Source organism: Epinephelus fuscoguttatus, linkage group LG22, assembly GCF_011397635.1.
Source record: "Epinephelus fuscoguttatus linkage group LG22, E.fuscoguttatus.final_Chr_v1".
Lineage (NCBI taxonomy): Eukaryota > Metazoa > Chordata > Actinopteri > Perciformes > Serranidae > Epinephelus > Epinephelus fuscoguttatus.
The window spans coordinates 12,609,050-12,681,138 of record NC_064773.1 but is presented as its reverse complement, the minus strand read 5'-3'; the positions used below and the strand labels follow the sequence as shown (position 1 = coordinate 12,681,138).

The 72,089-nt window shown below is 41.9% G+C and overlaps 1 protein-coding gene across 1 annotated transcript; it reads left to right on the top strand.

Annotated features, from left to right (window-relative positions):
- The first annotated feature begins 41,077 nt into the window (after window positions 1-41,077).
- LOC125883195 (decorin) lies at window positions 41,078-46,540 on the top strand. The gene is made up of 4 exons (XM_049567414.1): window positions 41,078-41,120; window positions 42,227-42,459; window positions 42,907-43,037; window positions 45,448-46,540. The coding sequence occupies exons 1-4, from the start codon at window positions 41,078-41,080 to the stop codon at window positions 46,538-46,540; spliced, it is 1,500 nt and encodes a 499-aa protein (XP_049423371.1).
- Window positions 46,541-72,089: the final 25,549 nt, after the last annotated feature.

Sequence of the window (72,089 nt, the reverse complement as noted above, 5' to 3'; positions counted from 1 at the left end):
ATGCCGTGATATCTGTGTTGGTACACCAGGCAGTGCACATGATGCAGCGGTATTCAACACATCCAGTCTATTCAGGTAAGTTGTGAAATAGCCTACACTCACCTGACACTGGAGTAATTACCTCCCCCTTTTGTGCTTGTCTGTCCTATCGATTAAAGGCTAAAATGCCCCCAAAAATATCTTAAATCTCTGTCCACCCATGCCAACCTCAACAAGATGGCTGCATGGTGGCTCCTCCCAAACACAAGCAGCGCCGCTCTACAGCCACTTCTGAACTGTGCAAAACAGAGATCCACAGCTGGAATGGGACAGCACCTCGCATTCCCACTGTCACACCAGTCCTGATTCATCATATAGCACAAGCCTGTTCTCACCAGAGTCCTCTGCTCAGACACACAGAAAAAGAGCCTCCTGGTTGAATGCCGTTGTCCAGGATTCAGCAGAGTGTCAATGAATAAAAGATATTACAGTTCTTGACATCCCGTTGGAAACTATTACGGCACTGAGGTCATCCAGTTTATTTTCAATGCCAGGATGCTAGCACAACTGATGCTGATTTTTCTCCATCTTTGCCTCAGTATTTACATTGGAAATCCTTGACCTGGATAACTAGTAGCCAGTTAGCTAGCTACAAGTTGGAAGAAGGAGAGTTTACAGGCTGGTTGATTTCCATGTCCTGATTTGTGACTTGCAGCTACATGCTGTCACCTACAAAGCCAACCACAAAAAGCACCACCAGGACTTGCAAAATAGACGCAAGTGATTACAACCTGAGCTGACAGAGAGACGTCTGGAAGCATCCGCGTCTACGTCATGGTGATTATGTACTAAAGAAAACACTCATTATATTCCATTTCTGCCAATATATTCCCCCACAGTCCTACACACTGGACCTTTATTATTACATCAGTCTTCCTTTCTTTCTCCCCTTTGGTCCCTTTAAGCTGTAGCTCAGTTCTCCAGTTTTATAACCTCTTTCAGGGTATTGAAATGTGTTTATGCATCACTGTCTCATCACAACATTTCCATACTCCCTCAGTATGAAATATTTACTGACAGAATCCAAGAGATTTGTCAGGAGAGATCTGAGAACTCCCGCAATGACGGGCCAGGAATGTGTTTTGACACAAACTTGGAATGAAAGCCACTCAATCTGTCATCAGCTGCTGTGGGGATGTAATCAGATTGGCTACCTGAGAGCACGCTGTGTTGTAATGACCCCAAATCACTCAGTATGTTTTCATGAAAGCAATCATGGGGATTCAGATCCCCCTTTTTATCTTAGCAGATAAAATGTGCACGCGTCTGTACGAGTCTTTGACTGCGCGTCTTTTAAGCGTAGGTTCGTGTATATGCGTTTCTGTAAACAGGCCCACCCCCTCCCCCTTTTCGCACCAAACGTGCCAGAATCTTTTTGTGGATTCCAGATGTCATGGCAACAGCATGACAGTAGCCTCAAGCCCACGCAGTAATCGTCACTGATGAGGTAAATATACTATACAGTGCTAAAAGGTGTCGGCACACGTTACCACCGGGAGAATCATGTCGTTTCATAGTGTTAAAAAGACAGCGTGACGAGTCGGTGACATGCAGCTGCTTTCAAAAAGGATGCACTGTCTGATTTCGAGACAGAGAGTTGACAGGAAGTGGAGCAAAAGCTGCATTCTGTCTTTTTGGTGTGGCGTAAACCTGTGCAGAGACAGGTGACACGGGTTGCCCACAGAGAGAGCAGAGACAGAAATAGTAGAGAGAGGGTGTGACATAAAAGCCTCACAGATGCATCCATGGATTATTTAAAACGTTAAACCCTCCCCACTTGTGAAACAACAGCAGTCAGTTTGCAAACCTGCTCAGATCCTCTCTGAAAGTGCTCGCTTTCCCGAAATGAACCAGCACACAGCGACAATCTAAAAATCACTGGGATGGATATATGGGAATACTTCATTGATAATGTATTAAAAAGCAGAGACAGATAACATCGAAGCCTCGGGCGCAGACAGATGAGATAAGACAGACAGCTGGTGAGATTTGTGAGGTGTTCTCAAGCGTGGTTCTCCGCCTGGGAGGCCACGTCTCTGGATGAATTCACAGGAAACTGCCGGCTCCCCGCAGACAGTCACATCCACGTTCACATGTTGATGAAGCTGCAATCGCAGAAAGGTCAAAAATTTGAAAATCAAATGTCACATGCAAAAAAACCCCAAAAAAACACTTTGCCTGGATGCAATCCAGTTTTGAAACTGTTGTTTGAATTGGCACACGCACTCTCACAGGCACGCTGACACACGCACAGTAGGACACAGACAGCTGGTGGTAAACGGTGCCTGTGGAACATGGTAACCTACTGCAGGGCTGGTTGTATAATCTGTGATTGGGCACAGACCCAGGAGGACAGAGAGCCTATTTGTGCCCGTGGGGTTATGCATATGTATGTCAGAGAAGTTCACAGGGTCAACTGCGAAGTAATATTTCAATAAATATTAGGGCTTTTGGCTGTAATCAGTTTGACTGAAAAAGATGTTTTTTTAAAAACAGGTGTATGTGTTTAAACTGGTTTTCATCCAGATCTATGTCCCCCTCGTCTCATGTAGGCAGACCCATCTCCACAGCTCTGTGTCAGCGCTAAAAGGTCTGAAATCACTGATTATCTTTCTGCTCTTTTGTTTTTGTTTCTTTAAACCAATCAGTCATCTTGGGCGGCACTACGCCCAAGTTGCAGTGACAGTGCTCTTGCAAAATAGAGTCAGGGCTGAACTTGTTTTGATGGAAAATTTGCAAGAGAGGAAGCGAGCACTGTCATTGAAATGGCTAATTCTCTGCAAAAGAAAACATTAACTCTCATATGTCTCTGTGTGGTTTAACTTTTAGTGACAAAAAAGACATATATATAATGCTATAATTGGTGCTGCAGAGGTGAAGCATGACTATACCTCAGCTCTGGAGGAGCTCACTGGACTTGTAAAACCACAGACAATTTGCTGGCTGTATGTGGCTCCTGCAGAACATGATTACGATGTTATCACAGGAGTTTAAGTGAAGTGCTGCAGCTTTTCTAAATAAATTGCGATGCATGTTGCAATGTTTATGGGCATGTTTTGCAATGACATTGACAGGGCAAGTGAAACGTAGAAATATTTAGGATGCTGTCTTGGAATATTATGATGAGCATTCAGTGTTTCCCACAGAATTCAAACCTATTTCTGGTGGTGGGGAGGTGGCTGACAGCTGATTGCTGATGATCAGCTGTTGCTGCCGTTCAATGCAGCACTGAAAAATCATGTCTGTAAGCTGCCCTCCTCATGCTCTCTCTGCCCAGTTAGCGTGGTCTAACATAGCAGCAGCAGCTAACATCCAACACCGAGCCATTAAACGATCCCAACAGTCTCACACAGGCACCGAAATGGCTCAGCTCCGTTGTCAAACCGGTTAATAACTGTTGGGTAACATTAACCCTACTGTGTATGTGTGACACTCTTACTGGCACAGAGCTCACAGCCTCGATACAAGAGGGGCAAGGAGGGGCTGAGTGACTCTATACGCTGCACGCAGTTCTAAAACTTAACAAGATTTTATCTGTTTTAAATAATCAAATCTGCAGTAAAGTTGCAGTGGACAAAATTGCAAGGTCATGCTGGATGCAAGAGATTGCCTGAATTGGCATCAACTGAAACATCACTGCATGAAAAGGGACTGAGAAATAGCTTGCATGGACACTTATCCCAGTTTGTGTTGACTTCTGTTCTTGTCTAGTTCAGTAATTTTGTTAGGGTAAAATAACAGTCTTTAAAGGTAGGTTTGGTACACAGAAGGACTATCAATGGAGGAAACCAAATCTAATAGGAATGAGGCTGAGTCAATCAACAGACTGAAGCCAACAAGACAAGGAAAGGAAAGGAAAGGAAAGGAAAGGAAAGGACACAAGGAAACAAAAGGCTGGACCGCTAGACACACAAGGAGCTAGGACGAACTGGCACTGAGAGAAAATAAGACACACACTAAATACACTGGTGATGGGAAAGATAACGACACACAGGTGAGGCTGATCAGGGCGGGACAGCCAATCAGACACAGGTGAAGTCATCAAAAGGGAGGGAGAACACACAGGGTCAGGAAGTGATCTGAAAGGAGAGGAGATGTGAATTTCAAAGTGAAAAAACAGAACCGAAACTTAGACAAGAAGACAGTGGTCTGGGGTTAAAAGGGTTCTTTTGTGATTACAAAAAAAGCTCAGATAAAAAATATTCCAGTTATTAAAAAGTGAAAGAAACACTGATGTTTCAAACTAATTGTCTCACCTTCAATCTTCAAAATAAACACCAATAATAACTCAGATTTTTAATGTCACAATCAACTGTCAAACACTTAAATCCAAAGCTTAAAAGAAAGAAATAAGGCTCAGTACATTAAATAAAGAAAATGTATAAAACAACGATAATTTATGAGTTCTCACCCACTGCAGCTCCACTGAGAGTTGCCAACAGAATCATGATATAACATTCACATTTCTCATTTTGAAAATAATTCTCCGCGAAATTTCTTCTTAAGGTCATTTAATTTTTTGTTGTCCCCCCCCACTCACTATATTTCAGGAATACATTAAATGCTTTCTAGGAAGCATTGATCTAAGCACAGTTAATGTAATTCTGGCCTGTAGCTCCATCAATATTCAGTTGTGTGGGAAGCAGGCAGCGATGTCCGAGATGAGCGTGGTTATGAAATGGTGGCTGAGTGGGTGATGCAAACACATACGCAAACACACACACACGTACGCACGTGAATGGGACGGAGTGTATCGAGAGCTTGATGAACAGAACTGACGCACGTCTGTCTCCGCAGTGATCACTCAGGTTCAAGGATTCTGAATAAAATTGGAACAATGATACGACTTTCATTATGTTACCCTCTCTATCATCCTTTGATGATAGAGATGGAAAATTATTGTGGCTGTTTTTTTTCCATCTTTCTTAAAGACTTTTTTCCACATTGAATAATGGCAGGTTGTTTTCCTGGTGAACTCAGAGGAGAGATGGACAAGCTGGCCTAGCTGCATTAACTCTATACATACCTAGACCAGCCAATCACAAAGGACCCTCAGATGCCTCTTTACCTCTGATTACAATATGAAAATGTGCTTAAAGAGAGGACAGCAACATCCTACATCTGTGCATGCTCAAATTGTAAAGTGGTAATCACAACAGGTACCTGAAGGCAGCATAATTCCTCAGGTCAGCACAAGCAGTCTGTCATCATCAACTGAGACTATGAAAGTGAAGCAATGGAAACACATTGACATGTTACAAAACACACATTTTGTAGCCAAAAAAGCTGATGAAAAGGTACCCACTGGTTGCTATGAAACACCCAAGTTTAGAGCCTAAAAAGCAAATGGAAACACAGCGACGTGTCGTTACAAAACACCCATTTTTGGAGCCTAAAAAGCTGAAGTAAACACACCAATGGGTTGCAACAGAACACTGATGTTTGGAGCCTAAAACAAACAAACATACTGACATGTTGCTACAAAATACCAAAAATTTGGAGCCTAAAAAGCAGATACAAACATACAGAGGGGTCGCTAAAAAACACCAAAGTTTGGAGCCTCAAAAGCTGATGGAAACACAGTGACATGCTGCTACAAAACACCCATGTCTGGAGCCTAAAAAGCTGATGGAAAGGCACCAATTGGTCACTACAAAACATCCAAGTTTGGAGTCTGAAAAGCCGATGGAAACATAGTGACATGTTGCCACAAAACACCCATGTCTGGGGCCTAAAATGCCAATAGTAACACAGTGACATGTTGCTACAAAACATCCATGGCTGGAGCCTAAAAAGCTGATGGAAAGGCACCAGTTGGTCGCTACAAAACGTCCAAGTTTGGAGCCTGAAAAGCCAATGGAAACATAGTGAAATGTTGCCACAAAACACCCATGTCTGGGGCCTAAAAAGCCGATAGTAATACAGTGACATGTTGCTACAAAACACCCATGTTTGGAGCCTCAAAAGCCAATGGCAACACAGTGACACGTTGCTACAAAACACCCATGTTTGGAGCCTAAAAAGCCGATGGAAAGGCACCAATTGGTCGCTACAAAACACCCAAGTTTAGAGCCTAAAGAGCTGATGGAAACACAGCCACATGTCACCACACAACACCCATATTTGGAGCCTAAAAAGCCATTGGAAGCACGCTGATGCGTCGCTACAAAACACTCACTTTGGAGCTTTAAAAGCCAATGGAAACAGATTGTGGGGTCGCTAAAGAACACCCATATTAGAGCTTAAACAGCCAGTGGGAACACAAAAATGACTGGCTTTAACACAAGCAGTTTCAGTGTTTGTTGGTTTCGAACTGTGATTTGCAGCTTGGCAGCCATCTTGCCGAGATGACGTGCCATACATCATCATCCGCTTCACCTCCTGACAACAAAGTCAGCACATATACTATGTCACTTTAGAAGTATTGATATGATACATATGAAACATGCAAACGTACACATTCATGGTTTGCAGAAACATATAGTGCCGACATTTTCTTCTGGCGCCTGGGCTGTTGTAACATCACCACACACACACGCTGATAAAGCTGGCTTGTCTTCGTATCAGTGTAGTTGGAATCACTGATGACCTTCATGTGGAAGTTTTCAAACATGCAGCAAGTTTCCCACGATGAGTCGGCCAATCAATCTCTCTCCTTATATAACACTGAGGAAGAGGCCACCCTGTGTATATGTTTTTCATGTGTATATATCAAACAACTCTCCCTGCAACCTTCAACCATTTGATAAATTATTCTGCTCTACCAAGGTCTGCTATCCCTGTTAAAAAAAAGGGATGTCTCCTCCAGAGCTGGTGGAACAAACAACGTGTGATTAAAGAGAGCCTTTAATAATGAAAGCCACAGCTCCATACAATATTATCTATTATCTAGAGTGCAGTTACATATGCTGTTTATACAGCAGGCGAACACTAATGTTCCAGCATTTAGTCAGTGAAGCCTGTCAGTGTTCATCTATCACTTCGGCTCTTTGTTTTCTGTTTATCACAAGTTACGTGATTGCAGAGACGTGAGTGCACACACACTCTGCAAACTGCCTGTGAGTCCTATTCTGTGTCTGTCTGCCTGGTTCTCTCCCTTGTTGTTACTCTGACACACATCACACACATACAGACACACAGGATCCAGATACAAGGACAGGATGTTCTGGCTCTGCCTTGATTTGATACATGTTTTAATGTAGTGTCTCTGCGGCCACACGTATTGTGAAAGCCACATCAGGACAAACTTATTTTTCATTTTGATTTTCTCCCTGTTTTGAGGTATTGAAAGTGTGAATGTGTGTGTGAACTAGGCTGGATGCACCTGTTGCAACCAGCTGGACTCAGAAACACAATGAAACTGCTTGTAATTTATGAGCTCGACAAATCTGCTGTTACTAGGGGACATTGTGTTAGACGTGACAAAGCCTACCAAACGTCATATTTTTAGATAGACATGTTGTTTTGATGGAAAGTTAACATCGATTTTCATGAAATAAAGTAATTGATTTGTGTTTGATCATTTATATGTATGCATATCTATACCATTTGTTTTTTCAGCAATAGCCAATCCATGTAACAAACTGTAATTATCTCTTTTTATAGTAGTTTTTATCGTTGGTGGCGGGGTCCACCATTCCTGCACTGTATTAAACTTGCTTTCACACGCAGAGAGGATTCACAGAAAATGAAACACCAGCATCACTTTTGTAATTTTCTCTTTTACTGTGAAGCAGTTGCATCAAAAACACATTTTGGGGATTTTGTCAACATGTTTATTGTTTGTGAGGGAGTCATAGAACGTTTTATAAAATCAGGCTGCAGTTGTGATTGACTGACTTCATATTGAAAACAAGTTTGTGTGGTTGCACTGTACATAGGCCCCTTTTGTATTTGTGGAACAGTAGCTGCTCAGGGAGTGTTTGATGTTGTATTAAAATTGCACCTGCTGTTCCCACGGTAATCCTGATTGGTGGCAAATCAACCGGGACTAGCCACTCTAACAGGGCTTAAGGCAAATTTAGAGTTGTTTATTGGCTCTATGCAGAGCCCATGCTGTAGCCTACAGACGTGGCCTACCCTTTTGTGAGCATTTATATTTGTGCAGTGGTGTGTCTGTTACACCTCCACAATGCTAGTCAGCAGTGGGGTTACTGTGAAGTGTTGTTAACTTTGACTGATTCAAAACAAACCTTCAAACAATTTCAAACATAAGTTCCCAGATTGCCTCCAATTTAATTCATGACTCACAGAGAAACACTTGTCTTTTGCTGGACAAATTGTCCCCCCAAATACAACATGGTAATGTTTTTAGCACACGCCTATGGCATTTTACATTGTATAAATAAGCCTAGCAGCTAGCAGACTTTTCCTCTACTCATATGAAGTCAGGGACAACAGCAACATTTAACAAAGGTAATGTTACAAAATTCAGCTCCGTTACAACTCACAAGATTCACAGACCAAGCAATTGTCTTAAATCAGACTTTTTATCCCCGCAATTACAAAATGCAAAAGGTTATTAGCATAAGCCTATGGCATTTTACATTGCATACATTAGCCTAGTGGCTAGCGGAGTTTTCCTCTACTCATATGAAGCCAGGACAAACCACACATGGGACTTAAATGTCATCTTGTGGAGGCTTTATTGTCTTCACAATTTATTGTTTCTTATCTGTAAAATCAAAGTAAACACAAGCTCCATTTCCACTGAGGGAAATAGTTTCAACTTACAAAAATAGACAGGAGGTCTGCGTCACCATAATGTGGGGTTACATTTTTGGAGAGTTGCAGTTCAGGTAGGTTGGGCATTGATTTGACATTATCAGTGTTAACCCGGGGGGCATTACTCCTCCGTGTTGTGGAGAGCAGTTAGCAATTAGCTAGCCAGTTGGACATGAAGGGAGTCACATGTACGCACGGCAGGCCAGCTACCACAACAAAAAAACAGAGAAGCTCTGATTATAACACATAAGGGGGAGCATGACTTCATTCACTGCTCAGGACACCATAACTCCACCATATCTTTACATAGAATAGTTGTTTGCTGCTTTATTAATGTTCAAAATCTCACATATAAAACCTTTAAATGACAAATATTCCAGGTCTATTTTTATCATTTTAATGCAATGTTCCTTTTAGCAACGTTATAGTAATTTCTATTTCTTCAGTTACTCTGGATGACTTTTCAGATGACTTCCTACAAAGTTTTGGCTGATTTATTCTTCAAACAAGACAATCTTTAATTAAAAAGTTATTTGAGTTCCACCAAATGGGTGTGCTCTACACTCCCACTCATGCATACACACAAACACACACACACTTGAGTCATTCACGGTGAAATTTCGTGCAGATGAAAGTTGTGGAGCGCACACACAGACACACACAGACACAGACAGACAAAAACACACTCACACACTGACATGCTATCTCTTCACACACAGCAGTTGGAATAGCAAGAGGCCTTGCTGATGCACTCTGCTCCTCCATATTCTGTGATCCATGTCAGCCGTGACACACGCACACACACACCTCTCCAAACGCCCAGAGATTGTTTATTCCCGTATCTCTGCACTTTGCATATGCAAATAGACCCTAAAGGAGCTTTTCGCTTGGTGAATTAGTCACTAAGTAACCAGAGATAACAGCGAAATTTCCATATACAATTTGAAAATCTCTCCCTCTATATGTTCAGACAATTCCCTTTTAAGAGGATTTGTGCAATTTGTCAACATGTTTGCATCACATTACCATATGGCAGGTTAATACATCAAATAATCCCTTTGTTAAGAATGAAAAGATTATTTTGTATTTCAGTGCATTTCTGGTGGAATGACTGATATGAAATATATAAAGAATATAATCTGAAGTTATTTAGCTTTCATCAGATTCTCAGTACAGCACTGTGGTTCTGCTAAAGGAGAGAATACAGATTATTTATTCTGGCTCTGGTTACTGCTTTATAATGTGTTTTATGGCATGTTTATGTGTGTTCTGTGCCATCCATTATGGAGCATGCGACAGTACAAACTCCTTTAGGAAATTATGTTTAACGTGTGGGAGGCCATTTGGGAAAGGCAGAGTGAAATACACAAGACAACACACAAAGACACATTGAAATATGTTTGCTACCGTCACGCTCACAATTTGTTCAGCTGCCTGTTTAGCTGAAATTTAGCTCCACAGTGTTTTTATTATTTCATATTTTACATATAGTGTGCATGTAGTAGGACAAACTGAAGAGATATGTGAGGAGTCTTTGTCAATAAGACCACCGTGTGATATTGTTGTGAGGGGGTGGTCGTGCCATGAGACATACGTGAATGAGATGAAGTTGAGACACTATCGGTGGTGAAAGAGTGAAGATGGGTGGATGTGATGTGGAGCAGTTCTTCTAATGAGTTCACTAGGAGGACCCGCTAGACCAGTGGTTTCCAAATGGTGCGTCGCGGTCCTGAAGTGGGTTGCGGGCCTCTCTGTTCCAGCTGCAGCACGGCATCATACCACACTGAGCATGTCTCACAAGAGCAGCGTTTTGCCTGCCTGATTTTGTCCACTGGCATGTTTTCCTTGATATTTGTGCTCCTACCATAAGTGAGTGAGAAGTCCATGATGTTAAATTGTTAATTGTTAAATTTCTTGGTGTTTATTGTTGTTATTTCCTACTTTGTTGTGCTGTAGCCAACAAAGATAATACCATTAAAATTCCAGTTATGACATGGATCAAAGATTTGTGGATGTGTTTTACACTGCTTTTAAAATACATGTCAAACCTTCACTGCACATAGTAAAGCAGCTCGAGGAGCAGCTTTTGAGTGTGTACATAAATGAAGGCAAATGACTCTGCACATGTTCCCAACAGTGTTTGTTAACTCCGCTTCAAAAGTCCAATACAACACTTTAAATCTCCGGCCGCTTTGAAGAAGCGTTCGCGTATGAGCCTTGATCACAGCCAATTTCACAAATCACACAGGCTTCCCTGCACACCAGAGTTTTAACTCTGACAGTAATTGGCTCAGATTTGCTCTAAAACTATCGGTGGTAAACAAGGCCTCCTTCTCCAAGGATCAGAGGGTTGGCACTCACCAAATAAGCAGAGAACTGTACGTGCACGTGCACAAATATGCAACTGCTCTCACGAAAACCATGCATTTTACATTTATTTTCATTAGGATCAGCATTAGCTCCCATCAAAGTGACCACTCATCCTGCTACAGCTCATACGCACAAGAGAGGAAGACGCGGTTCCTCCTGCATAACATACTAATTTACATACATACACACACAAATCATTATTTTCAATGCACCATTTCACCGTCTAATTATAGAAAAATACATTGCCCTTTATGTCTGTAGCCTGCAGAAGTTTGCAGGAGCCTGCCGACTGAAAGAGGAAAATCCAGCTCCTGAGCAGCCAGGGAATGTGTCTGGACCACTGAGTCTCTAACCAGGGATGTAAATCACTGTTTAAGTCGGGATCATTTGCACTAAACCACTCATCATCCACCTCTACAGAGGGCTGCGCTCAAAGATAATGGCGAGAAGGAATACAAATGGCTGGAAAACGCTTGGAGAAACACTATTAAGAAAATTGGAGAAGGAAAGGATGGTTTTATGTTCTGGAATGTTTGCTGCACTTTTGTGTGGTTGAATGAGTGCCCAATTTAAACATTTAAGGCTGTTCAAGCAGATGCTTTTAGACCCCCTTATATACTGGAGCCTGTGTGTCGGTGCTGCAGAATCGCAAAGTCTTTAATATGTTTTACCTGTTGCTGAGGTTATGGGATCTTATCAGGGTGTGTTGCTGTTTCGGACCTATACACACAGCCATGTCCGGTAGCCAGCTACTTAAAAAGTTGCTGGTCAGGTAGCCTTCACTCCCTCAGGCAATCTGATAATGTGTATTCTCCCTGCTGCCCATCCTCACCAAGGATTATGAAACCAAAGCAGAGGGTCTGGGGGGTCATCCAGCAGTTTCAGAGATTTTGTTTCCTGCATTCTGGTGACTATAAAAATGAAATAAGTGAATCAGCATTTTTATTTTAATATCAAATTTGGTTTAGTTTTTGGTTCATGACCCTGGTGCTCCAGCAGAGTGCCAGGAGGAGGGCGGGAGGCCAAGCTATAGGCTCAGTCTGTGCCAGGAACCCACAGCCGGCTGACCTCCCGGGGCCCACACACCTCTGGATCCTGAATGTGTCAGCAAGACAGAACAGGAGGCTCACAGTCTCTGGGAGACAGCTGGGTACCCCACAGCGGCAGAGGAGTGCATGCCTGGTCCCACCCAGTCCCCAAGGCACCCCTCAAACCCTCGATAAATTGTCCTGTCAGACTTACGATCATGTAACGCAGCAAGCACGGAGACGAGGTGTCAACTGGCAGCTGCAATTGACTCACGCAGGGCCAGACAAGGAGGCAGAGAGGGGGGAGGCGCTTACGTGTAGGATAGGATCCATCACCCCGGTCTCTCAGGTAGCTGCTAGCTTCTTGATACCTGGTGGAAGACCAGTCAAACTTTCTGTGCAGGCGATCATGTTTAGTATTTTGCTATTTTCATATGGCATAGTGTCAGAAAAACTTTTAAAATGTTCTCAGAAATGTTGATCCTTTTGTATTCTTCTTAGAAACAACTTCTTGGAATGAACCTGAGATGTCCTTGTAGCTAGACCTTTAACCACAGTCATGAATCTGGACATGAATCCGTAATTCTGGTGTTACAGTCCTGCACTTTGTATGACGGCATCCAGCCAGACCACTAGGGTTGGATATCAGTACTCAATACCTTTAAGGTATCAGTCGAAATAACCAAGCACCATGTAGTATTGAAACGTCTACAGTCAAACGATCCTTTTGCGCCAACAGTCTGATCCTGGACTGTCCCCACTCCATGCTGGATCAGCATACGTCCTGTTGCTGCTGTCGCTGGAGCCAACCCGCTCTCACTCCAAAGTCGTCGAAATCTGGCACTTGCGGTAGGACAAGGACGAAAGTTAAGGCGACGATAGTCAGAGTGGGGTGGGCAGGAAGGGTGCTGGAAGGGACCAACAAACAACGACGTTCACCTGGGAGAGCGTAAGATTACAAAGCCAAACCCTTTTCTTCTTTCCTAAACCCAAACACATGCTTCTGTTGCCTAAACAAAAAATGTCAATTCGCGTTGTCCTACCGACATTGTGCCTTTATTTTGAAAGAGTCGATATGTGACAAGGTCGGAGTGAAAATGTTTTGCTGGAGCAGCTCTCCTTGGCGAACGGTTCACTCCTCCTCAGTTCAGCCTGGTTAGCACACGCTAACACAACAGCAGACATTCAACACCAGGCCATTAAACACTCCCAACAAACTTACACCGACACTAAATTGTCTTGACTCTGTTGTTAAACACATTAATAACACACCCACTGATGCTAACAGTGGGTGTGTGTGCAGGCAGACTCTCCCATAGCTACAACCCATACAGACTGTGGTGTGGTGAAGTCGGGGCCACTAATACCTTTGCCACCTTCTTCGCATTATGGGGTACTGGTATCAGATTTTTTAAACACTACCCAGCCCTATGAACCACCTCCCTGTGAATCCAGCACAGTAGATAAAATGTAGTGTTTCATTAACTCAAAGAAAAGTCTCTGAACATAATCCAGGCAGCAATTACATTGTCATCACCCCAACATAAATGAATGCAATTCAGTAATAGGCAAATGTAATTTCTGTGAGACAGGGTTTTCGTAGCTGGGGGTGGTCTCTCTTCCCACAAGGCTGCTGTTTTACCCTTTGTGTGTGACTGTGAGCACATGCGTAGGCTTTTGATGAGCGATGTTTGATAAGTGACTCCATGCATGCGCGTATGCTGCACACGTCAGAGCACTTTTCCTATCAAGTGTCACATTTTGAACAGCAGCAATTTCTCACCTGCATGTTCATTCACTTGTAGCACACAGCCATTCACTGTTTTTATTTCAAAGCCTATGCATGAGCTCTAAAAGCTTTTCTGTCTGCTGTGGAAGAGGGAATAAAGCTAGTGGAAAATGAGGGATGCATGTGAACAGAGACCACATCAGTGGTTCAGCAGTTGGTTTTTTTTTTGCTGGGTTGAGAGAAGAAAAAACAAGACCAACGGAGAGATCACATGGCTAATGAAAGTTCTGCTGGAGCCGCTGGTGCTTCGGAAACAAGTCGCTGAACCATCTGCTAATAATGTGGCTTTCATCTAGATCGACCCCTTCAGAAGCATTAACACACATGCCGAAACCACCGCGCACGAACATTCACGGAAAAACATTCGCACTTGTCTTCGTGCGCACATGTATAAAACACATTCAGAAAGATCGTGTTCCTTTTTTCTCCCTCATTCACCTCCTCGCTCTTAATTATTCAAAAGCACACAAGCACCTTCCTCTGAATTGAAACCATCTGCTGGAGCTCACGAGCCTGCATAACACATCCACCAAGAAATAGGTATCACGGTCACTATGGCAACATGTTCCCATGCACCAAACAAAACAAATCTGCATTTGAGAGTTGCCATGTTGCTCGCACTCCTGCCAGATAAGAAGGAATCAGACTAAACGCTTTGTTTGTGTTGAGCGGAGATGATTCTCGACAATCTACTCCACGCCAACTAATCTGGGGGAAATGACAGGTGTGATCACTGCGTGCAGGAAAACAGAGAGATGTGAGGCATGCGCAGGTTTTATGCTGAGAGTCTGTCTCTGTCTGTGTGTGTGTGTGACTTCATATAATCCTGTCTAATTTCCATAAAGCGGAGATGGGTGGAGCAGACATGGTAATCCCGGACTGGACTCCATGGATTATGCTGGGATTGTCTGGGCAGCACAGTGGGAGCAGATTGAAGCTGTTTTCTCACACATGTAGCCTCGGAGAGAGCGGGGGTCATTATTGATTTGAGCTGCGATTGGTCAGTTTGGGTACACTCCCCTCAGGTTTCTGTGCACACACCGAGGAGAGTTTTGGGTTGATGAGAGTCCAGATCACACACATGCAGTCTGAAAAACAAACTTTCTAAAACGGTGCCAACTGCTAATTTATTCTGGTACAAAGCAAACTGTTCTTTCACACCCACATAGGTAGAGTACAGTCCCCTGAGGTTTTTAAAACAAGTGCTGCCATTATTAACAAACAAAATCACAAAGGCTCACTGATCAGATTCTTATATTTTGTGTACACACACCCACCATATGGCAGGGTTAAACTGTTGTTATGAATCTCTTATCTATGATTCATTATTTTGGTCCTTCAACTTTAACTTTAGTAAAGTTCTGTCAGTGACTAATGGATAGTTTTAGGTTTAAAGGTCCAGTGTGTAGGATTTAGTGGCATGTTTTACACAGAACCAAACATCAGCTGCATGTAAGGGGCTATAATGATACTGCGTCTTTAACCGCCTTCAAAATGCAAGGTCAGGTGCTGGGTGATACTCTTGTGCCCACTTTGTGCCAACTTTCAAGGACGCAGAGGCAGGTTGCATCCGAGGTTGCTACGCAACCATAACTAGCACCATATCATAGCCTACTGACTAGAAATTTTGAGTACAGAGCTGATCTTCTCCCAGGTGTTGTTCTGTAAGTGTGTATCATCGAGTAGTCCTGCGCTAAAATTATTAAACTTCTCCTCCATATTAATCACAAACTGATATTTACCAAAGAAAGGAAAGATATCTGCCAGCTGTGATTGGTTGTTCCTTGTCACATGACATGCCGCAACGGCTTCGCTCTGGCGTTTGAGCACACCTGCCGTGTATCTACATTAAAAATAATGAGTCTGAGGCAGCACTTTCTAAACAGTAACAATGCCATTAAATCATATACTGTCTCTGTTATATGGTGGCTGATCTCGTCCTCTGCTGAGAGGGAGCGGAGCTCCTGGACTTCACTGTCGATCCAATTTATGGACATTTTCGGTTGCTGTGTTTCTCCCTTGAGTTAGCTGCTAACTGCCATTGGCAGCTTCTTAAATCTCCCGCGGTGGGTTGCACACATAACACGTTATCAAAACATCACTCCCATCCTGTCCATCCGGCTGTCCCTTTTACCGTGGCGCTGATTCTGCGCTGTTACTACCTCCAAGCTGGATTAAAGGCAAGACAACTCTGTACCCTTGTTCCACATTTGAACCTTTTACACAGAACGGTGAGGCGCAACATTGCCGCCACAGTTTACAGTGATGACACTGCTACCTTTTCTACAACAACCTCGTAATCAGTGCATACATGAGTGGGCTACAGTATTGTTTTCATTATGCTGTATAGCCCCTGGAATAATATCAGTATTTTAAAAGTGACCATTCTTCCTTTTTAAGTAAAGCAAAAACCTTTACCGATAGCACTTAGCAAAGGGCTTTGAGTGACTGACAGCACATAGCCAACACCTCACTGATAGTGCTAATGCTGAAGAATGTGGGCTAGCTAACTGTTATAGCATTTAGCTAGCTGAACTACATGTAAAGTAAATGTAAAGATGCAATTCCCAAGAATTCCTGCCAGGCGGCACGATAGACACGACACAAATGACACAAAATACGCCAATTAAGTGGTGCAAATGACGTGAGTAGCACAATTTCGCATCATACGGTTTTTCGCGAGAGCTGAACAATCTGAATTTCAGCGACCAATTCACGTTGCGATAACCAATCAGTATTGAGATCCTCCAGGGACGTATGACCCCAAGGACATGCTGGCGGAAGTTCATTCATTGATTCAGTGATCTTGCGCATTTGATGCGAGTCAGCACAAAATATTCCCCCTTTACTCGTGCGAGTAACGCAATGCGAAAATGTAATAGCAAGCTGTGCAGATTACTCTTTGACATTTGGGTGAACAGACCCTTTAAATATCAAATTATTTAGGTAATTTATCCATCTATATTTTGGAGTTTATGCCGTATTGCCAAAATTTGCTTTTCTTTGACAACATTACATTTTGGGGGTTTATAGGTTGTGTCATAACAGAGTCAAATATCTACACACACTGAGCCATTGTGCTCACTGATGATGTTCTTGGCCCCTCAGACGCAGTGCAGGATCATCATCAAAAACATTAGCACTGGCAGAAAAGAAGCAGGAAGTAGCAGCAGCACTGGCCACGCAGCAGACACAAGCCCCCGATGAACACCATCATTTCTAGCTCTTACTGCAGCCTGCCAGCACTTGTTGTCTCCCCCTTCAACAGCTGTGGTGACGTTACAGTTAGGGCCAGTTGGAGCCTCGGGCGACTGGAGCTGCCATTTCAAAGAAAGACAGCTCATCAAGATGGATGACAACGGTTGGAGTGTGTCCTTGGGGGAGGGCAGCTCCACAAAACACTTGACTAACTTGCAAAAGAAGCTGGTGTAAATAACTAACTGTAAATGTCATAATTTGTTAAGAGTGAAACAATAGTTAATCCTTAAAGTCTAAATTAAATTATAATTGCTCCTGTGCAGAAGAGCCCACAGTAGGCTACGTCCAATCTATTTCATTTCTTATAAGCAGGAAAGGAACTGAAGGATTTTCAGCTGTGGCCCCGCAGGCCTTAGGTTTCATTAGTCTGCAATCACACGCTGACAAGTGGGTTAAATTTTACTTTGCTTCAATGTGAAAATGACTTGCCACAGGCAAGCTGCCTAGTAAAACTACCATCCATGTGTGTGAAGGGGAATGCTTTAGTTTATTAATCTTTATGCATGTCAGGGCATGTTGGCCGTGCACATAACCACAACATACTGTGATCATATCATCAGTGCAGCATGCCATTACTGTACAATAATATAGTTTTTACATTATTTTTTTGATAATATCACAGGATCCATGGATCTAATGTTTAGATCCATGTCCTGTTCATGTGTGCCCTTTAACCTCATTAGTCTCACATGACCAGCCTTTGATTTTTTTGTGCAATGAGATCTGGTCATATGAGAGAGGCAGATGTTTGGCTGCATTTCTGATTTAAAAACTATAGACTGAGAAGAGTTTAGCAAATCAAAAGCCATATGTAAGATGTGCAAAACTGAGGTGAAATATTATGGAAATACCAAAAGTCTCCAAAAGCATTTAACTAGACATCACCCAGACTCACAAACTGCAAAAACCTGTTATCAAAACCAACCCCACTGGAGAGGGTGATACAGATATGAGCCTGCTAACTAAAGGTGATAGCACTACTGTCTCTGCACACCCTCACATTGTGGTCACTCAGTTCTCATTGCCTTTAGAGCTGCACTGTATTGAATTGCCTGCTGTGGTGTGTCCATGTAACATAAAAAGTACCTTCATGTAGCTGCTTTAGGGTCAGTTCTCAGTGGCGCCCCCAAGGGAGGCCCATGGCTTCCCCACAGACCTACCTGGCTAAATAAGTGGAAGCCTTTACTGTCTTTACGAGGCTGTGGCACACTTATTTCTAAAATAGTGGTATTTTGTGAAACTGGACAACCAAAGGCAGGGGTCAGTAACGTTTACTACTAAAAGAGCCATTTTTGAGCCTCATAATGAAGGTATCTAAATTAGCCTCAACATTACTAGACTCAAGACTCCAAACAAGTATTCATTAATATATTTTATCACACTGTGGCTCCTCTACAGTGGGATATTCATGATTATTTATTACTTTAACTTGCAGCATTGGTGTCTTGGATTGGAGTCCATAGTAAGCCTAGCCAGGGAGACTCAAGACGAGCCACCGTCATTGAGGTTTGGCTACATTTAGAGGAAAAGGCGCCAAAGGCCGTAGATGTTTGATGCACAATTTAGTTGAAGAAATGTTGAAACTCTTTTTTAATCAGTGTATGGGCTACACGGTTTTACAATCGGAGAATGTAAAATCACTTTAGGCCAAGAATACTGTTGTATGAAAATAAAAATGTTAAAGCAGCTGTGCGGAACTTTACGTTTTCTTTGATTATAATGCCCCCTTTGGTCGAAGCGGTATGACACCCACAGCCTGGTGTCGTAAAATCTCGACTGCAACCGGCAATTACCGCATGCATTTGTTTTGGAGAATGAGAGGATTAACGTTACTAATGTTACACTTCGGTTACACACTTCAACCAGCTGCATCTGCCTGCTGTATATTTGTGTTCATGGTCAGAGTCACAGATAATTTTGTGGCGTTTGTTGTAACGTTACTAGACAAAAGCAGTTCACATCAGCTAACGTTACATTTAGCTTCCATATAACTTCCATGTCGTCATATACTGAAGTGAAATAATGTCTAACAAGTTGCGGTATATTCTCTAAATAAAAACAAAAATTACATACCTGTTGATTAGGAAAAGGGCCAACTCGGGATCAGTTTTAAAACCTTTCAAATCTCTCAGCTCTTTCCACTTGGTGAATGCCCGACCGAGGTTTACACGCATTTGGGCTCGAGCCCTATCACTATCCCGTTTAGCCTTCTTCTGTTCTTTTTCTTTTAGATGGTGCTCCTTCTTTATCCGCCATGACATTGAAAGTACAACCAAGTCCTTATAGATACATCTGGTAAAACTGTTATGTGTTCAGCAATGCCCGTTGAGTACCGCTTACTTGAAGAACACTCTCTATAAACACGGCTCCTCCTTCTTCTGTGGTTTAATGGCTGCGGGCTGCTGCAGGCGTGCAGACTTACTTCCGCCTCGGGTGCCATATTCTGGTTTGCTGACTTCCATCCGACCCGACCGAGGCTACGCTAAATAGCCATATAGAGAAAGGCTTTTTTGTCGCTGTTGGGTTCAAATAAATATGCAGATCTTCAAGGGGGGTGATACGAACTAGGGACAGTTTTATGAATGGTAAAAAGTCCCGCACAGCTGCTTTAAAAAAAGTAACAGTTATTTATTTCCTTTTTCTTTTTTGGACAAACCATAGGGAGCCACTGTAGAGGGGAAAAAGAGCCACAGGTTGCCTAACCCTGACCTGAGGCATTTATTGGCACCAACCATGTCACACTTATCAGGAAGTGCATTATATAACGCTCTAAAAATAGGCCACATTTTGGCAAGGGAAAAACTGATATGGCCATTTTCAAAGGGGTCCCTTGATCTGTCATGTCAAGATATCTGAATGAAAATGGGTTCTTTAAAAAGGTACCCACGAGTCTCCTGTAAACTTGAATTTTGTTCCTTACAATCAAGCTACTTCTTCAAATTAAAGCTGTATATTTGCCTTTTTTATCAGCCTATATGAAGAACAATAACTCGTGCATATACACACACACACACACACACACACACACACACACACACACACACACACACACAGATACGTCTTAGGATAGTTGTGGAACTCAAGATGTTAACTGAGATAATTTGTGACATTAACTGTAAAAATAAGAAACCAAATTATCAGTGTGTGATCTTCATCTCTTCATACTGACATTTTAAACCAGCCTATAAACTTCTTTTGGTGTCAGTGTGCCACTCCAAGATTTTCAGTGGCCCCATCTGGCCACCCTTTTAAAAAATGTCTTGGGCCACCACTGCCAATCCTCAATGTAAACTTTAATGTTTTAAAGAATGCACCAGGTCAGATGGTTCAATGTAAAATTTTCAGCATTAGCTCTGAGAATCTGCTTCACATCAAGTATCCCTAATCAAATTGACATCTAACTGGAATCAAACTGATTTGAGAAATCAGTGGCGATGTGCAGCCGTGCTCAGTTGGTGCTCATTTGTGCAGCAAATTCAGATCACTTACAAAATCTGCGTGACAGATAATTACGTAGTGTGTGTACTGTGAGCTGAGTGAACTGTGTCAGTTGTATTATCACACTGTGGGCCTGCTGCTGCTGCTGCTGCTGCTGGTTATCATATACACTGACTCAGAGTCGCCCAGCACTTTGCCGTGTCAGCATTATCGTCATATATTTAACATGGTGACAAATGATAGTGCAGGCTGATCCAGCTGATGTTTATGTGCATGTGTGTGGGTCGGGTTTGCGTGTTTGTTTCTATCTGCAATTACAAGAGTGTTTGTTTTAAGTAGGGTGCAGTTTACAGCCTTCTTTGTTGCCGCATCACACAGGCCGCCTATCTTTGCCTCCTCGTGGGTCTTGTTGTTTTTGGGAGAGACTGCAGCAGAGATTTAGTAGGAAGTGTGACCTCCAGGGGAGAGAGGAGCCGTGTGTCGTGTTCTCACAAAGATCTGCACGCCGCTTTGATTGGTAATTACAGGACATCTCTGAGCATGGAGCCCACCCACTTGTCTGCAAAACACACACACTATAAACACATGCGTGCGATATACACACCCACAGAGGATGCATGAAGGTGAAGCAGGCTGCTGAAACTTGTTTATCACCCACAGCAGCCCACCGACCATTTTTACTCCCGTCTGCCGACCTCACATCTAGCAACCGCATGCGTCACAGCTACTGTAAAACAAACACCTATTATCCCCGAGAGATGTGAGTCAAATCCTCCAGTAAGCCCACTCAAAGCCCTGGAAACGCAGGTTGTGCAGTGGCACGTCTCAGCCTGCCAAACACAAAGCCGACGACATCAGTCGAGGAAAGTCACCACCTTGCTGTCTCCTCAAGTCGATGTGGCTCGAGGGATCCAAAGAATCTGTCCGTGTGGGTCTGATTTGTGCTAAAACGCCTACGCTACAGGGGTTATGACGGTTTTTTGGAGCGTCTTTTCATGTGTTGTGTCTCTGATTGTGTTTATTGTCACATCTGATTTTGGAAAACTTCCATACAAATAAAACTGGTGTAGCTGTAGCTGTGGTTTTAATATAAAGGACCCGATTGTCACGAAATTACCACGACGACTTGTTCTCTTTCAGAATTGTTCCATTGTATTTAAAAAGGTCAAAGCTAATAGGGCAGAATGCTGGAATTTTCCAAAGACAGGATTTGAGAAACATTTAAAGCTTTACATGCAAATCTGTCTGGAAAGTGCTTTTTTTTTTTTTTTTTTTTAAAGTGCTCCCCTTTAAGTGCCATTAGTCTCTACGCTCTCGCCCTGTTTTCTCAATCTTATCACTCCCTGCTGGAAACATGAGCTGAAATCTCTCCCCTGAACTCCTCGCATGTTTTTCACAGCAAACTTTCTCACACTCCTTTCTGCTCGCTCTGTCTCTGTTGTGTTTTTCTCCCCCTCCATTCACTTCCTCATCGCGTGGCCCGTGCGATTGGTCAGAGGGAGGTGGAAAGTTGGCCAATGGGAGGGCAGTTGCCAGGCAGCCTGTGCCTTGTTTGGAGGCGGCTGGAGGCTCGCACAGCTGTTCCATTGAAAAGCAACGGGACATAATAACAAGGGCCCCTCGCCATGCGCACACACACACACACACGTACACACACAAAGACACACAATGTAGGCTGATTTGGATTTTATGGTTGAAAAAAGTCATCTGCATGAGTTTTGTTTTTTTTTTTTGTTTTTTTGGCATCTGTTTTTCCAAACATGAGAATTCACATTTACCACTTTGTGTTTTTATGTTTCCATATAATTTGTATTCATGGTGTTTTCTTTGTCTTCCCAGACTTCATGAGTTTCATGGCAGAGAACTGGTGAGAGGACAAAGAGCATCATGGGGACTTTCTCAACTTTGTTTTTCACTTTTCTCACTTCTTGATTCTTTATGCAGGGATAGAAGGGAAAAGCCAAAGAGATAAGTTTAAGTAGATGGCTTGTTGCATGTAAAAATTAAGTCACCTTTCTTTTAAAGACTGTCCAAGTCTTGAGGTAAATTCATGAAGAGTATAAAGTGTCAAACAGATGTGTGTTTTCAGGTTTTGAAAAAGAAATGAGATTAGAATCTTCTCCTTTTCTATTCATACATTGTTTGCCTCACATTTTTTGTATTTGTTTTGCCAACATTCACTTAAAAACTAAGCTGTAAACAAAGATAAATTCCCACCTCTTATGTTGATATGGTAAAATTGTTAGCTTGCAGTTTTCTTTTCACGCATTCAGCAGATAGAAGGCAATGTTTTATCTGTTTTTTCATATGAACTCTGGACATTGTTTCCCTTTCACACATGTTGCACACAACAGGAGACTGTCTGAAGCATTCTCACCTACTAGGATGATTGATTTTTTAACGTGTCATGCACGCTTACATGTGCCCAACACTCATGGGTTTACAAGGCACCATTACAATAACGTTGCAGTATCAATCAAAAGTACATGTTATTTAACTGAAAGAAAAAGGCTCCCTTTCTGAAACAAAACTTAAATTTTTCATGATCATCCAGCCAAAAGAAATCTACATAGATGGGTCATCTTACTGAAAAGTACATTCCTCATGTCTTCATATACAGGACAGTAAAACAAGAAGTGAAACTCGTTCTAAAGTTCACCTAAATTACACAACAAACTGTCCTCATCTGGGTTGCTGTTAAACCGTCCAGTCTCTAAGGCTAATGGTTACGTTACTTAGTGCAACTGAGCTGACAGGGATCTTTGTCTTTTGTTTAGGTTATACTTCACATAAGGTTCCTCACTGTAGCTATTCTCTGATACAATAAGTTGGTGGTTTGGTTAAGGTGAGGTGTGGCGCATGGGTAGAGCGCGCCAGAGGCAAGACATGCCGCGGATTACACTGGCCATATAGCCGGTTCGTAATGTCTCTTGCTCTTCCTTGAATTTGTCTGTGGATTCTTAGCGAAAGAAGTTCCGTCCTCTCTCCAGTTAGATGTTTTTGTTGATACCTTCGTGTAAATGTCCCTTAATAATGTTTCAGTCAGGAACACTTTGGTCAAAGGAAACTTTATTTCCATTTGCAGTATTATATTTGTTGGTATGGCTCTTTTCTGGGGCCCCTCTGCCATTCCTTGGGCCTACGCAGAAAGCCTCTTCCATGCGCCTATGTGGAAAGCATAAGGCAAAGAAATCACACCTCCCTGCCCTTCCATGTGTCTACATGGTAAGCCTTAAGGCAGAGAGAGCAAACCTCCCTGCCCTTCCATGCGCTTACATGAAAAGCCTGGAGCAGCAAAAACCCCCAGGAACAGAACAGGGCAGCATCACTGACAAACAGATATGACATTAATAAGTCAGACACAACAAAAGGAGGAGCTAGGGTGGAGATCAGCTGATGTAGCTGGGATGTGAGCTGAGCTTGACATCATGCCTGAACTAATGCTATGCTCAATGTGTGTTCCTCCAATTTCGTGCCAGTTACATGATAGAAAAATGTCATCAACACGCCTACTCGCTTGCGATGAATTCTCCAGACAATGACCTGCTCTGTTCATGCAGGGGCTCAATCGGACATTATACAGACTTTGTACTAGAGAACAAGCAGGGTAAAGTCCGATCTTACTGATTCAGGCATTCGTGTTCTCACATATAGCTCCTCCGGGTACTGTCGAGATAAGTCCAGGTTTGCAGTGCATGTGTGAGAGCGGCTTATGATCCATTTGGAGTCATGTTTCATCTCCACCAACCCCTGAGGGAAATATCCAGCTCTTAATCTTCTAAATGCTCCACTATGCTAGTTGCTAACTTTGCCAGTCTGGCTTTTGTTGCTGGGCAGGTAGCATATGTGATTTTTTTTTTATCGATTTTATTGGCAGGAAACAGCCAAAAACATTACACAAAAGGTCAGAAAACCAAAACAATGTGCTGAAAGGTGCTAAAATGCTTCAAAGAGCTGAGTGGGACTGCAGATTTTTCTGGAAATTAATCATGAGTGACATACTTCATTGCAAACAGTCATTTGAGCCCCTGTTTTTTTATAAAAGTGTTGACTACAGCACTTCTCTCATGACAACATGTCAGTAAGGGAGTGGCTGTAGTGTGTTAAAACACATCAGCCCTGAACTGTTTGTCACACTGTACTGAAAAAGGAAACCACAAGTGAGAGAAAGAAAAAAAATCTGTACCCCTGACCTTGTCTCCCAGGCCACATCCTCGTTTTCGCAGTGTGACAGATTGCTTAATAGCAAAGGAGAATTGTTAACTGGGCCCAGTGACCCACATCACCCAGCAAAACATTGTTCGTCCATCTGTCCCGGTGTCCCGCTGAAACAATACCCCGTGTACATCCTGTACATTTCCCCACCCATATTTTTCACACTTGTTGCCCCCACAGATTGCAAATGTCGTGCGTGGAAGTGCATCCACGCTGGTGTGCAGATTAAAGTCAGGAGCGAGGTTAACAGTGCAGACCAGTTGATCGACTGGGTGCACTGGGCTGACACATGCGTCATCGCAGCATATGGCGAGCCTTTTGAGGCCGATAGCATCAATAGTCTGCTGAGCACATGCACACATATTGAGCAATATCATCATTGTGCTCTAGATGGGCATTTCAGCAACACATGAGTCACTCAGGAGGAACAATGGAGCAATTTAAAGGACAAAAGGAGCTGCTCTGCTGCAGCACTTCACTCCTGCTCCTGCTTCATCCCAATATGTCAAAGCTTCCTATAATTGTTGCTTTTGCAGGGGAAAAAAAACCCCCAATGGTTTAGTTGTCTTCTCCATGGAAAGTAACGTCAATTCTGAGGATGTTTGCACAGGCTTGTACATGTGAGTGATCAATATGCCTCCTGAGGTGTGTTCTTCAAAGAGAGCGTCCATTTTAAATGAGCTCTCTTGGATCAGCAGACAGGAAGACAAACAACTCAGTTTTATTTGGTTTCTGCTTAAAGAAATATCCATGGGCAGGTTAGGGGAGAATGGGCCCCTGGGCACAAATACGCAGAAGGCCCCACCACCTCTTCTACACAGAATAAAAAACACTCAAACACTGTGGTAATTTTGCCTCTTTTTTGTCATTTTGCATGTCTGTGTAGTCAGTATGCATCCTTTGGGGAATGTGTGTCCCCTTGTGTGAGTTTTGCATCTCTTTGTGGTTGTTTTGCCCCTTGTTGTAGTTATTTTGTGTATGTCTGTGGTTGTTTTGCCTGTTTTGTAGTTATTTTGTGTATGTCTGTGGTTGTTTTGCCTGTTTTTGTAGTTATTTTGTGTTTCCTTGTGGTTTTGCCCTTTTCTGAGTGATTTTGTGTATGTCTGTGGTTGTTTTGCCCTTTTCTGAGTTATTTTGTGTATGTCTGTGGTTGTTTTGGCCCTTTTTGTAGTTATTTTGTGTATGTCTGTGGTTGTTTTGCCTGGTTTTGTAGTTATTTTGTGTCTCCTTGTGGTTGTTTTGCCCTTTTCTGAGTTATTTTGTGTCTCCTTGTGGTTGTTTTGCCCTTTTCTGAGTTATTTTGTGTATGTCTGTGGTTGTTTTGCCTGTTTTTGTAGTTATTTTGTGTCTCTTTGTGGTTGTTTTGCCCTTGTCGTAGTTATTTTGTGTATGTCTGTGGTTGTTTTGCCTGTTCTTGTAGTTATTTTGTGTCTCCTTGTGGTTGTTTTGCCCTTTTCTGAGTTATTTTGTGTATGTCTGTGGTTGTTTTGCCTGTTTTTGTAGTTATTTTGTGTTTCCTTGTGGTTGTTTTGCCTGGTTTTGTAGTTATTTTGTGTTTCTTTGTGGTTGTTTTGTCCTTTTTGTGTCATTTTGTGTCTGTTTGTGGTTTTTTGGCCCTTTGTCGTAGTTATTCTGTGTCCCCTTGTGTTAGTGTTGCATCTCTTTGTAGTCATTTACATCTTTGTCAAGCAATTTTGTGAACTTTTTTTTATCATTGTTTGTCTCTTTGTGGTCATTTTGCCCCCTTTTGTAGTTCTTCTATGTCTCCTTCTGGTAGTGTTGTGTGCCTTTTGGTCATTTTGTGATTACTTTGCCCGTTTCTGGAGTTATTTTATATCTTTTTGCAGATCCCTTGCTTCTCTTTGTGGTCTTTTGTGTCTCCTTGTGGCCATTTTGAGTCTCTTCACAGTTAGTACAAGTCAGTTTGAATGACATCTTGCAGGTGGAGGTCAGGGGGGCCCTCTGACACTCTGGGCCCCTGGGCCTGTGACTGGTGGGCCTATTCAGTAATCCATCTATGCCTTTATTTCCTGACTACTCTTATTTATATGCAGTGTGCCTGTGTGCAGCCAGTCTTTCCTGACCTGACCTTGTTTTTATCAGCATGTCCTGACAGTGGCTCTGCTGTTTATGGGGAGCTGACTGACCTGCAGGTTAAATAAGCTTCATCAACACCAAAAGAAATATCTTTAATGCCAGTGTGAGCCTTTGATTTCAAGGGTCTGCTCACTGCGACTTCAAAGCTGAGTGTAAAAACAGCCTGAACGCTGATCTAAACTGTTTTTCTGCTTGAAACTCTCCTTCTTTCTCCTCTCCTCCCTTTTTCCTCGTCCCTCTTTTTTCTAAAGTTTCTTGCCATGTTAAATTCACTGACACACAAGACCTCCGTAGTAAAACAAAAACACAGGTTTAATTTGGTGGAGCTATTCCAGGCAGGGTTAAGACAACAGTGTTGTGGGGCCTCTGCTCATGATGACTCCCCGCCCTCTCTGGAGAAAATATTTGGATGGTCTTAGAAAGAAAAGTATGCAAGTATCTCTCTCTTATTCTCATACAAACTAATTACTTGACTTAAGCTCCTCTTTTTTCTCACTTTAGCTCATCTTAACATCAGGACACTGCAGTAAAGTCAAGAGAGAACAGTCTAAGAACATTTTGGATGTTCATTAACGTTAAATCAATCGCCCCAAGATATTAACCATCCTGGATAGTACCAAGTCTCCATTCTGCTGCCAAATACCTCTGAACTGGAGCAGTCGGTGTTTGATAATGTTTATTTTATCTTCACATGCCTGATAGAAAAACTATTTATTTGGGAAGTATCCAGCCCAGTCGCCAAAAGAAAATGTTGGCATTGTAGGTTTCTGCAAAACACGGATACCTTACATTTCATACGAAACATCAGTGTTTCCACTGTGATGTAGTATGACCTGATTGTCACTGGGACATGGATGTGCATGGCGTCAGGGAGGCGAGAGGCCTGCCAAGCTGCACACTACTGCAACTTCACTGCAAAAACCAGTTATTTTTTAGCAAGTAATCACTTCGTCTTCCATCGGCTTTTGAGCCACCAAACACGGGTCTTCTTGGAGACTCATGGCTTAATTTCCTGCTGGGATAGAACAACGAAAAGTAGTTGGTTTTTTTACCAAGAAATTGCTGCATTTCCAACCTGGTCTCACTCCAAAGTCATCGAAATTCTCCGCTTGGGCAGTGACTTGCGGCATCGGACACCGCCAAATAAAGAAGTCCTTTAACATCGGCATGATACGCAACCGTCGCCGTCATAGTTTAAAGGTGACCAGCGGTGTCAGGGGGAAACGTGGCAGGACAAGAACGAAAATAAGGTGGCAAAACTCCTAGTGGGGCGGGTGGGAGTAATGGTAGATGGGTCCAACAATCACCGACCTTCAACCCTGTTCTTTTTTCCTAGACCCAACCACATCCATTTGTTGTTGAAGGAAAAAAATGTCAATTTGCGGTGTTGCATCAACGTAGTACTTTTATTTTGAAAGAGAATGTATGTAAACAGTAAATTTCCTGTGAAAACAGAAGTGTATTTTGAAGGAAGACAATGCATGTAACAGGCAGAACTTGACACAAGTGTCCCAGAACGCCAACAACCAATGCACCCAGGGTACCTTGCACGTTGTATCTGGACGTGGAAGGTCCATAACCACTCGATATGTGACGAGGTCAGAGTGAGAATGGTTACAGCAGTTGTCTATTACAAAAGCATCACTGTGTTTGTTGACAGTGCAGTGAAAAGCAGACATTGCTGGGGTTTCAGGCGGGGTTGTGCCACCAAAGCTTGGTATTTTAAATCAAAACAATCTTTTCCCAAACATAACCAAGAGATTTTGGTGCCTAAACCTAACCACATCTTCACCACAGCCCCGTTGAAAAGTAAAGAGTTGGGAAGTTTGGACGTAGCCGCGATATAATAACAGCCAAATGTCAAGTATTCATGGTTTGTAGAAACGTACAATGCCAACATTTATTTTGGCGTTTTGGGGTCAAAAGTAAAGACATTTCCTTTCAGGGTAGTTTCAGCTGAGAGCACACATCAGGAATAAGCTCCTGAGGGACAGCAGAAGGATGAAAGTCCACTTCCATTGTGGGCTGTTTGTCCAGTGAGTCACGCACTGCACACAAATGCTGGTCTGACGTTCTTAGCCAACAAATTGATCACGGTCTGTGACCTTTGACCTTGTTAACCCCCCCGCCGCCGCTGTTACACTGCCAGCAGTCAGGCTCCGAGCAGATGGGATAGTTTGGGGGAGGGTTTATTTTTTGTACAGCCGTGTTGTCACTCAAGCCTCCTCCTTCCACTGCCTGTTTTTAGTCCATTTCTCTCCTTCTCTCATGGTTTCATGCCCTCTGGCTGCATAATATTGATGTTTGGAGTGTTTACTGTAAATTACATCTTGTGTTCTCCAAAAAAGAAGAACCCAGGGCAAGTTGTGTTAATGTTGTCATCAATTATCTGTCCAATTAACATAACCTACATCGATACACACCAGTGGCTACACACACCCATACTCACTTAGTCTCACTCTCCAGAAGACTCACACAGATACCCATTCAGACCAAAACCTCATGTAAATTCCACACTTACCTGCCCTGACCTCAGTTTTTCATGACAAAGTTGTGACACATACCTCACTTTAAGTTTTGTCCTCACAACTGAGGTCACTGTTTGTCCAGAGAGGCTGCAAATAGGTTGTTTTCTAACATCCAAGCCACAAAAAAAAAGAACTTAAAGGGACAGTTCACCCCCAAATTAAACATACGTATTTCTCCTCCTACCTGCAGAGTTGTTTATTAGTCTAGATTGTTTTGGTGTGAGCTGCAGAGCGTTGGATATATTGGCGTAGAAATGTCTGCTGCCTCTTAAATATAATGGAACTAGATGGCGCTCAGCTTGTGGTGCACAAAGCGCCAGAGAATACATTTGAAAACCTCAACAGCAATGTGTCTTTCCAGATATAATGACCTGGTTACTCAAGATAATCCAGAGATCTTTTCGTGAGCAGTTTCATGAAGAAACTAAATTCATTCTACTGAACTACACCAACCAACTGTATCACTGAGAAGGAAACGTGCATCTACTGCTAGCTCACCTAACACCACATGATTAATGTTTCCATCTTGCACCATCACAAACAAGCCTCTCAAAGGGACACAAGGTACATGAGAGACACAAAATGACCTAAAACTGACATAAAAAACAACCACAAAGAGACACACATTTACTATAAATTTACCAAAACAGGCACGAAATTTCCCCAAAAAAGACACAAAATGACCTCAAAGGGATATACAATTGCCTCAGAGAGAGACACAAAATGATCAAAAATGACACAAAATTAACTCAAGGTGACACAAAGTCATCTTAGACAAAAAAAAATGGCCACAAAGAAACACAAAAGCACCACAAAAGACAAAAACATGTCTCAAAGAGACACAGATTGGCCTCAATAGACAAAAACAATCATAAGGTGGCACAAAATTAATACAAAGAGACAAAAAGGCCAAAAAAAGACAGAAAATTCCCTCACAGAGACACAAAATTACCCCAAAAAGACCACAAAATTAACTCAAGGTGACACAAAGTCACCTTAGAGACAAAAAAATTAATATAACCACAAGGAGACAGAAAAATTGCCACAAAGAGACAAAAAGTACTCCAAAAGACCAAAAAAAATGCCTCAAAGAGACACAAATTGATCTCAAGAGACACAAAACAATCATACAGTGGCACAAAATGAATACAAACAAATACAGTAAATTGCCTCAGAGAGACACAAAATGACTATAATACGACCCAAAATGGCCTTAAAGCAACAGAATTTCCTCATTAAGGCTCAAAATGACCTTAAAGAGATATACAATTGCCAAAACAAAAACATACAAAATTCTATAAAAAAAAAAAAAAGACAAAAAATTAACTGAAGGTGACACAAAGTCCCTTTACGGACAAAAACATGGACTCAGATTATCATAAAATAACCACAAGGAGACAGAAAGCTTGCTACAAAGAGACACAAAAGTACTACAAAAGACAAAGGTGGCACAAAATCAATACAAAGAGACACAAAATGGCCAAAACAGACACAAAATTCTCTCACAGAGAAACAGAAATAACTCCAAAGACACATAAAATTGCCTTAGAGAGACACAAAACCACAAGAAGATGCATAATATCTACAAAAAGATGCAAAAACACCAATGTCTGAGTAGCTGTCAAAACAAGTGCCATTTAGTTCCATTATATTTGACAAAAGAATCGTTATAGTCGATATCTCTGACACTCTGCAACTCACACCAAAACAATCTTGATTAATAAATAGCACTACAGGTAAGAGGAAGAATAGTATAGTAATAGAATGGTTTTGATTTTGGGGTGAACTGTCCCTTTAAAATGAATTTCTCAGGCATAAACCCAAATCCCAGCTTTTAACCACATCTGCAAATACCAGTAGAAATCCTACACTGATTCAAATCGGTGACCTAGTTGGAAAAATGATTATTCTTTGATCATTTAAAGTGATTTTGGGGCTTTGCCAAAGAATTAAAAACAGCTACGGGGGTACAGGCAACTGGTGAGGCTGGTGCGGCTGGTGGGCAGCTGGCAGAGCATTTGGATGCACCAGGGAACAATCACTCAACTGTAGAGGTGATTTAGCTACAGGCCCAAAGTCCAGACAGACAGATTTTATATCATGAGCTTTGTCTGTGAAATGGATTTTTGAAGCTCTAGACGAGGTATCAAAGCCTGAGAGACAGATGAAGTGGCTGTTTCATGAAAGCAGTTGATGGAGGGTGAAAAAAAAGCAATGTTCTCTCACATTTTCGCTCCAAAATATGAGATGTGTGTCATTATTTTTGGTAAAAGGAGAGAAAATGGTTACAGGCCTTCATACACTGAGGAACACGGTGGTATTTTTACCCTAAAACAGGTGCAGGTCTAATAAGAAACCACCCCCACCTCTCTGTTTCTCCCATCATTGCTCCTTTCTCACCCCCCCTCTCTTTTACATTACGTCACCTTCGGCAGGAAATGAGTTGCCACAGCTCAAGGTGTTAAGAGATGTCTTGTGGGCTTTTATTTCAATCAGTATGCTTTAGCCATTCTGTAGTGTGTTCATATGTATGATGTGATTTCTCTTTTCATGGTCCAGAGGAGCAGAATCCATTTGGCCACACTGACAAAACATTAAAACACATTTGCTGTATTTTCCCATGCAATGTTATGCAATGCCAGACTCTCTCTGAGCAACTCATGCAGTTATGTGTGGAGGTATGCTGCCTCTCTGTGGTCTATAAAGGCATTGCAGTTCAGTTTTTTCCACAGTTCAGGTTTTGTACAGTAGCGGTCAGCATTTAGCGTATGTGTGTGTGAAGGACAGCCCTGTGTTTTACTGAGTTATTTTAGCTTCAGTTTATGCCCCAGATTGGTTTGTTTCTGGTTTTTGCACTGCAAAGTTATCCAGATAACTCAGTTAACCTACTTCTTGGATCAAAGTCCTGTTCTTACACATGCTTTAACACATATCCAGCTCAGAACAACCTCATTTCGCAGCACAATAAATGAACAGATTACCACAGTAAAGAGATGGATTACTGAGCAAGCATACTGGGCACAGGCCCTGTAGCCAAAAGTGTCAGGGCTCCCCTGTCCTTCACCTGCAAAATGTCACTCAAATTAACTCGTAGTGACCAGGAAGAGACACAAAACAACCACAAGGTGACATAAAACTATCACAAAAACACACAAAATGACCAAAAACAATACAAAATTACCTTTAAGGTGACACAAAGGTACCAAGAAGACACAAAATGACCTTAAACTGACACTAAATAATGACAAGGAGACACAAAATCACCAATAAAGACACAAAATTGCCTCTAAGAGAAACTAAACAACCACATGGAGGCACAAAATGAAAACAAAAAGACACAAAATGCCCTCAGAGAGATATACAGTTGCCTCAGAGAGACACAAAATGACTTCAATAAGAAACAAAAGAACCACAAGATGGCAAAAATGATTACAAATTGACACAGAATGACCACAAACAGATACAAAATCCCCCCAAAATTACCAAAAGAGACACAAAATTGCTTAAAAGAGTCACAAAACAATCAACAAAATGACAAAAAGAAATATACAATTGCCTCAGGGAGACACAAATTGATTAAGAATGGCACAATATTAACTCAAGGTGACAAAAAGTCACCTTAAGACACAAAATGACCTCATGCTGACATAAAGGTTACCACAAAGTGACACAGAATGACCCCAGAGACACAAAACAACCACAATATGAGTACAAAAAGACACAAAATTACCTTGAATTGACACAGAACAACCACAAAATTAACTCAAGGTGACGGAGTCATCTCAAAGACTCAAAATAACCTTAAAATGACATAATACGACCACAAAGAGACACAAAAGTACCACAAAGACAAAAAAACGGCCTTAAAGAGACATAAAATTACCTCAAGAGACACAAAACAATCACAAGGTGGCACAAAATGAATACAAAAAGACACAAAATGACCTTAAATTGACACAGAACAACCACAAAGAGACATAAAATTCCAAAAAGAATTACAGAAAGAGACAGAAAACAACCATAAGGAGGCACAAAATGATAAAAAAGGATATACAAATGACTAAGAGAGACACAAAATATCCTCAAGAGACACAAAACAATCACAAGGTGGCACAAAATGAATACAAAAAGGCACAAAACAGCCAAAAAACAAAAAATGACCATAAATTGACACAGAACAACCACAAAGAGACATAAAATTCCAAAAACAATTACAGAAAGAGACACAAAGCCATAAGGAGGCACAAAATGACAAAAAGGGATGTACAATTGACTCAGAGACACAAAATGACCTCAAAGATACACAAAATCAATAATGACACAAAATGATCTCAAGGTGACACCTTAAAGACACAAAATGACCTCAACTTGACATAAAATGACCACAAGGAGACAGAAAAATTACCACAAAGACACACCCAAGTACCACAAGACAAAAAAATTGCCTCAAAGAGACACAAAATAATCACAAGGTGGCACAAAATGAATACAAATAGACATAAAACAGCCCCAAAAAAGACAAATAACCTTAAATTGGTACAGAACAACCACAAAAAGACACAAATTGCCTCAAATAGTTACAAAACAACTATGTGAAGGCACAAAATGACAAAAAGAGATATACAGTACCTCAGAGAGAAAGAAAATTATCTCAAGGTGACACAAGGTCACCTCAAAGACACAAAATTACCTCAAATTGACATAAAATGACCACAAGGAGACACAACATGATAACAAAGAGACACAAAACAATTGCAAGAAAGCACAAAATGACTAAAAAAAGACACAAACTTTCCTCAACGAGACAGAAAACTGCCTACAAGAGACACAAAACCACAAAAATCCATAATACCTACAAAGAGATAAACTACCACAAAGTCTGTGTGTCTGGCTCCTGTGTAGGAGAGGTAGTGGGGCCTCTGTATATCTGTGCTCAGGGGCCCATCGCCTCATAATACTCCCATTCTGGTCCAACGCTCTGGGGATAAAAATGTGTATATGCAAGTTAACTCTGCTTTGATTGTGTGTATCTATATTTATGATCCAGATACACATTCTCACGCACAATGACAGTATAAGAACATGGGATAAACCAAAAGGAATGTTCGGCCCTGTGTGTGTGAGCCGACATGATGAACGATGTGACGAAGGCATAAAAGAACATAAAAAGAATCTGATGTTCTGAGACACGGCGGGTTGTAAAAAAAAGAGCGTCTGATTGCTGGAAGGAGACATACAATTTCTCTTCCCACATAAATATAGATAGTGCCGCTGAGAGGGAAAGAAAACATCTGTTTGAAAATTGACATCTGCAGCGTCACATTAAGAGATTCATTTTGGAGGAATGAATGCATCTGGACGACCACACAGATAGCAAATGTAAATCGTCTCATAAGATATGAAAACTGATTTTGAATGATGATGAATCTCGGCACTAAAACTAGAGCTGAAACCATCTTGATTATGGTTTACTTGTTATATTGTGTTTTAATGCTCTTTAAACGTGAAGATTTGCTCCTTTTTGTCTGATTTATCACAGTAAATTAAAATATTTTTGGGAAGTGTTGGTCGGACAAGACTTTTAAGATGTCACATGTAGCGTGATTTCTTTTCATTATTTCTTCATATTTTTTAACGTGCATCAGAAAAGTTATGAAATCAGAAAAAACATTGAATCATCACTAGTATCACATGAAACACCAAGACCAGTCTGGCAATGCATCATCACTGAAGCCACGCCCCCTTTTGGGAGAAAGAAAAGTGCTGTCGCAACAGGAGGAAAACACGAAAAAGCTGTTGTGTAGCAGGTTGACAAAGGTGACGTAATCTCTGTCTGTAGATCAAACAGTTGACTTTAAGAAGAAGAACACTGTGCCAAACGATACCTGGTGATTCAATCAAATATAGGCTGTGTATGTGATTAAAAACCAGGTCTCATGATAAGCAATATCCACACACTGTGTTGGGTCATTGATCCACTTGGACGGGGGAGGACTGTTTTGACTAGACAGTGATCAACTTTAATTTATTAAGAGCTATTGCTCAGGTTCAGGTTCAGGCAGGGTCCATTTATACATCCATCCATTTTCCGTAACTGATTATCCTGGTACAGAGTCTCAAGGCGGGCTGGAACCTCTCTGATGATGACATGCCACACTGATGTGTCTCACATTAGAGTCTCAGCACCAACAATCTTACAGTATCTTAACCTTCAGACACCCTGGAGCCTCCTCACACGGCTGCATGCAGACAGTAAAGGACTCATGAGGCTGAGAGTACCTAAAGCATGATGCTGAATAATTCATACACGATACAGTTACTATTATAATACATGACGACATTCAAATACTTTTCATATTGAATCATTTTGCCATGACACTACCCCAGCTGACATTGGGTGAGAGGTGGGGTACACCCTGGACAGGCTGCAAGACCATCACAGGGCTGACACATAGAGACAGACCATTCACACTCCAGTAAGAGTCACCAATTAACCTGCATGTCTTTGGATTGTGGGAGGAAGCCGGAGTACCCAGAAGAAAACCAACGCTGACACTAAAGGCCCTGACACACCAAGCCGGCGGTCGGCCGTCGAAGCTGAGTGAAGTGGAGCCTAATGAGGAAACACCAGGACTGTCTGGATGTAATAGTCCGTGGAGGTGCTGCGGTGCTCGGCTGCACAGATAGGAAACCCCTCGGCTGTCAGGATGTACCACTCTCTCACTCCGCTCTCTCACAGACGCAGAACATACGTGCTACTTGGCCGTCAGATGTAGTCCGTGTAGTGTGTTCAAATGCAACTGCAACGTGAGGCGATGTAGACAACACAACAGTTGGCTTCGTCGCTGCTAGTTCTTTGATGTCAGTTTGGTGTGTCCACACCTTAAGAGAACATGCAAACTCCACACAGAAGGGCACTGGGCTGCAGACAGACTCATGTCTAAAGACATCTCTTCCTGTGCCGCCCTCAGACAAGGTCACAAAACAATTATTAGACATGTCCATAACCAGAAACAAATGCATCTTCAGTTTTCTATCCTCCAAAAAGGGATCTATTGGCACATGCAGCTTGTTGGCAGCAGAGGCAGGCAAAGGAAGCACTAGCAGAAAAAATACAGAGGAAGTGTGCCAATACTGTATGACTGTAGTGCCATAAAGGCCTATCCATTTTATACTTCTTAAATAAAGTCAGGGGCGTAAATGTAGACAGTGCAGGCCGTGCAGTTGCACTGGGGCCCTTGCAGTGGGGGTTCCCATAGAGACAGTGGGCCCTGCAACAATGTTTTAGGCTCTGAATGGGTGCTTATGAGTGATTGCCACCTTGGAAATAGGCCTGTGTTCAAAGAAGAACTTGAGAATGGTACCATTTTACATTTTTGTCATATACAGATATGTAATGATGTTGTCCAGTGTCAAGTCTCTGATCATGTGACGAGATGATATGTAGCGTGTACTAGGGCCTGTCATCACAGTGTGCACTGGGGCCTATTGTAACTACCTTACACCACTGAATAAAGTCATGGAAATGGGGTAAAATATTATGGAAAATTTTGGATAATTCATTGGTAAAAATTTGTGGGATCCCTTGAAGACTATGAATAAAGGACAGAATTATCCGCAGATCAGTTTTCTTGCCAAACTGCAAAAATCAGGTCTCTCAGTTCATTTTTCAAGGTAAAAATCAGCATAACTTAAATCCTAGCTTTTAAATATTCATGTAAAAAGTTACTAAAGACCTTATACAAAGTCAATTCTGTGACCTAGTCAGCCAAGCTATTATTCTTTGATCTTTGGATGTGATTTTCTTTACATTAGGGCTTTAAAAATCAAACTAGACCAGACATATACTTAATGTCCATTCAAGCACAAAAAAAAACAAAATCAAAATCCCACTGCATGTTTAGGAAAATGACAAAACACAACCAAACCCTAAAACCTACAAGAAGCACATTTCTGTAAAGTCACTCATTAGCATCAGCAGTCCCCAGACTTCCTGAGAGATTATTAGCATATGGGTCAAAGGTCAAGCAGTTTCCAGGCACTACCTGTCACCCCCCTTAATAACCACTGGGATGTTAATGTCAAACAGTGGCCACTGTAAAAAGCAGCCGTCACCTCTGACCCCACTTCCTCTACAGTTGCCCCTCTTTCCCGCTATTGATCCTCCAGATTCCTCTGACATTGAGGGTAAGTGTGACAATCCTCTTCCAGATAAAGGCATTTGTGGAGTCATTACCCACTGTGTGTGTGTGTGTGTGTGAGTGTGTGTGAGAATGTGAGTGTGTGAAACATCTCCATACTGAGAGAGGCACTAAAATATATCATCAGTCATCTGTGTGCGGTTCAAAGGTTGCAGCCATTTCTTCTGGACTCTCAGGCCGCACAGAGGCAGGTGTAGGTCAGCTGGATAAATGCAGGGACACAACTTTGACATATAAGGAGGCTGCACACACACGTCAGGTAAGCAACACTCATAAATCAAGCTGGACAATGGTTATCTGAAACTTCTTAGTTTGGCTGTATGTCTTTTAACCATTTTTGGTTTTTGTCTGACATGGGATTTACTTCCCCCACTGCTGTATATTTAATTTTAATTGCATCTTTTTTTAATCTCTTTACATGTGTAGTGGTGACGCTTCCCTTCGTCACAAACTGAGCGTGTGCATTTGATAGGTGGCAAAATACCTACAGAAATGGACTATAAAGCATCGTCATTACATAAAGTATGGATATATTTCATGTTATTCAGGCAGTGTCTGAAGAAATATACTCATTTTGTTGCCAGAAAGTCCTTCACAGTCAAAGAAATGTCTGTATATTCAGTGTTAGGAGGGGATACATATGAAACAGGGGGTTTGGGGGTCCTCAGTCTGGACATTTTGAGCATCAAACACTTTATTTCCTGCATTCTGGTTATTTTTTATGCACTGATTTGTTCCTTTTCTGCATCAATTTATAGTGTAAATGTCTACTGCCACTTTTGTTTTTATTGGGGTGGACAAATGCACAAAGTCCAATAACTGGACTCTTTGGATAAACTGCGTGTAATCATGTTTTACAGTGGGGCTTGCTGAGATCCCAAACAGATGTAATGTGTCATTTTCTGTCGTGGACTTCTGAAACATGTCAGCAACTCAAAATTATGTTTATACGCAATTGTTATTTTAGGAAAAGACATGCAGCCCTGTTTCCTGGAAATTCTGTTGAGGCCTACACTTTCAACCAAAACAGGCAATCTTGCAATTGAGTCAATCACGCAAATCTGATCAATAGGTAGGACTAAGACCATTAAGAACATCATAAACCAATAAAAGGATCTTAAAATCAGTTCTCAAGCACACAGGATGCCAACGCAGAGACTTTAAAATTGGTGTAATGTGTGCTCCCGTGCAGCTGACTTTTGTAATAACTAACTGAGCAATGTTTTTCTTGGGAAGACCTGAAAGTAGACCATAATCAATTCTGCAGGTAATAAAAGCATGCATCAGTGTCTCTGTGTTGGCTTGGGAGAGAAATGGCCGCACTCTGGCAATGTTCTTAAGACGATAAAATCCAGTTTTGGTTATACTTCTAATATGTGGTTAAAAACTGGTCGTCAGCTCAGTTGTCAAGGTCCTGCACTTTGTTCTCCCACCATCCTCCCTGACTAGTGTTTCATTATCTTACAAAAAAATTGTGTTTGGACATAATCCAGACAGAAATGACATTGCCACAACGTTAAAAAGGAAGCAAATTAATAACAAACTAACTTCACTTCTAGGTGACAGGGTTGGGTCATGAAATATCAAGCTAACAAAACAGTGTTAGGTATGTTATTTTTTTAAGCTGTTAGAGGGCCCAGAATCTCCAGGACCTCTGACAAAACATCAGGGTTGAAAGATCAACAAATATTTGTGTGTTTTATTCTCATTTCGGATTTCTGATTTTTTTTTTCTTGATGTCTTTCAACAGATAAAATGGAAGTGCTCACACTGCTGCTCATCATCCTCACAGTTTCTGGACATTCGTACGTATTGCAACCCAGTAAGTATAACATTACAAACACACAACAAAGTGTGCTCTAGTAACAGTTTAGACTTTATATAATGTCATACTTATTACATCACAGCTGGCACTTGACGTCTATGACATCAGAAATTACGTTAAATTTTGTTTGATGAAAACACTTAATGTTTCACAATGTAAAAATTTCACGTTGTGTGGACATTATGCAGATTTTGGGTTTTGGTCACCATACCTCAAAACTAAATATTGTTATTCTTTGTTTGATTGTTTTTTTAATTGTATATTAAAGTGATAACAGAACAGGTGAGGACAAGTGCAGGTGCATGTAAACTGCCAAAAGAGTAAGATAAAGTAAGAGAGACTTAAAATAAAACCAGAAGGGGACAAAGTGAACTATTAGGGAAAAGGGTGACATTGGCACAGATGTCAGGAAGACAGACATTGAACTTTGGTTACTTAACAGCTTAAAACTAACAATATCAACGTCTTATGTGTCAAATTTACATTGGCATTAGATGTCCTGACACTGAATTCTGGTCTCCTGATGTCAACCTAAATTCAGTTGAATATCAACAGCTAATGACGTTGGTGACAAACTGGGATTACTCTTACCAATAACTAATCACAGTCCTACAAAAAACAGGTCATAACACTTCCATGCTAATTTTTTTAAGAGCCTTTCAAAGGGAACACTAAGTGTTGTAATGCTAATGTTACTGAGCTAGGGAGCTGAGGTTTTTGCATTAAAAAGGTCCAGTGTGTAGGATTTATGGGGATTTATTGGCAGAAAATTATTTAATATTCATAAAGAGGTTTTCATTAGTTTTTAATCACCTGAAATTGTGTTTTCATTACATTAGAATGAGCCATTTAAATCTACATAAGCCCAGTTTCCACCAAACACTTTCAGTATGGTACCTTTGGAACCAAAAGTAACCCTTCAGACATGGTACCTAGACCCTAGCGTTTCCACTTCAAACAGTACTCTTAAATGTGGGCGGGGTCGTTGTCACTCACTGCTCCGTCCAGCACTCACTGTATTTCCTCCTTTATCAGTCTGCACCTTGTTTATCGTCCACAGAACGAGGCTGCACGCCGACATTTTCTGAACAGAATAAAACAGACTGCAGTGAGAGTCTCTCCATGGGATATTTAGAAATAGCATCAGGGCGTAAAATTAACACCCGCCAAGTGCCAATGGCAGGTAAAAAATGAGTTTGCCGTGTAAAACAAAAACACACACCTGCCAGTGGCCGATGGAAAATTTTGAATTGCATGTGGGTTTTTTATGTGCTTCTACCATTTCTGCCAGTTCTGTCAGACTATTTTGACCCTCGCAGCTTAATGTACGTGTGCCGGAGACGCATGACATCAGCTACCGGAACTTGTTTCCCGGGCATTCTATGGTAACTTCTGAGCAAGATGTGGCGACACATTCCTGTCGTGAAGCCACCGCCAGAAAAGAGGAAAAACAAAAATGAACATGTTGGACTTGTACAAGAAGAACAGACAGTTAAACGGAGTACAAATGTCGCACGGCGTTTTATTGAAATATGGAAACTAGACGAGGCTGGCCAGCCGCGGTCATGACTGACCTACGACCCCCACACCAACACAATGAGCTGCAAAGTTGGATTTTCATACTAAAAACATAAGGAAATTATTTCTAGTCAAACAAGGCATGATTTTTTTTTATTTGGCTGGTGAAAAATATGTTTGGCCGGTAAATTTTTGGAGGTCACTAGCCAATGGCAGATGATGTAAAAAGTTAATTTTATGCCCTGAATAGCGGGTTTGTGAATTTAGTCCTTCTCAGGCAAGCTCAGGGGTTTAGTGTTGCTGTAACCCACAGGAACGATGCTCGACAACTTTTCTTTTCTTCCAAGGGAGGGTAGGGATATATGCAGTTCACATAATCTGGTCGACATTTAGATTTTTAAGCGCTTGAAGATCCACTCATTACTAAAATTGCATGTCATCCAACAGAGACAATAAAACTAATGATATGGTCAAAGTTGTTAAAAAATTTAAGGTGTGTTGATGGATTCACATCTTCAACTTGTGCACTGAGCAACATTACAAGTTAACGTTCCACCTTAAGTCGCCAGCAGTTGGCCCAGTGATTTTTTTCTCAGTCTACAGCTGCTGCGAAAAGGGAGCCTAACATCCTTTCATTTTGTAGTTACAGCCTACTAATAAACCTCTCCACGGTATGAACAGTGGTTACATGAGCCTCAAAACCAGCCACAACTCAGCCCTGAGCAGAGTGACCGTTTTCTATTGACCAATCAGACTGCAGTGTTCACAGCTCCACCTTTTAGTACCAGATCTGTGTGCTAGGTACCCCAACAGAGGGGGGACCAAAAATGGGGACAGTACAGAATTGGTACCATCCACAACTTTTCACAGTGGAAATGGGAAAAACCGAACTGAACTGTACTGCTGGTGGAAACAAGGCTATACAGAGCAGGTCCCCTTCCACAGATTCCTTCATGTTGTTTCTACACTATCCCAGAATGGACAAACCAAACACTGGCTCTAGACAGGACAATTCAAATTTTCACAGGTTTCAGTTGGTTGCAATTTGCAACCTCACCACTGGATGCTACTATTCCTACACACTAGCCCTTAAAGAAAAAAGTGTCTAAAAATGTGTTTTGTTGAGGGAAAAGTGCAGAACGTGACTAATACCTAAGTGAACTGTCTAAGTGGTTGCTCTCTGTTTTGACCTGTAGGTCTGACAGTCACCCAGACGGCTGGGCTGGACCGAGACCATGAGTCTAACATGAGGAGTGAGCAGCTGCATGATCCTTCTATATCAGTGAAGGAGAAAGAAAATGCTGCAGAGTCCACTGAGAGAATGAAATCAGACGAGGAGGAGCAGACAAGTGAAGGACTGACTCCAGAGACAAACCCAGAGAAGGAGGAGGGGATGGCTCCTGAGACATTTCTTAAGAGTTTAGGGGAGGTAACAGAAAGAGGGGAATTCTCTGCAGCTGTGACAGATTTAGATACAAATAAAGAAGTGGAGAGGAGAGAAGATGGACTCAATTTGGTCAGCAGATCAGAGTCAGTAAAAGCAATCCCGACAGGTAACACAGAAACACTGGAGAAAGTTGATCAAATTGACAAACTGAGGCAAGAGAAAGTGGAGGAGGAAAGAGAGGGCAAGCTGGTGGCAGGGATTCATCTTCAAGAGGAGATTAGAGGGGAAAGTATGCAAACTGTAAATCATGAAAATGTGGCAGACAAAGGAGGAAATGGAGAAAAGGAAGGTCACATGGTAATTAGCAATCTCGCACCTCCTGTAAGCACATCCTCTACTCAACTGGGGGAAGAATTGGTGATTCCTGCCACAATTCAAATTATCACTCAGTCTCAAAATCCCCCTGGTTCTCCTCCTCCTGTTCATCAGCATAATGTCCCTCCATCACCCACACAAGTCCCTCCAGTCTCCTCTCACCCTCCCGTCCCTTATGACAAAGTTAGTCCTCCCAGTCCCACAACAATCAGTCACATGCCAACAGTGCTTCCTGGTGAGTCGAGGTCTGTATTTCTGCTTGAAGACCTCCTCACTGAGGTGTTGCAGAATCCTCTTCTCAAGCAGAATCCATTGGATGTGAAGGCTAGCCCAAATTTAGAGGATGTAATGGCCAAAAATATATTGTTTAAACCTGCACGGAAGGAGCAGCAAACCATCATAGTTCAGCCGAAAGAGGCTGAATTTATCCCTGAGGTGCCAGCAGCAACGCCAAAACCCAAAGCAGCAAAGTTTATAACCAAAGATTTAAAAGAGCCAAATCCTCGAGCCAAATCCACGGTCAAGCCTAAACCGAACATGTCTCAGCCCGCAGCCAAACCCAAAACTCTTAAACTGATGGAAAATGACACCAAACCTACTGTGAAGCAGAATAAATCACCTCCTCCTCAACCTCAACTGACCAAACCTTCGGCCAGACCGCGACTCGCAGCTGCCAAAACACCTTCAACGAGGCCAACGAAAATCAACAGAAGTAGTAAAAATAAAACAATTAAGAAGTCAAAGGAAAAGAAGAGGAAGAAGGACAATAAAACCCAAAAGCCATCAGAGAAGAAGAAGGTCATCGCACCAACGCACTTTCCTTACTTTAAGGATAACTACTGTCCTCCTGAGTGTGCCTGCTACGGAAGGTGAGACTTACAAGAAACTGTATGTGACATTTAGAGCATTTCTGTTATGTAGCTTCAGAGCCTGGATTGTCTGTACACGGCTCGTGGAGTTGTCTTTGCTGGTGGCTAGCAGCTAACAGTGCCAAGAATGCTAACAGTAGCAGCAGTGCTGACAGAGCTCATGGTGTTTATGTGGGGGGAATCCAAAGGGTCGGCATTACGCCACTGCGAGGCCGCCATCCTGCCACCATGATTGGGAACTGCATTATCAGCTGTAACCACCGTATGAGCGCAGTGCAGAGCAGCAGCGACTTGCTAGCCAGTAGGATACACACTCAGGGATTCATATGGCCTACCAAGCAAGTGCAGCAGTACTGGCTACCACTAGAGATTAGATTCTCTGCCTGAACCTGACTGGGCTAAACCCGCCAGCCACAACTCTGGTTGTTTTTAAATGTGCTATATAAATAAATTTGACCTTGGCCTTGGCTTGAATTGGGTCAGTTCTCGCCAGTTTCCAGGTGTTCGAGTGTTTTTTCTCTATATGAATTAATCAGTTGTTAAGTTCCACTTTCACTTTCCTTGACGCTATCCAGAGTAAGCTCTACTACTCCAAGAGTGTGGTGCTACGAACCGAGCAGTATATTCCAGCAGTGCCCCAAATTTACGAATGATCCAGTTTGCGCCACAGTGGCTATTTATAAATACACTCCGTGTCACAAATGTCAGTTATTGCTCTTGCCCAAACTGTTGCCGTGGCTCGGGCTTGAGCTTGGCTTAGACAGAAACTATGCAGATTCATGTAGGGTCTTTTTTGGACCCAATCAAAAGCTCTAGCTACAAGAACAAAGAAGAGAAGCTCAACTTCATTCTCTGCTCAGAACGCCATTACACTACTACATCTTTACATAGCAAACAGTGATTCACTGCTGTATTAATGCTCCGAATGTTGTATACTCTTGTAATGATATTGAATAATGTCGTTTAAATCTTAATACTTGATTTTAACGTAATAGATTCCAATATATTTCTATACGAAACTACATCAAGTCATGCTTTCTGGTTCTAAAATGAATTCAATTAACTGGTTAGTCAGTCTATAGATGTATGTTCTCCAGTATGCAAATTAGCTGCCTTTTCCCCCCGTTTTATACATTTTTAAATGGGTTTTGGTCTGAGAAAACCAGGTACTTTAAGATGTCATTGTAAGGTCTTTGAGGATTTTTCACTAATATGATATTTCAGAGACTAAACTATTAACCAATCAGTGAAACAAAGTCATGAAAGATGTAATTTGACACTTATCTGCTTTCTGTCGAAGAGTTCGATCAGAAAATGGACACCACTCCCATATCTGCACAGTAAATATGAAGCTACAGCCAACAGCTGGCTAGCTTAGCTTAGCATAAAAGACACTGTATTTTGTTTATTTCATACAAAAATGGAAATGTGAAAAAAAAACGGAGAAAAAAAAAACTAGAAAAGCACTCGGAGCGCAGACCTCCGCCAAGCAGCTCAGATTTCCTGCCATTTTATTATTTTATCCACTTCGCTTCAACCAAACACCACCAAATTTTATCATCTGTTCCTTGTCCCATTATCAACCTTTCCTGAAAATTTCATCAAAATCCGTTCAGAACCTTTTGAGTTATTTTGCAGACAAACAAACAGACAAACAGACCAACGCCAGCGAAAACATAACCTCCTTGGGGGAGGTAATTACTCAGTAGTGTGTGATAGGGATGACTGGTTTCAGAAAGGACTGAAGATCGATGTGCATGCTGACTCTCACTGTGTTGTTTTCCAGAGTGGTCCAGTGCTCAGACAAAGGTGTGGACAAGGTTCCTTACGGTATTCCCTATAACGCTCGCTACATCCTCCTCATGAATAACCACATCGACATGATCCAGCTGGACCTGCTCAATGAATACGTCTCCATGGAGTTCCTGGTGTTGAGCAACAACCGGCTCACAGATGGCGCCATAGAGGGGGCCTTTGAGGGGATCCCAGCTCTGAAGCGCCTCTACTTGGACAGGAACCTCCTCAACAGCGTGCCAACCGATCTTCCAGTTTCTCTCGAGGAGCTCCGTTTGGACAATAACCAACTGAGTGTGATGTCTGAGGCAGCCTGGGCCCGCTGCCCTGGCCTCTTGGTTCTGAGCCTCAGTAACAACAGCCTGGGGAACGGATCTGAATCTCTGCCCGATGGTGTGCTTGCTCCACTGGGCAACCTGCGCACTCTGAACCTGGATCACAATAAGTTAACATTGGTTCCTCTGGACTTACCACTGTCCATCAAGGAGCTCTACATCAGAGGGAACATCATTGAGCAGTTCCGTAGCGGAGCCTTCGATGGGATATCAGACCTGGTGTTGTTAGATCTGAGTGCAAACAGATTGACAAACAAGGGGCTTCTCAGGGACTCCCTCCTCAACACAACCCACTTGGAAAGCCTCAACTTAGCAGGGAACAGACTAAAACAAGTGCCAAGACACCTTCCCCGCTCACTTAAAACTCTAAACCTGGAAGGCAACCTTATATCTTCCATAAAGAAAGCAACTTTCGGCGCCTTGAAAAACCTGGAACACCTGGGATTAGCAAGGAATAAAATCTTCAAAGTGGCACCAGGAGCATTCAGAACACTGCCCGCGCTGCACCAGTTGGACCTGTGCCACAACACCTTGCGCCAAGTGCCCAGACAGCTGCCGGAGGCTCTGCACTCGGTAGCGCTCACACACAACAAGATTGAATCAGTGCCTCTTGATGCTTTCTGCTGGGGTAATAACAGTCTCAGCGGACTTGTACGAGTGCAGCTGGAGCACAATTTAATGGATATGGGGAGGTTGGACACACAGGCTTTCAGGTGTTTACGGGGATTCCAGGTGGTACACTTCTACTGAAGCTTCAGGAGATAGAAACAGTCACGCTGCTCGGACTATTTATGCACAAAATATATGGATTTTTAACAGTATTTACTCCCTTATTTTCTGGGGACTGCCCATTGTTCCGAAGCCCTGTCAGTTTGAAAAATGTCCCAAAAACACCCTTTGCTCCAACATCGCGCTTCTGGGTCATTCTTCAGCTATGGTCCATGTTGGTCTGGAAACTTTGAGAAAATCTAACTCATGTTTTGAGAAATGTATTGATACAAGTTTATCAGTCAAATAACACGTTGTTATTTCTATTACCATTTGTCTTTTTTTCATTATAGGTAACAAAGTGATGGAAATGACTGTCTGTTTTCATGTTAGCATTAAATATATACACCTTATTGTTTGTACATTTAAAGAAAATATGAGCTGTTCGGAAATGAAAGCCAATAAATATTGTTTTAAATTTTTTTTTTTTTATTGTATTGTTTTTCTACCTTGATTTTTTCTTAAACATTTCCCACCATGGAGCCAACTGTCCTCCAGCCGTGTGCTCTCTTTATACATGACTATCGCTGAGGTCACTGTGTAAACCAATAAACAAAGACAGGCAGGCAGATGAGCTGGGTAGACGAGTGGAGGAATGAGCAGCAGTGGTGTTTGTAGATGGCTCGTTGTGGAGATATCAGCACCATGATTCTGAGTCCCAGGACAAGAGACGTTAGAAAAAGCACGAGGGGAAACACTGGAATCTCTCAATAATACACAGTATACTGTGTGTCTAATCTGACACTGCGTGGCTGGAGAGCTGTCCACTTCAGCTGAGAGTTGATGAGGCAATTGCACACAGCTGCTGAGGTTCACCAGGTGCCTGATAACGATGCCGCACCCACAACACACACTCACAAAGGAGGAGGCTTAAGCTGTGACAATTTAAATTGGGTACCTCTGTGTCATATGTTTTTGAGGTTAATCTTAGTTTAATCGTGCAGGTTTAAATGTCTTAAATCTGGCTCAGTGACAAAGGACATATTGCAAAAAACACGTAAAAGGCCACTTTTTTATATAATAAAAATAATGACTGATCTATCATTTCAATTTTTTAAGTTCTTTTTGGTGTCAAGTGTGACAAAAATTAAAACTAAGAAAGGTGTTTCTTTTTTCTGACCTGAATGTTGAAAAATCACCAAAATTACACACACCCTGCACCCTCTGTACCGTAGATATGCTACATTTGTACATTATTTTGTAGTGGATACATTAAAACTTTACATTCCTCAACAGCGCTGTGAATGTGTGGTTGGGTTTAGGCACAAAAACCATTAGTTATGTTTGTGAAAAGATCATGTTTTGGCTTAAAACACTCATGTTTGGCACAAACACTGCTGGACAAGCAGGGACAAGATAGTTAAAACAAGCAGGATTTCAAGGCGCTATCCCACCAGAACACACAGTGCTGTCTTGATAAAAGCCAACAGGTTTTTGGGGTAGTATTCGGGCAGAGAACGCAGCAATATCTCCGTAAAAAAAAACAAAAAAAAACCAACCAGGTTTGGTGGCTGAAACACAGCTGGGAAATGCACCGAAGGGTTGGTGAAAACACCCAGGACATCACGGGGAAACTGAAATTAGCGAGTGTATGCAGGTTTTTTTAAACACTGGAAAACCCCCTAAAAATATAGACTGGAGTTGTGTACACGGCTCTGCAGCAGATGAGCATGCCTCTCTTTTTTCTTTTTTTTGGTGTGTCATAATCGATGTCATGGACAGGTTGGAAAACAGGTTAGTAAACAGTACAAAGCCACATGGAGGCCAGAGAATGTTATGATGGTTACTTCTTTTGATATATCTTTACTTATTTAGTCTATTACAAATTCGGTGCAGATTAATATGAAGCAATAATTGAACGCTGCTTGGACGGAGACGGACATCTCATTTCATTGCGCCAGTCCAGGGGCTAAAATTATGCGTTCATCCTAGGCTTTGTACTTCCATCATTCCTGATCAGAGTCGCCAACACATTCCCACTCCAACCTCGACACATATTGACATATGGTCATGGACTTTCCACATCCAGATACAACGTGCAAGGTATCCTGGGTGAGTTGACATTCTAGGACACCGTGTCAAGTTCTGTCTGTTATATTGCCTTCTTTCAAAATACACTTCTGTTTTCACAGTTGGTACAACACTGCGAATTGACGTTTTTTTTCCCTCAACAAAAAACAGACGTGGTTGGGTTGGGAAAAAAAGAACAGGGTTTGGCTTTGCAATCTCACCAGACGCAAATGTCGCTCATCCAGGTGAAAGTCTGTGTTTCTTGAACCCAACTTATACTTTCGCCATCTATTTTTTCCATTCTTGTCCTGCCGCATTTTCCCCAGACACCACTGGGCACCGTTAAACTACAAGAACGACCAACCACATATCATGCTGATGTGAAAGGACAGCTTTTTTTGACGCCACAAGTCACTGCCCAACCATTGCCATTTGACCCGGGTGTGAATGCTGATTGCAACCTTTCATAGAACATTAAAAAGCCAGATGTTAGCGGGTGTTAAGTCGTTTTTCGGGGCAGTTGTAAAGGGGCTAAACCGCAGGGAGTGTGTTTGTTCAGAGAAATGTACCTTCAGAATAATGGACATTGGCTTTTGGGAGAAATATGCTTTCAGTCCAGTCAGACATTTTCGTAGTAATTGGTCCTCAGAATTTTTGGCTGTCTGAACTATGGCATGGCACTTATTTTGTAACCCCTTATTCAAGACCTGTGGTGAACCCTACTGCGATGCCAGAAACCAATAATTAAACTGACCACCTGATTAAAAATTCAGTTTACTGCATGTAACCCACCCAGGCCTCCGTGTTCGTCTGCTTTTACAGACGTTAATTCTGCTCCCACAGACTGTTTTTCTCAACACGTCTTCAGGGTTGGAGAACAATGGCTCATTGTATATGCAACAGGAGCAGTCTCACCAAGGTATCAGTAACCAAACATATGTGATGCCAAACTTCATTTACTATGGACCTTACAGTTTTCTCGTGACCTTTTCCCAAAGCAGAAACGTTTAGAATAACTTCAAGGCAACATTTGGTTTCCATTTATTGCAGTAACTTTTAAAGAAACAAGGTAATCATGGACACATTTATCATCTTTATTTTAGATCTTTAATCCATGCCTGGTGTTATGTGAGCTGCCGAAAAGTATTTGACAGCAAATTCAACCATGAGTTGTTATAATAAACAGACATGGATGATGTGAGGAGGATGGTGAGAGTTTGGTCCTTTTTCCCCATTATTGAGAATTTCAGATTTTTTCAGGGCTTGTCTCTTCACATCCACCAACAAGAGTTTTCCAAACATCCCTGTGGGTACTTTATCAAAATATACATGTTGACTGTGATGGATGATCTCTCAGGCACATTTAAAGAGTCTGAAAGATGGTTTTCATACAATAGCGAACTTTATTTATCCAGAAGGAAATTCTTTTGCCAAAGAATGCTTCAAATGACAGTAATTCTAATTTTAACATTCACAACCAGAACAACCAGTAGGTTCCCAGGATCAGGGTCACTCACTGGGCCCAGTTTTAGACCAATAGAGCATTACATATGTGGCAAAATATACCAATCTATATAATGACAAAAACTCTGTCTGTCTGCATCTGTGTGTGTCTGTTCCACGTTTTTCTCCTCACTGGCTTGGTCAATCCATGTGAAATTTGGCACAGTGGTAGAGGGTCATGAGAGGATGCGAATGAAGCAATATTACATCAATTGGACAAAGGGGGGCGCTATAGCAACTGACTGGAATTGCAAACTTTGAATGGGCATATCTCATGTCCCGTATGTCGTAAAGACATGAAACTTTGCACAGAGATGCCTCTCCTCATGAGGAAGAAATTTGCCTCAAGAACCCATAACTTCTGGTTATATAGATTTTCTGCCATTTTGAATTTTTTGAAAAACACTTAAAATCGATCTCTTCCTAGGAAGTTTGACCGATCTGCATGAAACTCGGTGAACATAATCTAGGGACCAATATCTGAAGTTCCCTCTTGGCAGAAGTTGGAAAACTTACTAAAACTGAGCCTCTATAAGGCAATGAATATTGCGGAGGGCGTGGCTCATCACATAAAGGTGTATAACATCTCAAGGGTTTCACCGATCACCACACAACTTTGTAGACATATGACCACACATACTTACCTTACTCGTGGTCCCTAAAGTCTCCAAAAGTAGATCAGGAGCCAGAGCCTTTAGCTATCAGGCTCCTCTCCTGTGGAATCATCTTCCTGTTACGGTCCGGGAGGCAGACACCGTCTCCACATTTAAGACTAGACTTAAGACTTTCCTCTTTGATAAAGCTTATAGTTAGGGCTGGCTCAGGCTTGTCCTGTACCAGCCCTTAGTTAGGCTGACTTAGGCCTAGTCTGCCGGAGGACCCCTCTATAATACACCGGGCCCCTTCTCTCCTTCTCTCTCTCTCTCTCTCTCGTATCCTATTACTGCATCTAGCTAACCCGGCCATTCTGGATGTCACTAACTCGGCTTCTTCTCCGGAGCCTTTGTGCTCCACTGTCTCTCAGATTAACTCATATCACAGCGGTGCCTGGACAGCGTGACGTGTGTGGTTGTGCTGCTGCCGTGGTCCCGCCAGATGCCTCCTGCTGCTGCTGCCATCATTAGTCATTAGTCATACTTCTTCTGTTATTATACACATATGATTATTGTCACACATGTATACTGCCAGGTATTAATACATACTTTCAACATATTGTACCGCAGTAACCAGAACTATAACTATAATATTATTACTTCCATTAATGTTGTTGTAAGATACTGTCATTACCTGCATCTCTCTCGCTCTCTCTCTCTCTCTCCCTCTCTCTCTCTCTCTCTCTCTCTCTCCCTGTGTCATATGGATTACTGTTAATTTATCATGTTGATCTGTTCTGTACGACATCTATTGCACGTCTGTCCGTCCTGGAAGAGGGATCCCTCCTCAGTTGCTCTTCCTGAGGTTTCTACCGTTTTTTTTCCCCCGTTAAAGGGGTTTTTTTGGGGAGTTTTTCCTTATCCGCTGTGAGGGTCTTAAGGACAGAGGGATGTCGTATGCTGTAAAGCCCTGTGAGGCAAATTGTGATTTGTGATATTGGGCTTTATAAATAAAATTGATTGATTGAATTGATTGACATAATCTGAGGGGACCCCTCCATTATTGACCCCATCAAACAAAATGGAGGCGCTACAGAGCTAATTTCTTAGCTCTCTATTTCTTTGAAATTTAACACTAATTGGCAACTGGGTGGCGCTATAACAACAGAAAAATGCTTAAAAATGGCTAAAATACAACCAATGGCTGTGGCTCCCCCTGTGGCCCAATGTTTTTTTCTTCTAATTTTTGGCATGACATCAGTCATGGTATGGTATGCTGTACATAATCACGGGCCAACTCTCACTTTAAGATTGGAGAAAAAAACGCCCCGGCTGCTTGTATTTCTTTCAACCAATCACAATCGTTCTGGGCGGGAAACAGGTTTTGGTGTAACACGCCCACAAAAATATCGCCTACAGGACGCGAACCACGGCAGAAAAATGGCTACATCCCCGCAAGATCAAACACCGCAAAAGTTAGTAAAGGACGTGTTGAAAACGGCTACACAACCGGAGGTGGTAGGGTGGGACTTCAGCGGGTAGCTCGTTCCGCCCAATGGGAGGCTGATCTATGCAGCGAACTTCCGCCCACTCAGACTAATCTATGTGAAACTGCACATAGGCATTGAGGACTGGCATAGGTAGAAGGTGACAAAGCTACCAGTGGGTATGGACTAGTATACAAGATGAAAGTGTTTGAGGAGTAAAAGCAACAACCAGTGCCTAATAGAGTAACAATAGGAGTATGATAAGCACAAGAGTTACTAACAATGAACTAAATGGTGGAAAAAATCAATGGGATATTGAATTTAATATAACAATGAGAAGTACTGCACATGACAGAGATTAATAACTCCTAAGTTTGGAAATCAATCTGAAGGCTTGCTAAAACTGCATTCTTTGGGGGAAATTCCTTCAGTTATATAAATAAGCCACCCATGTACTGTAATAATAGTGAACTTGATGTGAATTCATTGAAGTTTCTGCTAATGTAGAGATATGTGCGAACAAGCTCAGCTGGTTGTTACAAAGTCAGAAAAATACACTTTGTTTTATTTTTTTTATTTTTTATTTTTTTAAGTTCCTGGATTGTGGGCCTGTGGATGTTGAGACTTTTTTGGGATGTGAAACTTTTCCACTGTATATCTCTGTTATATTATTTTTCTAAGAGTTCACTGATTGCAATCATGACATATACTCATGTGACTTGCCATGCTCTGTTATTAATCATGTAAAAAAGAAGCTCTGCTGGTTGCAAAAGCTGGACAACAGACTCTCGTCTCTCTGGCATGATGACTGTGTTTGTGTCTCAGCTTTTCCCAGAAAAAAAGACCAAGTGTCTAAAGAATTGCTGCTGCAGAAATGTTTTTCTTTTTGTCTTCCAGAAATCAAAAGTTCCCACCATATATCCAAACACACACTCTTACACAGACACACACATGTTGCTTGCTCCAGGGGCAAAGCCAGAGCAGCTCTTCTGAGTGGTTTATATAGAGCACAGGACAGGTGATTCCAATCAGTGAGCAATCAACCTGAACATACAAGTAATGTCCACAAAGCCGTCCATCAGCCACATGTCCACACTGTAGGAAAACTGCAAACTACACATAGATTTTGTTTTTGCAAGTTCCTGCAGCTTTAGTGGATCTATGAATGCTGGTGTCTCTCACTGTGCATGCCCTCTCTATGGACTCTACCTCTATGTTGATGCTGATGACCCTGTGAGCTCACTGATTGGAATCGCCTGTCCTTTACTCCATAAAGGCTGCTCAGATGCTTTGGGAGGGTTTCTTTCCTCAAGACAACATGTCTTAAAACTCAGACGCACAGAATGAAAACTCAAAGAACTGAACCTTCCTAAAACAGTCATGTGTCCTTCAGAGACACATTCAGACATTTATATAAATGATTTGTGCTGCTCAGTTAAACCTATCAAACATCCTCAACAAAAAGAAGGAAAGACTGAGCAATTTGGATCAGAGAGGGGGTTCAGGAAAAGGTCAAAGAGGGGTTTACCTTTTTATATTGCTTTTTAAAAAAAAAAAAAAAAAACACTGAAGGGACCACCGACTACAATAAATGCTTATGCCTAAAATAATTTGGCCAAAATACCCGACAGATTTCTTTTTTTTCTTTTTTTTTCATGCGTTTGGAATATTCTATTTTCAAATATTCAAAACATACAGAACACACACACACACACACACACACACACACACACACACACACACACACACACACACACACACACACACACACAAACATGGTTCCAGCTCCCCTCTTTCCCCCCAACATACCAACCAGTTGAAATTAAAAATAAATCGATTCGATCCCGGGTGTCGGAGCCCTTCTGTGCGGAGTTTGCATGTTCTCCCCGTGTCAACGTGGGTTCTCTCCGGGCACTCCGGCTTCCTCCCACAGTCCAAAGACATGCATAACATAATAAATGAAAATAAATACACAGATAAATAAATGAAAATAAATAAACAGATAAATAAATGAAAATAAATACACAGATAAATAAATTAAATTAAATACATAGATAAATAAATGAAAATAAATTCATAGATAAATAAATGAAAATAAATACACAGATAAATAAATTAAATTAAATACATAGATAAATAAATGAAAATAAATTCATAGATAAATAAATGAAAATAAATAAACAGATAAATAAATGAAAATAAATTCATAGATAAATAAATGAAAATAAATAAACAGATAAATAAATGAAAATAAATTCATAGATAAATAAATGAAAATAAATAAACAGATAAATAAATGAAAATAAATGCATAGATAAATAACTGAAAATAAATACATAGATAAATAAATGAAAATAAATTCATAGATAAATAAATGAAAATAAATTCATAGATAAATAAATGAAAATAAATGCATACATAAATAAATGAAACTAAATGCATACATAAATAAATGAAATTAATAAAGTTGTTTGTGCTGTTGTATTTGGCTGGTAAAAAACTGTGGAGAAATTGCCCTGGCAGCCGTGAGATGCTGCAGTGTAAAGCTCCAAACTGAGTTTTCCCATGCTGATAAATGAACGCAGGTTCCAAATGTTCCACTGCAGAGCATTTTCATAACCTCTCCATAAACAAATCAGTCATGGCTGTTGTTGTTTTTACATCGTGTTTGTGCGGCGATGATTCCCTGGAGGATTCACACCAGAGCAAGAACATGATTAACTTGTGAGGATCTGTGCAATGTCAAATGGAGGAAAAGACTAACAGCAGCGTGGAGCAAACAATAGCAAACAAATACGGACGTGACGATGCACACAAGACTGAAATGCACCTGAAATGTTAATGTTATACTTTCTTTAAAGCTGCAAGATAAAGTTTGAGATGCAGAGATACACAGAGGAATGGGGAATATTTCACAAATAAACAGAGGAATTCACTGCCAAGACCAATGTGCTATTTGCTCGTGCTGCATATACCTCCTTATGTTTTCTCTCACAGAGCTCCCATGCAGTCAGCTCTCTGTAAACATGCCAATATAAAAGACTTAGTTATGAAATGTAAACGTCTTGTTCACACAACATCCACTAGATGGCGATACTGTATAAGAAAGTAGATTTGCTGTGTGCCACCAGCTGTAAAATGAGACAGAAAATATAAGCAGCTGAATTTTGGCTCTTCTCCAGTTGCCAAATAAGAATCTGTGGTAATTAAAATGCATATGCTTCAGGAAGTTTATCTTGTGGGTGAAAATGGTATATTTAAACGCTCACACCACACTGGAGAGTCTAGCAATGCAACACTGCACACTCAAACACACACATCTCCACACACACACAGGCATGACTCATAAGACTTTCACAAAGAAGCGACTTCTTCTGCAATAACCTGAGAGTGATCGACTTGACCACGAGCCTGGAAAACAATGTACATCAGAAAAATAGAGGTGAAGAATTTTCCTATAAGAGAAAAGCAGAAAGAGGAGAGAAGGCATTAGCCCACGTGGAGGTGCTTCTCTCTTTTTCCCTCTCTAATAAGTTCACTCAGCGACGTGGCACTGCACCCATAGGGCCTGGGAAAGAGGAGCAGGAGGAGGGGGACGAGAGGGAGGGCTAGGAGAAGCGAGGAGGAGGAGGAGGAGGAGGAGGAGGGGGGGATTTAGGAGAAGAAGAGAGAGTGAGGGGGAGGAGGGTTTGCAGGATGGATCCAGGCTCCACTGGCTCAGCGCGTGTCCATAAGGGAAGAGCTTGAGCGGGGCAGGGAGCTCACCAGCACCTCCCTACGGTCCAGCAGGACCCTGACCCTGTATCACACCACATGTCTACCTGGATCCACTGGAAACCCTCCTCCTCCTCTCTTTGTGTCTCCTTTTTCTCCCCTCCTCTCCCTCTGTCTCTTATTTCTCCCTTTTTCTTTCCTCTTACACATTTTCTGCTCTCCACTCAATCACTGTCTATACCTGTGCATGCACAGCCGTCTGGTGTTTGTGCGTGGGAGTCACATACGTAACCATCATGTGGACTGCTCCCTCGACAGAGTCTGAACCCGTTTAAGCAGTTTGGCAGATGGCGAATGTATTTGTGTACCTCTGTATCCTGTGCTGGATGCAGTCTGATATTTAAGCTTATCCCAACAGGAGGTTTGCAGGATTAGTAGTAGTAAGGGCGTTTGCTCACTGCCACCCACTCCGAGTGTATCACCCATCTGCCACAGTTACCTGTGTTGGTTACACTCTTATGTAAACTTTAATTCTCTCTCTCTCTTTCATTTTCTGCCTCAGTTTAAAAAAGGTTTGCCTTTTTTAAGACTCTTCTGCCCTCAGATTTGACTTATAAGGCAGTGTGATTAGATGTAATGCTCGAGCCAAAACCACAACGCCATTAATCCACTATCACTCTTTTTCTTGGAAAGAGGTGGCACAGCTCTGCAGAGTGAGTGAAGTGGTGATACTTAAGCATTTTGTCTTTTTTCTTTGGTTGTTTCTTTGCCTTGCTGTTTTTTTATTGCTTTCTAAAGTCATTTTTGACAGTGTATTGTATTTTTTTTTACATTCTAATATCCATGGGTGTGGACTCTAGTCACAGGACTCGAGACTTGAGTCAGACTTGAGTCGGAAATTTGTTGATTTTTACACTTATGATTGCGTTTTCTCCAGTTCCTGTTTTAGTCTTTATCATTACAGTCTTTGCTTTGTGTGTGCAGTTGTGATATCTTTACTGTTTCTACCGTGTGAAGCACTTTGTCCTGCATTGTCTTTTATGAAAAGTGCTATATAAATAAAGTTTGATTCGTTTTTACACTCGACAAATTCAAAAATTTCTTGCAAACTGACTTGGACTTCAACACCAGTGGCTCATGATTTCACTTGATTTGACCCTTTTGACTTTATATACTTGATACCTTTCCCCAAGCCCAAAGACTAAAAAGTATGCCACATATGACATCAAAGAACTCTTATTTACTAGTTTACAACATTTACATTGTACAACAAGACAGGACAGAAACATACAAAGTTCATTCTGTTGTGGAACTGGTTAATAGTGCTGTATTCAATGAGTGCATCGTTAAGTCACACTTATTATAAGAAACCTGTTTAACAAATAAATACACTTTTTAAAAAGCATTCATGATCTTTGGAAATTTAAATATCACTCTTTTGTAAAAATAGCATTAGCTACAATTAGCAAAGAGAGCATTAAGATTTGTGTCGGACTCAAAACTCAAAGTTGAGGACTTGACTTGGAACCATGTGCGTGGTAACATTTTTGCTGGGGGGTGCTGTGCAGTATATATGTGCACGCACTTAGGCGAGACAGCTGCCAACTGCAGACACTGTTTGTTTGTTGAGACTAACAAACAAAACTGGCTGTTTTTTAGCAAGACATTGGCAGCAATTGTGCCACCAAAACCGGGGATTTGAAACCAAAACATCATCCTTTTCCTGCCATAAACAATTGATTTTGTGCCCTAAACCGGACCACGTTAGCCACAGCATTGTTTAAACAAAGTTTCAACATATGCACTCAGTGATGGACTCAGGATGTTTGAAGGGTAGGGGCGAAAAGGAAAATAGGGCACCTACTGCATGACATGGGGACAAGAGGGCAGCCAAAACGGCACATCTGCTCATTCTTGTTAATCATGAGGGCAACCAAAAGGGCACATCCTCTCGTTTTTAATAATCATGAGGGCAGCCAAAAGGGCACATCTGCTCATTTTTGGCAATCAAGAGGGCAGCTGATAGGGCACATCCTCTTGTTTTTAATAATCATGACGGCAGCCAAAAAGGGCACATGCGCTCGTTTTCATCATTCAAGAGGGCAGCTGATAGGGCACATCCTCTCATTTTCGCCACTCAAGACGGCACTTTAGCGCTGCGTTTTCAACTGAGGTGGCACTGGGGGGGACGGTCTTGCCTGACCCCTCCCATCCACCTCAGCAAAGCATTCCCAGTGGCTACTTGTGGTATTGCAGCAAAAAAATGTGGCCCTGTGGCCCCATAAACCACCGGTGTGAAAGACATCTGTGCAAACAAGGTCAGTTATGACTCATGCTTTTTGTGATTTTTTTTTAACTATGGTGATTTTATATTTGTAAAACTTTCCTCAAGCTGAGCAAAGCAATTTAAAATCTCTGACATCATCATAATATTAAATCTATGAGCCAAGCGGGAGGTTGCGGGCTGGGCCAGCAGGAGAAACACTACTGTGCATATTCAGTGGGCCACATACCACGGAAGTAAACCCAGATGCTAGAAACCTTTTTATGGCGTATGTGCCAGGCGAGCAACTCTATTGGAATTAATTGGCGCCATCTGCAATCAAGTGACTATTAAAATGTTTGACCCCCTGTCAGATCGGAGTAGTTTTGAACATTTTAAACATCTTTTTTCATATATTTTCTGACAGGCACCTTTTCATATGCTGTTCAAGATTTAAAACAATGTTCAGATAGCTCATGAGTTATGGTAAATTAACCAACTATTACAGACTGTTGTTCCACCCCCGTCAATAGGGGGTGCTGCAGCTCCCTCAGCACCCACTTTATCGCACCCATGCTTGGTACTTGACTCGGTTATTACCTCTCTTGACCTGTGACTTGGTTGAAAGAACTTGACTCTTGACTTACAAAACAATAACTTGGTCCCACCTCTGGAAATGTCTCCGTTATATTGCTCATAAACTGCGATAGGTTTAAATACCGTAACTGAAAATACAAAATTGGAGCCCTTTTGTGACTCTTTTGTTCTAATGCTGACCACATTCAGTGAACTCCTATTACAGGAATTAGACCACGAAAGAAGAGAATAGGAAGACAGAGGAAAGAACAGACAGAACAGGATATTAAACCACACCCTGCATGTGAGCCAGCCAGACGCACAGACAGAGCTGTGATGCTATTCAGCTGTCATTCCACCTCACAGGCCTCTCTCCCATAATGCATCAGGAGCTGAATATTTAGTTAATATTCCTCTATAAAATTCTTGCTAAAAGTTTCACAAGCTGCTGCGAGAGTTTTACAGCAAACATATAAATGGGCAGTGGATATGTGTCAGTGATGGTTGTGATTGACAGCCTGTAATTTGTGGCTGTTCTCTTTCACATACAGTAATTGAACACAGTTGTAAGAGGCACACAGATGCAGTTTTGCTGTGTATGCTTGCCCATCTGTGTCTCTTTTTCTCTAAAACACACACACACACACACACACACACACACACACACACACACACACACACACGTGTTTGTCTTGCTGTACTGTACTGTGAAAACCTCCCATTGACTACTTTCAGCCCAGCCCAAACCTTAAACCCAGCTATCTCATCCAATTTAACCCTTAAACCTTAAATCAAAGCCAGCCTAGTCTTAACTCTAACCTTAAGCCTGAACTCCAAATTTAGGATTAACCACGATGACCTCACTCTCCTCTGAAGCTCAAAGTCGATCACACGGGGATATAGGAGTCCTTGTGAAGGGTTAAAATGGCTGCCTTGGACTCGCAGCAGAGTGCTATTGCATGTGCGAGAGGGAGGTGGCGCTTGAGTTAGCCGAGAGACGGGGGTGAAGCGGAGAAGGGAGAGAAGGAACAGAGGGAGGGGAGAGTGAGAGGGAGGAGGGGATAGAGAGAGAAACCATGGGAGCCAGAGGGACCTCAAGACGCACACACACACATGCAGCCCATCATCTGCTCCTGGTCTGGACCTGCAGTGACAACACACACACACACACATGCAGGAGAGTAACAGAGTTTGCACTAGGTCACGCATAAGCACATATGCAGAAATGGCATCCTGGGTATTGTCACACTGAATAGTGTTGCATATACAAACATATAAAGACACACATTTAGAGATCATATTCAGTGAAGCCTCTCCACAGCTTCTACAAACCTACATGTACACACACATGCATGCACACACTGTACACATGTGCACTCTGTTATCCAGGGGCTCCACAAGGGGGCCTACAGTATGAGCGTTCCTCTTTTAAAGAAGGCAGCACATCTCAATCTGAGCACATGAGTCTCTGTAGCTCATCAGAATCCTAAAAACACAAAAGATATATACAGATAACTGAAGCTGCTGCCCTTCCAAAATCACTACAGTATTACTGTTAAGAATTACGATAGAAATAAAATCTATTAGTAGTATTAGTGTAATCCTATGGTTTGTTGGAACACACGAAAGAAAAATACTGTAATAATACCATGGAATTGACTAAGGTGATCTTATTGTGAAATCATAGTTACACTATAATGTTTATACAGTATGGCTAAAGTGATTAACCCAAGCTGAGGTAGGACATTTGTGCATTTAGTCCTTCTAAGGCAAGCTCAGAGGTTTAGTGTTGCCGTAGCCCACAGGAACAATGCTCCACAATGCTTTTTTTTCCCCCGAGTGAGGATTAGGATCTATGCAGCTCACATAATCCAGTCAAAATTAAAATATATTTTTAAATGCTTGAAGATCCACTCATTACTAAAAGTGTCTCTCATCCAAGAGAGACAATAAAAACTAAAGTGATGGTCAAAGTCGTCACAGTGAAATTTAAGGTGTGCTGATGGATTCACGTCGTCAGCTCATACCTTGAGTAACATTACAAGTTAACGTTCTCAGACTCTCAAACATCCTTTCATTTTATAGTAATAAAACTCTCCACAGTATGAACAGTGGTTACATGAGCCTCAAAACCAGCCACAACTCAGCCCTGAGCAGAGTGACCGTCCTCTATTGACCAATCAACAGACTGCAGTGTTCACAGCTCCACCTTTTAGTACCAGATCTGTGTGCTAGGTACCCCAACAGAGGGAGGACCAAACATGGGGACGGTACAGAACGGTTCCATTGGTACCATCCACAACTTTTCACAGTGGAAAGAGAAAAAAAACTGTACGGTACCGTACTGCTCCGACACTCTTGAACACATTACACTGGCACTTGCTGTTAAAGTCATCCTGTTCCCAATGTGAGACGTTGAAACTGAGAGGGCCACAGATTTGATTGAATCTCAATTGATAGTAAATGTGATACTTCCAACTAGATACGTACATACTGTATGAATTTACACTTTACATGTGTCATGTGGTCGTCCCGGATTAAGACATTCATTCGTAATTTACTTCCATAATTATGGAAGTAAATGACATTCATAAAGATTTGAATCTTAGTGAATAAACAACTGAATAACAATTAGTACAATACAATCACCACTGCAGTATTTTACTCTGAAATCCATCTGTCTGAATTCATGTGGTCTGAATTCTTCTCTTTGAAAGTATCAGTAGGCCTATTTGATGTCAAGTTGTGCTTGCTTCTAAAATTCAAGACAATTACACCATAAATTGAGCAGAAAAGGCACAAATTGGTGCAAGTGTTTGAGGCTCAAATTGTTCTTGCAGAGGACCCCCAAACCCCCCATTTCATTTCAATGAATTAAAAAGATCTTAATCTTCATCTGTTGATTCGCTATGTGAGCTTCATTGTCACCTGTTTCAAAGAGTTGGTTTCAAACTCCATTTAGGTCAGATCAGGGGCTGACTCATCTCTGTAAAAAAGAAATCCACCCGAAATGTCTGTCCAGTCCAAACAGACCTCAGCCTCTGCTTTGATTTGGTCGCCTGATCTGTCAGTCAAAGGTTAATCTGTCCTATTGACATCCTGAAAATTCCTGGCTTTACACCGGCGGGCCAGTGAAACTCAAAAACCCCTCAAGCCTTCAGGTGTCCACCAAACATGAACAAAGCCACAGACTGGCTTTACTGGAATTCCACTTGGTGCTTGTAATGCATTTTATAGGGTTCATTAATGGACCAGCTTTTAGTAACTCCTATTTAGGAAGAGCATTCTGTATTCAGACTCTAATAAAATGTCTGTACTTCTATCTGGGGCAAATGAACGAGCCAATTGTGTTGATCAGTTGTTCAGGTAGTCCTACAGTATATGCAGCTTGCTCTTTTCCTCAACCATCTGTCTGCCCCAGGCACAAGACACTCTGAAAACTCTAAACGAGGTCACCGCAGGAAGCACTTCCCCTGTTTCTTCTGCTTCCTGTGATGGCTATTACCATGGTGACACCTTTTAATGGAAGTCTAGACAGGTTAGCATGAGGAAAACCAGGTCACTAAAAACAAAACATTGTTCGAAGAGCCTGAAATAGTGGAATAAAAATACGGAGTGAAGCTCAATGACCAAGTCAAATAAACAATTAAGAAGTTTTCACCCGATCAAATGGTTTTCCGTGCTAAGCAGCAGACGTTACCTAAGCAATCACTCAACTCCCATTTTTGCTGATCTGTGTTGTTAATGTCAATGAGCAGAAAGTGAGGCAGACAAAGCCAGTGGAGTCATTAGAGAACATGAAGGGAAAGATCTACCACAAACTCTCCAAGGCCACTTGCTAAGATTATTCTGGACCTCGGTTGCTGCAGTACCACATTACATGACCCACGTACAGTAGTTAACAAATCACCTGACACCACAAATCATTCTCTGTCACCACCTAACGCCAAAACATCTGACATGAGTTGGCTCCACTTCCTGTTTTGTCTCTAATTTGACTGCCATAAAGTGAATTAGTAGCACTGGCAACAACAAATTAGAGGTGATTTCTGTCTCTGATCACAGCAGGTTTTACACAGCTTTATTGGGAGCAGTAGGGGAGGGATGTGACGCAGGCGAGGGAAGGCTGGCGAACGCCAGGCGCTTTGATGAGACGGAGGCAAGTCTAGACACACGGAGATGTCGTACAAAGTGGAGTGGTGTGTATAAACACACTCTGCTGTCACACCTGGGAGATTATCCAAAGTATTGTCACGGCTAATTCATTTCCATCAGTAACTTTAGTGAGACTAACAAACTTGCCGTCGTGTACAAACACATGACTGACCGGCGAGATCATCTGAATATTGATTTGACAGCAAAATTAGTCGGATGCTCCTCATTAATCAAAAAGCTAATCACACATGACACTCATATCAAAACAGTGACCGGAGGACATGATCAAATATCTGTATTAGAACATTCATGTAAATCAAAGGTAGAAGCACCACCCATTGCTACTCATTGGAAATGGTAACGAGGCCAAAGCTGCATCCAAAATTCCATATTAACATGCTATTTAATACGCTAAAATCATATGTGAGACTTTATAGCATATACAAATTCTATTAGTACATGATTTCCGTACTATTTTGAGCGAAATATTAGACTATACAAACTACGCCAACATAAATATCCACAATACAAAGCAGTAGTGAGGGCCATGTTTATAACAGTCAGCAGACAGCAACCAAGGCAGCTCTGTAATGTTAATCAGTGATGCATACATCTAGAGGTGAATAACTTTGGTCACGAATCTGCTGACTGATGTTTAATTTGGGGAAACACCTTGTGAAATATTGTGGTATGTATACCTACCAGTTACAGATGGATGACATATCACATGATGATTGAGCTTTGTTGTGGGTACATCATATGGATTTTGTTAGACATTCCAGTGGCGTGGCTGCACCGATATCGGTCATTCAATCCACCACTTTAAGAGAGTCTGAAATATCTCAAAATATTTGGGTGGCGTGCCATGACATTTGGCATACACACAGACATCATACCTGCTGAACATCAGCTTGTTAGCATGATGATGTTAGCATTTAGCTCATTTAAGAACTGGCGGCAACAATGAGTGCAATTACATGAGTGCAATTTATGAAGCTTATACTGGTTATGACGGATGTTTACCTAAGCACAGAGAAACCAGGCTATTCATATCCCCTGTATTCATCCCAGTTTCTGTGTAGTCCTCCAGCAGGTTTCTCATTAGTGTTTACATGCTGAGACACATAAACAAAATACTCCAAAAACCAGATCATAAACAGATTATTCATGTCCACATTATCACACTCAGTGACACAAGTTCACCTGAAGCTCGCATTTTCTAACAGCCAAAATATTCCTACATGTGTGAAGACGAACCAAAAACTCAGAGGTCCATCATGCTCGCTGTCAGGCAGTGTCATGGTGGGCATTGGTTACCGTGATAACATATCTCCAACCGGCAAGGGGTCTCTCAGAAAGTGACATGGTAACTAGAGCTCAGAGCATCTGAAAACATACATCTTACTGTTTATGTAGACTTCACAAAAATATGTTGAATGATAGTAGCCCAAACACATTGGGTATGTAGTGCATAGTATGTGAATTTGGATGCAGCTCAAGAATCCACGGCCATGCAAGCAGCTGTGCATAACTTTGATTCATACATTTTCCATAACCGCTTATCCTGTTGGGGGTCGCAGGGGAACTGGGCAAGAGGTGGGCTGACACATAGAGACAGACAACCATTCACACTCACATTCACACCTACGGACAATTTAGAGTCACCAATTAACCTGCATGTCTTTGGACTGTGGGAGGAAGCTGGAGTACCTGGAGAAAACCCACGCTGACACGGGGAGAACATGCAAACTCTGCACAGAAGGGCTACCCCACCCTGGGTTCAGGGCGACAATGCTAACCACTGCATCACCGTGCCACCCACATAGCTTTGAGCTAAATGCTAATGTCAGCATTCTAACATTTGGATGTCTCATAGGTATGACGTTACAATGTTTACTGCCTTAGCTTAGCATGTAAGCACGCTAACATTTGCTCATTAACACTAATTGCAAATTGTCGGTGAAGATACTCAGTCATCCAGGCCATGGCAATCGTAAGAGCTACTTGACGCGTTTCGCATCTCATCCAAGAAGAAGAACTGAAGAAGCTTCTGCAGATGAGAGGCGAAACGTTTTCAAGAAACGCAAGCAAGTCCAGTTGCCTACGATATAACACTTATAACTAAACGTAAAGTACAGCTGAGGCTAATTGTCATCAGTTATGCAAAGATGAGGTCATAAACCAAAGTACTGGACAAATCAAAAGTTTGAGGTGGTAATGCTGCTCCAAGAAAAGTCCAATCAAAGCTGTACAGCTCATCCTGAGGGGAAAATGAATGTCTATAGCAAATTTCGTGGCTATTCATCCAACACACTTGTCAGCATTTCACTAAAATACAAAAAATGTCAGCCTCATGGTGGACCAACATGGTGGACCGACCAAAATACGTGTCTTCATTGAGCCTAGCTGTTAGCCATCTACAGTGCGTTGCTTGTAATAAATGTAACAACATTACAATTTTAACATTTCATAATCTCTGTGATACTGAAATAAAAACAAAACATGTTTAGAGTCAGATTTGTGTGTTTCCCTACAAATTCTGTCTAATTTCATTTTGCATTTCGGTTACAAAACAAAATCTTGAATCTTGAACATATAACTAATGATTAGTTCTTCCAGTTTCCTGTTTTCAGCTCTTAATGCCTTGTTTTCTACTTGACACCATAACCCCAGTCTCACAGATTCACCCGAGGTCATGTTGACTTTGATCCCCTTTTGAAAGATTCACTGCTCTTGCTGCATCAGCAGAGACTGAAGCAACTCTTGGCAACAACATAATGCACTTAACTCTTCATCAGGGGGGAAAAGTTTCCAGAATGAAGGAGATGGGAGACAGAAAACAGATGTGTCAAATTTGTGACATGTAGCTTTCAGAGAGACAAGGCCAGCCCAGTGAATGATGTCCCACAGTGCAACAGAGTAATCCACTCAAACAAGGCAACTTTATTTAGTAGATAGTCATATTTTATTGCAAGCTTGTTTCCATTAAAAGGCAAAAATTTGTGTGATCCCAGTTAAAATAATGTGTTAATCAATGTCTTATCCTTAGGTTTTGTAGACTTTAATTTTTAGCATCTTTTCACAATATTATGTTTATAGAAATTTAAGAAGTAAGCCATTGAAACAAATGGATTTACTGCATCTCACTTACTTTAAAACACGTTCTGATAGCAAAAGTGAGACGTCTGATTTATTATTTTTTCCACTTGTATCTGCGAAGCATAACAGCCAACCTATCATAAATAGCAAGCCCTGAGTTGGTTTTATGGACAGACCAGCTGTTTGTGCCAGGTATTGCAAAACAGTGACCACTTTCCAAACACATTACAGCAGTTATACATCAGCTCACAGACACTGAATGTTATTTAACGCAGATAATTTCATCCATGTTTGTGTTAAAATGCTATAGCCAACTTTTAACATCTGCCCATTTGTTTTTAAGCAAAGGAATGTTACAGAAGGATTATGGGAAAACACCCCAGTGGGTGACCTGGATGTCTTACATCTACCGCCAGTGGATCATTTAGTTCTCTTGACTGTGACTGTGGTTCACGACCAAATATTTACAGTTTGTACGTTCTGTTCTTCCCTATTCACATATGTGGCAACAGAGCACTTTGGGAGGCTTTCATCAGAATCCTGCTATGGCTGCAACTTTTATTGTAATGCTGACAAAAGCATGATCAAATCACCATGGGGATGAACCACGACATTGTTGTCCAAAAACATACATTATGCGAAGACAAAAAAACAGCGACTGTCCAGCTCACTCAGTGTAGAAGTCTATGGTACAGGCAGGCAGTCCAAAAATGCATCCAAGGAGCTCTGACTGTAGTTATTATCCTTTAGTAATACATGGATAAACCAACACGTTTCGACTAGAGAGTCTTCATCAGGGTTTTTAACGACAGTCAGAGGGTCTCGGAGTGAGCTGGCCTCTCGTTTCTTATCTTTATGTGACTATTTGCTCCATCCTCAAAGAGCACTTGATTTTTTATATCCAACTACACAGTGTCTCAACCGAGTGCAGCACTCCTTATTTTCTTCCACACACTATCTGTTTTGGATCTGTCAGTACTGGTGTTTAACTGCTCTTTTATGGCACACTGGGTTCATGCTCTAGAGCTATTTCAATCAGGAGAGTCGGATGATTTGAGTAAATATCATATTTATTACAGAATATGGGTGTACAGATGAAAGATTTAAAAGAAGTCTTTGGCGCTTGGACACCAGAGGGAGATATTTTGTGATTGGGGGACATCTGAGCGGCAGCAGGTTAAATCCCCCCGATGATGTCCAGACACTGGTGGTGGAGGTGGCTGATGACTCTGAGGCTGATGGCTGATGAGGTGCATGAGGCTGATGAATCTATAAAGCCTAGGTGGTGATGGGGAGGTGGAGGGTGTGCACGACTGCAGCAAGAAAGGACTACGGCAGAGAAAGAACCATATAAAAAATAAGGAGCAGTAAGATGAAAGGCTGACAGAGAGAGTGTGTCACTGTGCTACTGGTTGGTTGTGAATCAGCTGATGACTCAACTGACAGCTCCAAACAATGACACCTAGAGATAGCGAGTGTGTGCAAGGAGTGAATGGCAGGGTGAGAAAGAAACTTACAGCCTGAGCATGAAAAGTATTGTCTACCTGACTGAACTTTTGGTAGGGCTTCACCACACCAGATGAAGAACTGGTTTCCAGCTGCCACGATCTTTTTTCGTATACCTTTTGCATTTCATCCACCAAATTGTATAATCAGTTGCCTACATGAGTTTTTTTACTTCTCAAGGAATTAAAATCTCACGAACAAGACCAAACTCAATGTTTCTGTCTTGTCACTTTTCTCAGTTTATGCACAAGGAGCTTGACGCTCCTAACAATGTCCATTATCTGAATTCAAAGCAGCAGCCATTTATTCGAGTCATCTGGGGGCACTTTGTAAACACAAAATGAAACATTATCACCTTCTAAAGTTTTTATGGTGCACATGGAGGCACAGAGTGGCCTGTATCATCCATGACACAGAGCAACATGTGGGGTGGCTGGGCTCAGCCTTCGAGATAGGGTAGGGAGCTCGGACATCCGGAGGGAGCTCGGAGTAGAGCCGCTGCTCCTTCGCTTCGGAAGAGGTCAGCTGAAGTGGTTCGGGCATCTGATCAGGATGGCTCCTGGGCGGGAGGTGTTCCAGGCATGTCCCACTGGTAGGAGGCCCTGGGGCAGACCCAGAACACGCTGGAGTGTTTACATATCTCATCTGGCCTGGGAACTCCGTTGGGTCCCCCAGGAGGAGCTGGGAAGCATTGCTGGGAAGCGTTGCTGGGGAAAGCGACATCTGGAATACTTTGCTCGGCCTGCTGCCCCCACGACCCGACCCCGGATAAGCAATGAAAATGGATGGATGGACATTTCTCAGTTTGTGCACAATGAGCTTGACGCTCCTAACAAGGTCCATTATCTGAATTCAAAGCAGCAGCATGTATTCGAGCCATCTGGGGTCAAGTTGTAAACACAAAATGAAACATTATCACCTTCTAAAGTTTTTATGGTGCACATGGAAGCACGGAGTTGCCTGTATCATCCATGACACAGAGCAACATCATCATTTACTTGGAGTTTCTGGCCACAAATATTCACCCTGAAAAGGGTGCGACAGGGGACACACCTCACCTCACTGTCCTCCCACTCCTCCTCACAATCCTCCTCCTCGTCAACAACCTGTACCACATGTTGTGTCTCACCATGTCTCTTCTCTCCTCTCTGTAGTGTTAACCAAACACTATAGCTGTCGGCGAATGGATTTATTAGGGCAGAGTCAAAAGTTTTACTAAACAAAAGTGGCGAAGGTGGAGGAGGTCGTAATCTTGTTGCAGTATTGTACATAACAGGGTCAATTATACAGCAGTAATATGTGTAACAAAGTCAAATGTGCATTTGTAATAAGTATTATAATTACACAGAATTTGTTTCAGTTGTTATTACCTGGCATGTTTAAGCCTCCATTCCAGGTCAATATGTGGAACGTTTCATACTCAGTTTCTGTACCCCTACGTGCTGCTGTGCCTCGAGTTAATTTGGTCATAATTGATGGAGGATTTTGTTTTCATCTTTTGCTGTCAGGTATGTTTTCGGTGTTTTTATTGTACTGAAATGTACCATGGTCCGCCCTTTGCTGTTGCACTCTGTGGGAGAGGGGCTCAAGTTTATATGGTTGTAACTGACGGATGATTTAGTTTTTACATCTTGCTGTCAGAGTTGTCGGGAAAAAAAGAGCCCAGTCTCACTCCGAAGCTGTCGAAATCCAGCGGTGGGACAAGGACGAAAGTTAACGGGGCAGAAGTCCGACTGGGGCAGGCAGGAGGGGTGGTGGATTGGTCCAACAAACACCAACTTTTACCTGAGAGAGCGGTGTTCACATCCTGTAGGATTATAATGCCAAACCCTGTTCTTTTTTTATTAAAATTTAACCACATGCTTTTGTTGCCTAAACCCACCCACCATCCCTTAGAAAAAAAACTTGCCGTGTTGTACCGACGTAGTGCGTCTATTTTGACAGGCAGAACTTGACACGGTGTCCGAAAATACCTTGCATGTTGTATGTGGACGTGGAAAGTCCACGACCAAAACGTCAATATGTGACGAGGTTGGAGTGAGAATGTGTAGGACTAAACGGAGATCACCTCCAAAGATATCTACAGTCTGGGCCGCTTCATATCAAGACAACGCAGACAATACTAGAGTCCATTCGTTACATGTAGACAGCGGTGATCTGTGAGGTCATTATATACATCCTTATATGTGGACGGAAAATTCTCTTCACTATATAACCAATTTGTTCCATTCCGCCATTATCAAAATTTCTTCATCGTATCTCGCTTGAACTATGCTACACTGCCAGCACGATCCCCAGTGGTACTCCTCTGTTTCATCCACATCTTTAAGCTCTCAAAAAACATGCACAAATATGGACAAAATGAATGCACAGTACAGACAGAAGACTCAGTCCGTCTGCGTCTCTGTATCTAATGTTGAGCATAAATGAGCCGTGAAATTGAAACACACCAGCTGAAAGAGGCTAAAATGTTATTTACATTACCAAAATAAAACTTGTTTTTAAAAAAAAAAAAAGTCAAAATAACGCATTGATTACTGCAGCCTTAAGAGTATGAGTTCAGTTCATGCATATTATATTATAGGATGAGGTTTCACACCACTTTGCTCCTCTGCTCTTAATCATGTGTTAGCTTCTTGGGCTAACGGAATGTGTGTTTATTTCATTCATTACATCATTCAGTTCAATGCTCTCACACTTGCAGCATCTGAATCTCTTTTTGGAGTAATCACCACTTGTTCCTCGTGATTTCCTTGAATTTTAATCAGAACATGATGCTGTCTGACCGGACTCCGATGCCATCCATTACCTCAAACTCAAACTCATAACACAGACATCTGAGCTGGGGTGGCTGCACAATGACAGAAAGTAGAGCAAGAGGCAAACATTTGTTTGTTGTATTAGAGAAGTGTTTTACAGCCTCATAGATAAGGTATAAACACCGTCATCTTGCACTTTGAGCTCATCCTGTCTGGGTTATGGATACAGACAACACTGAGGTGGAAACATCGTAACCACACCTCAGCTTTTGTGTGGTCATCCTTCCCATCAGTAGTAGACTATAAAGAGCATAGACACTGCAAAGCCACGCAAACTTGGATGTGAAAATGTGAAGTATGTGGAAAGAATGGGAGCAGACTCTAGAGTAAACTTAGGCTGATCCAAGAGCAACTGAGTGATCCTCTGGCCTGCTGGTCTTTTTAAAAGCTAAAATATCCAGATTCAACCAGTCAGGCAGAAGGTCTGGATCCGAAATGCTCGGCCCCGATGAGTAAAATCCTAGACTTAGTCATTGGCTTCCGACCCTCTGATTCCCTGCCATACGTTGGCTGCTGCAGCACCGATGAGTTGGTTTAAAAGATGGCCGCTCCAAGTATATTTAATTTCATCTTGCACTGAAACACACATGGACTTTTTTAAAAGTTTTGGAGTGTTCGCGGCGTTTTGGAAAGCTTCATGAGAACACTGGAGAAAAGTTTGACCACATCTCATCCGTTCCATGCAAGGCTGGTCTGCCATTGACCACGGATAAATTATCAAGAGTCTGGGAGAGAACAGATGTGGCCAACACCTAATTGGCTCCACCAACACTCTCTCCGTCTGCTCAGGCTTTTTCCCCTCCTGTTTCGCCTTGTTCTTCCTTTTTAACAGCAGCTTTACTTTCTCCACTGCAACAAAAAAGTCAGCACAGGATCAATCACTGTGTTTTGTTGACCTTAACATGTGTCTTGCACATTACAAGCACTTGAAAGCTCTTTCCATTTTCTGGTGAGTGTTCCCTTGCGTCGCTGTACAAACTGTTCCTACCACCTGAAATGCATTCACATGGAGTATCGAGGGTTCCTACCAATCCCATTTCTTCCCCTTAAGAGTTGAAGAATTCGTGAAGTGTGGGTCCATGTGTAGCAGTACGTGAGATTGGATATGGCTTCATAGTTATGCTATGATGTCACTGAGGAATTGGGAGTGAAAAGTAAGCATGCCACATTGAATTAAAAAAACACTGGAAATGAAGAATCCACTCTTTTTGCCCAAAACACACAAACATTATCTCATCCTGTCGGCAGTGCTGTGAAGAATGAACCACAGGATTTTCGTTTGATTCACAGAAGTAGCAAATAACAAAGACAAGTGTCTCCTGTGTGTGTGTGTGTGTGTTCACTTTCTTCCCCCAGAGTCAAAAACTGTAACAAGTCTGCAGGTTCCTACCACACACTCTGAAGAAATAAACTTAAAAGCTAAAAAGGGAAGTTGGACTGCTGCTCCTCTGGCACGCACAATGATAAATGTGGATGAAACGAGAGAACCTTTCTCGGGATACAAACAGTGTCATCCGTCTGTCTTAGTGTCAGTCTGGCTGGAAACGGGCCTCCGACCTATACAAAGGAAGTGTTTTGTCTCCGGAAGAGAGCTGCCCGGCACTCTCCGTTCAATTACGATCAGCGCTGGCGCTTCTAAGACTCATCTGGCTCGGATACACGGCGAAGAGAGATGGTTGACCTTCTATTCACCAAAAGCCTTGACATATGCTGCTCCTGCCAGTGCAGGGTGTGGACACCATGATGGCTCATGAGGGACTGTGCAGGCCAGATACCACATCTAACTGCTTTGGTATGGACATGTCT

Coding starts and splice junctions, on each gene's coding strand:
- LOC125883195 (XM_049567414.1), top strand. CDS start 41,078: ATGACTGACCTACGACCCCCACACCAACACAATGAGCTGCAAA. Junction 41,121..42,226: donor CCAACACAATGAGCTGCAAA/GTTGGATTTTCA, acceptor TTTGACCTGTAG/GTCTGACAGTCACCCAGACG. Junction 42,460..42,906: donor TTCTTAAGAGTTTAGGGGAG/GTAACAGAAAGA, acceptor CCTGTTCATCAG/CATAATGTCCCTCCATCACC.